The sequence below is a fragment of the Clarias gariepinus genome, chromosome 2 (assembly GCF_024256425.1).
Source record: "Clarias gariepinus isolate MV-2021 ecotype Netherlands chromosome 2, CGAR_prim_01v2, whole genome shotgun sequence".
NCBI classification, from domain to species: domain Eukaryota; kingdom Metazoa; phylum Chordata; class Actinopteri; order Siluriformes; family Clariidae; genus Clarias; species Clarias gariepinus.
In genome coordinates this window covers 30,345,380-30,417,468 of record NC_071101.1, presented here as the reverse complement: position 1 = coordinate 30,417,468, position 72,089 = coordinate 30,345,380, and the positions used below count along the sequence as shown (strand labels likewise).

At 38.3% G+C, this 72,089-nt stretch overlaps 1 protein-coding gene across 1 annotated transcript; it reads left to right on the top strand.

The window, feature by feature from the left end:
* The first annotated feature begins 29,922 nt into the window (after positions 1–29,922).
* Positions 29,923–69,543, top strand: LOC128540801 (mucin-2-like). The gene is made up of 44 exons (XM_053510782.1): positions 29,923–29,998; positions 35,600–35,861; positions 36,020–36,134; positions 36,778–36,868; positions 37,212–37,336; positions 37,676–37,898; positions 38,076–38,201; positions 38,290–38,404; positions 38,546–38,684; positions 38,827–38,940; positions 40,431–40,497; positions 40,792–40,929; positions 41,889–42,053; positions 42,193–42,287; positions 42,373–42,499; positions 44,627–44,882; positions 44,963–45,015; positions 45,139–45,233; positions 46,639–46,790; positions 46,980–47,118; positions 47,301–47,405; positions 48,820–48,999; positions 49,128–49,367; positions 49,477–49,633; positions 50,009–50,137; positions 50,392–55,874; positions 56,010–57,371; positions 58,401–58,575; positions 58,842–59,089; positions 59,238–59,421; positions 59,710–59,899; positions 60,215–60,390; positions 60,554–60,623; positions 61,128–61,228; positions 62,024–62,055; positions 62,267–62,441; positions 62,682–62,786; positions 62,888–62,928; positions 63,036–63,158; positions 66,243–66,341; positions 67,898–68,026; positions 68,437–68,476; positions 68,610–68,733; positions 69,159–69,543. Exons 1-44 carry the CDS (start codon positions 29,923–29,925, stop codon positions 69,373–69,375), a joined length of 12,558 nt encoding a protein of 4,185 aa, XP_053366757.1. The 3' UTR covers positions 69,376–69,543.
* The last annotated feature ends 2,546 nt before the right edge of the window (positions 69,544–72,089 follow it).

The following is a 72,089-nucleotide window of genomic DNA, read 5'->3' as shown; positions in this document are numbered from 1 at the left end:
AGACGTTCACCATTTTTGCTCAGTTGCTTATCTCCTGCTGAGATTTTGACTCTTCTTACAAGTCCATCCTTACCCTCTACAGTCTCTATAACCCTTGCCAGCTTCCATTCACCACGAGGTGAGAACTCATCCATGTTCATCAGGACATCACAAACTTGCAGGGTTCTTTTCAGTGAGTGCCATTTTTGTTGTGCCATAATACTGTAGAGGTATTCTCGTTTACTACGGCTCCAAAACTGCTCCACCAGATGCTGAATCCAGATGGTGGAGGCAGTGCTGGACAGGTTTTAATTTGGATAAGGTGATTGGGGGTCAGGGGATCCAGGTTGCCGAGACTGAGCAGGGTGTCCACAGTGAGGGGTCTGCTGTTGACTATAGCCATGACTTTATATAGCAGAGTTCGCAATGCAGAGCCATTGAGTCTGTTTTGGGCTAATGCTAAGATGGAATTGAGAACACTTCTGACTGCTATAATCTGGCGCTCCCACACCTGCATGACTTGGGTGGGGCGGGTTCATCACAAAGTCACACTGCTTTTGGAATAGAAACCTATTGGTACCTAGTTTGCCCTGGATTTGACTAACAGCGCCTCTGAGTTAATGCAAGCTGTTAGTGAAGGAATCAGTAAACATGTCCTTCAGCATTTCTAAATGGATAGCCTATGAGCAAAAGCAGGTAAAGAGCAGGCCACACTGTTTATATTGTTTCCTTTCTTCTGTTGTGGCTAAAGGACCAAAGCAGTCCATTCCACAATAAGTGAATGGAGCAGAAGGCTCCATGTGTTCTTTAGGCAAGTCACTCATTCTCTGACCCTCTGGTGGTCTCATAAGTCTGCGACAGATGACACACTGATGGATGAATGAACACATGGTTGTGCACCATTATCAGCTTCGTAACATGGTGATTCTTGGGAATGATAATAGGATGTTTAAGTAAGAGTCACGGAGGGTTGAACAGAGGAGTCTTCCTCCCACCTTCACAAATCCGTCTGTGTCGATAAAGACATCAAGTTGGTAGAGTTTTTTGCCTCTTGTCAATTGTTTTCCTTTCTTTGCCTGTTCAATTTTCCTTTTATATGTGTGCTTCTGCATATCTCTAATTATGAGACATTCTGATTTTTTATGTTCAGTCACTGTGGTGGGCACATTTGACTTGATTTGCTTAGCCTGTTGCACAAAGCAGGCCACTGCTTTAATGGCATTGATAATCTTTTCTGATTTCTGGATCTCCAATCGTCAGGTTTGAATCTGTGCCTCTACGCGTCCCTGGCTGGTTTGTCAAAGTGTTGCTGAACCTTAAACTATCCGCTTCTACGTTCCAGTGGATTTCTAGAGCTCGTTCTACCTGTGTATTTGAAAAGTCAAATCCTTTGTCTTTGCCTCTATAGCTCATTCGGATGAGGGTATGCTTTGTTGTACAGCTTCATTGTTTGAGACGAATTTGTGGAGTCAGAGACCCCCTCTAGCCTCTCGTGCTAGCTGAATGGCCCCTTCCACTGTGTCTGCACTTGTAACTCCGTCATCCACGTAGAAGTCTCTTGCTACAAACTGGGAACCTACTGTATGTGAGAGTTCTTATTGGCTAGATACTTCAAACCATAATTCGCACAGCCAGGGGATGACATTGCGTCTAAAAGATGGACCCTCATTCAATATCCTGAGGTTGCATGCTTACATCCCAATCTTTTCACCACAGAAATCGCAAGTAGTCACGATCCTGTTCTGGTACATGAAACTGGTGAAACATTTTTTCTATATCGCACATAAGTGCTATCGCGTGTTTACTGAACCGTAGAACGACACCTGTGAGGTTGTTTATCATATCTGGCCCTGGAAGAAGGTGTTCGTTCAGGCTTGTGCCATCATGCTTTGCAGAGCAGTCGAATACGACACGCAGTTTTTTAGGGTGGTATATGCCATGATGGGGAATGTACCATCTTTCACCTAACATAATTTATTTTCCTTTACATATTTCCGTTTATCATTTAAAGACTGGGCATTTGGGTAGTTGATGTTTGACATTTTTGCACTTAATATATCCAGACCTCTCACATGGGGCATTGTTTGTAAGCAGGCGTTCAGGAAATCAGAGAATATTCTTAGCCCTTCTGCATTCCACAATCTCTCAGGGATCAAGGAAGACATTCATTCAGACTCTTTTTTTGTTCTGGCACCTAGGTGATGGATTCAACATCCTCTAGATGTTTGTACAGCTGAGTCTTTGACAATCTTTAAACGACGACTCATGCCCTATTTGTGTTTAACTTATGGCACTTAGTATCCCAGTGTAAGTATCTATCCAATGACAGAAACTTCAAAGCATTTTTATAAGTCACTCTGGAAAAGAGCGTCTGACAAATGCCTAAATGTAAATGTAGATGTAAATATATTTACCCAATATGTGTAATCGTGCACAATTGTAATGGCCTTACCACACTGGTTCTTAACTTGGTCCTGGAGGACAACCTGATCATTTTAGTGTTTTCACTTCAGAAAAGACTGTAAAATAGCTGATTACTGTAATTAAATCAGTTGTGTTGGAATCTGGCAAACCAATCCAATTCAAACTGATAAGGTTTGATCTTAAACAACACTTTACCTTTGTAGTACAGTGCAACCTCGGATTGCGAGTAACGTGGTTTGGGATTTTTCCGCAAGACGAGCAAAGCATTTTAATAAATTTTGACTTGGTTTACGAGTACAGAGTATCATGTATCACACATGCGCTTCTTGTTTTAACTCCGAGCGTGATCACAACTGAGCCAACGGTTTAGCTCTTTTGTGATGCGGAATTGTGGGCAATCGTCTCCCTTGCTGGGTCTTAGTGCGTGTCTCTTACTGGTATAATCAACATGCATGCACGCGTGTACTGTTTACTATAACACTGTGACCACACGTGTGTGTGCAAAACATATTTTTTTTGTGTCTGTATGCGTGTTTGTACAGCGCGTATGCAAATCAAAAGCTTTAGACCTTTTTGTTTTTCATTTTCTCTTTCTGCTCAAAGCTCAGCCTGCTCTTTGTCTCTGTGTGCGCGCATCATTGGACACTATGACACACACACACACACACACACACAGACCCCTTCTACTTTCGCCTTCACAGACACACACACGCTCTTTCTTTCTGCTCTACACAGAAACACTGCTCTGTCGCGGTTTTTCTTAACTGAGAACTAAGATGAGAAGGGGGAGAGGGGAGCTAACTTTAGATCCAGATACACAGTGCCTGCGCGCACAAAAGGAAACACTTATCTGTTGGGATTTATTTTTACTTTTAGTAAAGTGCAGGTTAATTTGTTTTATTTTTACTTGATACTTTGTATTAATTATTTTTATGTATTTATTTTTTAGGGCTGTGAAAAAACAATTTGAGTTTCCATTATTTCTTATGGGAAAATTAAATTTGGTTTACTAATTATGCTCGTAATCCAAGGTTCCACTGTACTTGCTTCTAAGTCATACCAAATTGTCTCTAAACTGTCCATATCCTGTTTGATCTTTCATTGCTAGTTAACATGAGTGCGAGGTTATTCACAGCCTTAATTGGAGTCTACCTGAGGTAAAGAGTAGAATGGTAATTTTTTTTTATCTAGTTATTTACTTTTGTAAGCATCCTTCCTTAGTAATAATTAACACAAAATATAAAGTAAAAATAAAACCTGCACTTTACCTTTAAAAAAAAGTAAAATGAAATCCTGACAGATAAGTGTTTGTTAGTGTTTGTGCGTGCAGGCACTGGGTATGTGTCTGTTTTTGTGCGCGCATGCACTGTGTATGTGTCTGTCTTTGTGCGTGCACGCGCTGTGTATGTATGTATGTGAAGCTAAAGTAAGAGGAGAGGAGGAATGACACCCTCCCCTCACCCTCCTTCTTACACATCTTACACAGTAACCCTTCCTCCTCACTTATTTGAAAGAGAGGAGGACTACTGTGTGGTACGAATTTTACACGCACACACTAACGGAAACACTGCCTCATTGGAAAAATTAACAAGAAACATCTCTGACACTTGAGTTTGCACACACACTAACGGAATCGCAGCTGTAAAGTAAAAATAAAGCAAATTAATCTGCACTTTACCTTTGAAAAGAATCGCGACAGAGCAGTGTTTCCGTTAGAGTGTGTGTATGTGTGTGTGTGTGTGTGTGCATGTGTGTGTGAGAGAGAGAAGGTGAGAAGAGGAGGGAAGGGGCACGCTGTCCAATGATGCGCGCACACACACACTAACGGAATCAGTGCAGGCTGACAGAGAGAAAGAGAGATCTTTAACCTGTCTAATGACCCACTAATCATATTTTACAAACCTCCAGGGCCGTACTCTGAATTTCTTAGTGAAGTTGCTGATTTCCCCTCAAACCTAGTCGTTTTTGTAGACAAAGCATTAATTTTAGAGATTTTAATATTCATTTTGAGAATCCAGAAGACCCTCTGAGAACAGCATTTATGTCCATACTGGACTCAGTAGGACTAAATAAGTGTGTAATAGGACCCACTCATAAAGCAGATCACACTTTAGATTTAATAATATTTTTCTGATTAGTCATACAAAATTTATTTACAATTCCACTGTCTAAAGTTTCTCTGCTTACTGATCTGATCACTATCTTGTCTTAATTAAAGTGTGTCATAGTAATAATGTAAGCACAGCACCACGCTACCGTATTAAACATACCTTCACATCAACTACCACACAGAGTTTTATCAGTAATCTCCTGGAGTTATCAAATTTGTTTAGATCACTGTCTGACCCCACAGAGCTCAATCAGGTGACTGAATATTTAGAGTCGACGTTCCGTTATACCTTAGATAATGTAGCTCCAGTTAAAAGAAAAATTATTAGAGATAAGAAACTCGCTCCCTGGTATAACGACCACACACGCACTTTAAAACAGACCGCTTGGAAATTAGAATGTAAATGGCACCAAACTAAATTCTTAGTATTTCAAATAGCATGGAAGGAGAGCATCCTGAACTATAGAAAAGCTCTTAGTGTAGCTAGATCAACATATCTCTCCACTCTTATAGAAAATAACAAAAATAACCCCAGATTCTTATTTAATGCTGTAGCCAAATTAACCAGAAATAAGACCACTGCAGAAATCTCCACAACATTGTGCAATAGTGAGGACTTTATGAACTTTTTTAATAATAAAATTATTAGGCATAAAATTGAGGCTTTAAAACCGAACAATGTAACTGATGCAGATTCATAATCTAGCCATGTCAGATTAGAACCTAGAATACTTTACTCCCCTTGAAGAGAATGAACTAATTTCACTCATCTCTTCTGCAAATTCAACCTGTATATTAGATCCTGTACCGACACATTTTCTTAAACAGATAACAAAACAGCAATAACAGAACCCCTGTTGAGAATAATTAATTTCTCACTTAGCATTGGGTATGTTTTAAAATCTTTTAAATTAGCAGTTGTTAAACCGATAATTAAGAAACCTGACCTCGACCCCTGTCAGCTGTCCAATTACAGGCTAATATCAAATCTCCCCTTCATCTCTAAGATTCTGGAAAAGATAGTAGCAGAGCAGCTATGCTCATATCTACATAGAGGAAGCATACATAAACTGTATCAGTCAGGATTTAGGCCTCATCACAGCACAGAGACAGCACTCGTTAAAGTGGTAAATGACCTCCTATTGGCCTCTGATCAGGGTTGTGTCACTATGCTTGTATTACTCAACTTCAGTGCAATGCCTCGATTTAAATGGTCTCGAAATTAATTTAATTTCCTGATAGTAGTCCATCTGATAGTGTTAAATATGCAAATGTCCTGATTCGTGAATATGCCAACATATTTAAAATGTAAAAATGTGCCGCCATCATGAATTACCAATATATATATATATATATATATATATATATATATACACATACATAAAAATATATTATCATATTAAGTAAATATTATTTTATGAACATGAAGTGCTTCGGGCTTTTTATAATAATCATCATGTTTTTTGCTGTTTGTGTCCAGCATTGAATAATTATTTCATCCATTATTTAACCACGACTGGAAATAATAGCTGGAATGTGATGTGATTGTGGATTTATGACTGAAATAAAGCTGTTCGTCTTTTGTAAAGTACTCTCACTTTACAAAAGGCAGCGTTTTTGTTAAAAGGTTGATAAACGTATGTTGTACAGTATATAGTTACTGTAATCCCACTTCTCACCATTCATGTAGGTCTGCTCAGACTTATTAATTAGTTTTAAACCCCTCAATTCTGCTAATTCCCGCATTAGCGAAACCGGTTTGACAACTTCACACCTATCGTGAATGAAAGGTGAGAAGGGGGATTGCAGTAACTAGGTTCTGTGGGTGCGCTTCACCTCGGAGCGCACTATTGCGTTGTATTCAAAGAATAGACTAAAACAAAATCATGTTTGCTTCAGCATTGTAAACAATATTGTATTAGGCTAACTTTATTAACGAATATACACTTTTGTATTCTTTGTAAAATTTGCACGCACATGCAGGCATCTTGAAATTTGAACAGAAAATAATAGTGGGCTGGTAGGAAAGTTATTTTTCATATAACTTAAACAGCTGAATGTACACAATAAATTAATAATTGCGTTTGCTTTACATTTGAGCACCCGTGTAAATAGCTTTTTCTTTGCATATATACTACCATATGATATATTTGTGTCTAATACTGTTTTATTCCTATTTTACAACATAACATGCAGTTTGTAATTTACGTGCGGTCGTACTTTTAGAATGTAACCTACGTATCTACAGTATAAGCATATTTAACTACTTCAGCAGTGAATGAGAAATTTAGTCGGTCTGGCTTTTAGATAAAATTCTTATTTGATACAATTTTATTATTTAATTAATTATCTTATTATAAACATGATTCTTATTCTCCATATTCTTGTCGAGTATAGTCCTTCATGTCTGCATTTTTCCGCATGCGTTTATCATCCTTTTGATCAAAACGTTGCCTTTTGTTAAGGCTGCGGGTTTATACACGCCGATAAATGAATTTTAGATGAATTTTAAAGCATCTTCTTAGGCCTAAATATTCATTTTTATTTATGGCCAGGTGTATTACGAAGTGAAGACCTGTTCAGTTGTTCCCTGCACGGTGTATCTGCACGGAGAGATTGTGTGTGTGTGCACGTAGTGTTTGTGTGCGTTTGTGACGTTATCTTCTCCTTCAAACGTGCTTCCAACCAACCAACACTGGCCTCCAAAATCAGAAGGCTACGTGTCATAGCCGATAACTGCTCCTTTGATCTGCGGGGCGCCGACTGTAGCCTGTACAAGCCAATCCCTTCCCCCCAAAATAGTGTGAATGTCTGCAACAATCACTAACCATTAAAATGTTAAGAATTTAATTAAACACGAAAATATAAATTATATTTTCTTTATATATAATATTTTCATTATATATATATATATACATGTGTGGCGTTGTATATATATATATATATATATATATATATATATATTATTATTATTTTTCATTTCATGTCTATGGTTTTATCGATAAATCTGCTCATATCTGCGCACGCGTTTATCAGCCTTTTGATCAAAAAGCCGCACACGCAACTCACTTTCACTTTGCACAAGGCAGTGTTTATCGTTTAGTGTATATTTAAAGCGCATAAACACAATAAAACAATAATGTTTTAGCTATCATATCATACATCTTTGTAGTCTTTTTGCACACACGTGCGGGTGCGTTACAATAATAATAATAATAATAACAATAATAAATTCGGAGACAACATTACATGTAGGTTGTAATTTACTTGCGATTGTACTTTTAGAATGTAACCTACGTATCTACAGTATAAGCATATTTAACTACTTCAGCAGTGAATGAGAAATACTACTACTAATAAAAATTATAATACTGAATGGAGAAAGCGCAGTCAAAGAAGTACCATCATTGAAGGAGAGAAGAAAATAGAGAATATATACATATCAGTATTTACAGTTTGAGCTTGACACATTTATGAGCTCTGTCGCTTGCTGTCAATGGGCGCCAAAGAAAGATAACACATTTTCGGTTCAGTAGACACATGATACTTCAGACTGAAACACAACTGCCCCCTACAGGTAATGAAGGGCATTTTCACAGCTTGCTGTGCGCAGCTGCGGCAAGTTGCGGGATCCCTTTTCTCGAAACGTGCGTTTTTGATGGCCAGATCTGTAGTATTCTTCTTCACAGATTAGAAAATGTAGTAGGAATTAAGGAAACAGCCCTCTCCTGGCTTAGATCCTACTTGACCGATAGTTATCAGTATGTAGACTTAAATAGTGATTATTCTGCATGTTCTCTAGTGGAGTTTGGTGTTCCACAGGGTTCAGTTTTAGGCCCACTGCTTTTTTCTCTTTACATGCTTCCTCTGGGCAACATAATCCGTAAGCATAGTATTAGTTTTCATTGTTATTCTGATGACAGAAAGTTATATGTCTCAGCAAAACCAGATGAGAAAAACCAGCTCACTAAAGTTAAGCAATGTGGGCAGGACATAAGGGATTGGATGCTAACTAACTTCCTTCTGCTTAATCCTAATAAGGAAGAAGTTCTAGTCATAGGACCACATACAGCTAGAAGTAAGATTTTAGATCACACTGTAACTTTAGATGGCCTTTCTGTTCCATCAAGTGCAACAGCAAAAGACCCCGGTGTGATTATAGATCCCAGTCTTTCATTTAAAGCTCATGTAGATAATATTACCAGGATAGCATTCTTTCACATTAGAAATATCGCCAAGATAAGAAATATATTGTCGCTAAACGATGTAGAAAAACTAGTTCATACTTTTATCACCTCTAGGTTAGACTACTTAAATGCCTTACTGTCTGGTTGTTTAACTAGGTGCATAAACAAGCTTCAGCTAGTCCAGAATGCAGCAGCAAAAGTCCTCACTAGAACCAGAAGATACGAGCACATCACATCTATCTTATCTTCACTCCATAGGCTCCCTGTGAAATTTCGAATTGATTTTAAAATACTACTCTTGACATATAAAGCATTAAATGGTCTCGCGCCGCAGTATCTAAGTGAACTGCTAGTGTCTTACGATCCGCAACGCCTACTTCGATCAAAGGATGCAGGCTGCTTGTCAGTATCGCGTATTATGAAAACTACAGCTGGGGGCAGAGCTTTTTCTTACAAAGCCCCAAAATTATGGAATAGTTTTCCAAATAGTGTTTGGGACTCCACAGACTACACAGTCTCAGTGTTTAAGTCTAGGCTAAAACCTATTTATTTAATCAAGCATTTTTATAAATAGATTTGTCTTGGGTAAAGAAGCAGATCTTGGGGACTCATGGATATAGAGTATTAGGTGAACTGGTATGTTTAGATGCTGTCTTCCCCACTCTCATTGATCACTCAGGTTTGTTGACAGTGAGGTGATTGTTTGCTTTACATCTCTGGGAGCCCTCATGTCTGTGTTTCCTTCTGGCTCTCCCTTTTAGTTATGTTGTTATAGTTACTCCTGCCGGAGTCTCTGCTTGCACTCTACAGTTAATATACATTCACATTATACATTATGTGACTGCGACCATACCTAACTGCCATCTCTCCTCCTCTTCTCTCCCCCCCCCCCCTTTCTCTTTCCTCTCTCCTCCTGTCTCCCCCTTTCACTCTTTCTGTCGAGCTACACATGTCGTTCCTGAGCTGCCAGTGATCCAGACTCCCTCTGCCCTCCGGACCTGTCTGACCCATCCTGGTGCCCCGCTTCTGGCTGAAGATCTCATCACATGGATGCCCCGTGTGTCTCTCTGGGATGCGTCTGGTGTCTGGGGATGATTTTCTCTACCTAGAAAATGGTTCTGGCCTTGACTGGTGTTGGCAACTGTTTCTCTGGGGACAGTTTGATAGTTCAGGACTGGAACTTCTTACAAGTCTACCTGGGTCTTCAATAACTACCTGGACTTCATATTAACATCAATTAACATCAGCTATTATAGCTGAACTGCCTCCCACCCTACACACTGTATAAATGCAGATCATTTACTGCTTTCTGTTTCACCCAAATGAGGATGGGTTCCCTGTTGAGTCTGGTTCCTCTCAAGGTTTCTTCCTATTACCATCTCAGAGAGTTTTTCCTTGCCACTGTCGCCCTCGGCTTGCTCACCAGGGACAAACTGACCATTTTGATTCATACAAATTCACATTTCATACAAACTTAAATAATTCTTTTGACTGTGTAAAGCTGCTTTGCGGCAATAAAAATTGCTAAAAGCGCTATACAAATAAAATTGAATTGAATTGAATTGAATTATAATAAACAGAATGAGTAGCTCACCTCTCAAATCTTTTTGTGAAACCCCTGGTCTGATCTTTAAGATTTTCATTTACTTTCTCTCTCCCCTCGTATTCTGTGTTGTTTACATGTCTATTTAAGCACATGGCGTTTGTTTTGATCCTTTGCCATGTGCCTGTGTCTCTGTGACATCACCACCATCCCTCCCACTTCCTCTTTATTATTCTATCAAGATGATTTCACTCACCTGTTCCCCCTCGTTTTCGTTGTAATCATTCACCCTATTTATTCCCTCCTGTCTGTTGTCCTGTGTCAGATCGTTGTTCCATGTCGCCAGCAGTCTGCCCGTTTTGTGTCCTGTCCAGTTCGTTACATGCTGCTCCTTATTTTGGCTCCAAACCAGTATTCTCCGGTTTTGTTTTGTTTCACCTTTCTTTTCCCCCGTCTCTTTCAGTTTTGTCCTTTTGCATCCAGACTGGGTCCTGTTATTCCTTAGTTTGCGCTGTCCTGCAGTTTCCCGTCCCGAGGCCGGCCTGTCCCCGCTCTTCTTCGCGGCCGTGCAGTTCTGCCCACCTCTTCTTCAATTACGACCGTGAACCCCGCTGCAACAATCTACCTCCCTATGACGGGGATCCCAACTCCTGTCGAGCCTTCCTGACACAATGTTCAGTAGTGTTCAGCCATGCACGTACCCCCACCCTCTTATGTCTTCAGCCTTCGAACACCTTCAGGGAGCAAAGGTCTTCACCAAGCTTGACCTGCGCAACGCTTACCACCTTATCCATATTCGGGAGGAAGATGAGTGGAAGACAGCTTTCAACACACCCACAGGACACGTTGAATACCGAGTCCTTCCGTTTGGTTTGACCAATGCTCCTGCTGTCTTCCAGGCCCTGGTCAATGATGTGCTGAGAGACATGGTAAACCAATTTGTCTTTGTGTACCTAGATGACATCCTAATATTCTCTCCCTCTTTACAGGTACACATTCGGCATGTCCGCCAGGTGTTGCAACGGCTTTGGGAAAACCAAATATCCGTGAAAGTGGAGAAGTGTGTCTTCCATGCAAGGTCGGTTTCTTTCTTGGGGTTTGTGATTGCGGCGGGTGAGATCAGAGCCGACCCTGCTAATATAAGGGCGGTAGCTGATTGGCCAACTCCTGACTCTCGGAAGGCTCTGCAGTGGTTCTTGGGGTTCGCCAACTTTTATCGGCGCTTCATCCAGGACTTCAGTCAGATGGCTGCAACCTTAACAGCGCTCACCTCTCCAAAGGTACTGTTCAAATGGAGTAATGAGGCCTAGGAGGCCTTTGATAAATTTAAGTCCTGGTTTGTCTCTGCTTCTGTCTTGTCTACTCCAGATCCTAAACGACAGTTTATTGTTAAGGTGGATGCTTCTGATGTCGGAGTTGGGGCGGTTCTGTCACAACGCTCTCGGGATGGGAAAGTGCATCCGTGCGCCTTTTTTTTCCACCGCCTGAGCCCCACTGAGCGGAACTATGACATAGGTAACCGGGAGTTATTGGCAGTCAGACTGGCTTTGGGTGAGTGGCGTCACTGGCTGGAGGGCGCAGTCCAACCGTTTGTGGTCTGAACTGACCACAAAAATTTTGAATACATCAATTCGGCCAGGAGACTAAATTCTAGACAGGCCCGCTGGTCCCTTTTCTTTAGCCGCTTTAATTTTACCCTCTCTTACAGGCCTGGGTCTAAAAACACAAAGGCGTTGTGGTGGCTGCTCTTTCATGGGATGTCAAGAGAGAGGTTCAGGAGGCCCTGCGTAAGTGCCATATACCCAGAAGGGTTCCAGCGGGCAAGTTGTATATCCCTGTGACACTGCGCTCCAAAGTCATCCAGTGGGGTCACTCATCCAAACTAGTTTGTCACCCAGGAGTTCGGAGATCGCTGGCCTCCATCCGTCAGCGACTTTGGTGGCCCACCATGACCAAGGATGTCAGGCAATTCGTGGCAGCTTGCTCAGTGTGAGCCCAGAACAAGAGTTCATCTTCGCCTCCCATTGGTCTGCTTCGCCCATTACCCATCTCCGCCCGCCCGTGGTCACATCTAGCTCTCGATTTTGTCACTGGCCTCCCCGAGTCAAGGGGCAACACCGTCATTCTCACGGTGGTGGACCGCATCTCCAAAGCAGCAAACTTCATCCCTCTTCCCAAGCTCCCCTCGGCCAAAGAGACTGCTCAGGTCGTGGTTGACCAAGTATTCCGGATTCATGGTCTTCCGGTTGACATGGTCTCAGATAGGGGCTCACAGTTCGTCTCTTGATTTTGAAAGGAATTTTGCAGACAGATCGGGGCCTCAACGAGTCTGTCATCTGGATTCCATCCCCAGACCAATGGGCAGTCTGAGCGGGCTAACCTGAATTTGGAACGTTCTCTCCGCTGCCTGGCATCCCACAATCCGACCTCCTGGTGTCAACAGCTGTCCTGGGTGGAGTATGCCCACAATACTCTACCGGTTTCTCCCACAGGTATGTCGCCATTTCAGTGTTCTGTTGGCTATCAACCCTCTCTGTTCCCTTTACAGGAACCCGAAGCGGCGGTTCCATCTGCCTTGGCTTTTGTTCAACGCTGCCGGCGCACCTGGAGAAAAGCTAAGGAGGCCTTGGCCCGGGCTAGTAGACAAACCAAAGTTTTGGCTGATCGCCACTGGACTCCTGCCCCTAACTATGTTTGTGGTCAAAGGGTATGGCTTTCTACCAAGGACTTGCCTCTCAGGGTAGCCTCACGCAAATTGGCTCCCAAGTTCATTGGCCCATACCGGATCACAAAGGTCTTGAACGCAGTGGCAATTCCGCTCAAGCTTCCTTCCACGCTTGGTCGGGTACACCCAGTATTTCACGTTTCTAGGGTTAAACCTGTGTATCCCTCCCCTTTTGTTTCTTTTGCTCCGATCCCCCCTCCCCCGCGTCTAGTAGATGGCTCCCCAGTATACACTGTAAGGAGGTTGCTAGATGTCCGTCGCAGAGGTCGGGGTTTTCAGTACTTAGTTGACTGAGAGGGCTATGGTCCAGAGGAGAGAAGTTGTATTCCAGCCAGTCGACGACGAGGTGAGCCCCTCTGTCAAACCCCTGGTCTGATCTTTAAAATTTTTATTTACTTTCTCTCTCCCCTCGTATTCTGTGTTGTTTACATGTCTATTTAAGCACATGGCGTTTGTTTTGATTTTCCACTTCTGGTTGGAGTTTTCGTCACATTGATGCCCTGTGTGTCTCTTTGGGATGAGTCTGGAGTCTGGGGACGGTTTCATTCTACCATGAAGACGGTTCTGGCCTCGACTGGTGTTGACAGCTGTTTCTCTGAGGACTTGACTTGGCTGTAGTTGCTCGATAGCTCAGGACTACCTGATTCTCCAATAACTACCTGGACATGCATGTGTTATAATAAACAGTACATGTGCACTGTACACACACAAAATAAAAGAACGCTTTACATGCTTTTACCCACAATTTCGCAGCAAAATAAGAGAGAAAAACTATTAGCTCAGTTGTGATCACGTGACGCTCGCTGTCAAAACAAGAATATATGGTCTGATATTTAAGATTTACATTTACTTTCTCTCTCCCCTAGTATTCTGTGTTGTTTACATGTCTATTTAAGCACATGGCGTTTGTTTTGATCCTGTGACATGTGCCTGTGTCTCTGTGACGTTACCACCATCCCTCCCACTTCCTCTGTATTATTCTATCAAGATGACTTCACTCACCTGTTCCCCCTTGTTTTCGTTGTAATCATTCACCCTATTTATTCCCTCCTGTCTGTTGTCCTGTGTCAGATCGTTGTTCCATGTCGCCAGCAGTCTGCCCGTTTTGTGTCCTGTCCAGTTCGTTACATGCTGCTCCTTATTTTGGCTCCAAACCAGTATTCTCCGGTTTTGTTTTGTTTCACCTTTCTTTTCCCTCCTCTCTTTCAGTTTTGTCCTTTTGCATCCAGACTGGGTCCTGCTATTCCTTAGTTTGCGCTGTCCTGCAGTTTCCCGTCCCGAGGCCGGCCTGTCCCCGCTCTTCTTCGTGGCCGTGCAGTTTAGCGGATTTTGGTCCCATCGCCCTCTGCTGTTTACCGAGAGAATTGCAGCCACATCTCACAGTGAAGGAGACAGGGGTAGGGGTCGGAGTAATGGGCGTGTCGAAAGGTTGGGGTGTGCCGAAAGGTAGGGGGCGTGCCGAAAGCTCTTCATGATTGGTTGCACAAGTTGCTTGTTTAAAGGCTATGTTACGACCTCTATCGGAATCATAACAGCCTAATATTAAACGCTATTGACGGCCAAGATGGCGTCGTAGCAAGACGGGTTTGCTGGAGCTCTTACAAACTTTGCTCAGATCCGGGTTCTCTAAAACAGTTTCTGTTCAGAACTAACTGGAAGATGCCATTTTTTAGTTAAGTAGCATTCTTTAATTTTTTTTTTCTCTTTTTCATATTTTCTTAATTGAAATCTACTGCTTAAGATTTTGCTAGCTACCGCTAATAATATTTCACGTGTTTTTGCTACGAGTTGCTGTGTTGATTTGTTAATATGGACGAAAAAGAAGAAACTGTCCTTGCTATGCACAGCTATGCAAGAAGAACTCTAAATGCTGAATTGGATGCAGTTGTTGGACGTTCTGAGTTCGCACCTTTACCTGATACACCTGAACCAAACCCTGCAAAAAAAAGCAAACCGAGTTATGACAGTCCTTCAGTGAGTGATGCTATGCTAATGAGATTCATGCAGAGAATGGAGGCCATGCACGAAGAAACTTTGCGTCGAATACAAGGAGTTGAAAAAATGGTACTTGAAAACTCAAACTCTATTAAACAGATAATCAACTCGCTTGAATTCCACAGTGAAGAGGTGAAGCATTTGAATGAAAAAACTGAGGAACTGGAAAAGAAAATGGTAAGATTGGAGAAAGAAAACGTAGATCTTCGTGATAAGTACAGTGATCTGGAGGCTTATAAGAGAAGATGGAACCTTCGTGTCGCTGGTATTCCGGAGAAAGCAGGAGAGGATGTAAAGCAGATGATCATCGACCTCTTCAGCCAGGTTTCCCCGAGCATCGCTGCAGATCTGCCCCGTGGAGTTGATATCGCTCATAGGCTGGGACCTCGTTCTGCTGCAGAAAAATCCTCTCGTCGAATAATTGTCCTATTTTCTTCCCGGTCCCTGCGGGATAGAGTTTGAAAAGATGCCAAAACAGCCGTCCTTCTCAGGGAAAAGAAGATCAAGATCTTCGAGGATCTTTCGCAGAGAGAAAATGATGCAAGGTCTCTCCTGTGGCCGACGGTGGAGAAGGCGAGACGGGAAGGAAAGCGAGCTGGCTTTCACGGTCAATTTGCTGTGATTGAGGGTAAAAGTGACCGCTAAAGATGTAGCAAACACTTGAAATGTTGGCTATGCCTATTCAACTAGCAGCTGTTTCTTTTAAGTGATTAGTTTGATATAAAGTGCATTTTGTATTTTTTTTTTATATATCTTATTTATTTTTTTATTATTTAATTATTATTTTTTTTTATTAATATTATTTAGAAAAAAGGGGGAATTAATAAATATGCATAGTTCAGTTATTATTTATATATTTTTTTATTTTTATTTTATTATTTATTTTTATTAGTATTGTTTTATTTTTACCAGTTTATTTTCTTTTGGTTTTATATCTATATTTGAAAGATTATTTAAGTGTAGTCTTTGTTATTATCTGAACTTAAATTTTAACAGCATATTCCCGGTTGAGCTGTTGTTGTGGTTTGCTCTTTTTGGTGGATAGTAATTGAATAGTGTACTTCTCTGGTGCACTCATTTACTTAAACTTAGTTCTGTTCTTGTTTATTTTGTTCGTGGTTCATGTCATTGTCATTAATATCCTTTAATGCCAGGGGCCTCAGGAATAGTGTGAAACGAAAAGCTCTTTTTTTGTTTGCCAAAAAACAGAAATCAGATTTATGTTTTCTTCAGGAATGTCATTCAACTATTGATGATTACAAATGGTGGAAATCTCAGTGGGGTAACGATATTTGGAGTTCACATGGCACTTAACATTCAGCTGGTGTAAGCATATTGAAAAAACAAATTTGGTGGGGAGATATTAGGGTCAGATTCAGATAGTTTGGGTCATTTTCATTTATTAGTAATCTTACTTAATCAACAAACTGTAATTATTGTAAATATATATGGGTGCAATAATTCTTTGGATAATGTTTCTTTTTTAACAAATTAGATGAGAAGCTTACATATTGGTCTAATAAATTTCCTAATGCATTTTTTATTCTAGGAGGAGACTTTAATGTGTCATTTAATAATTCTTTGGACAGATATCCTCCGAAAAATACAGTTTGTTCTAGCCCTGCACTTTTAGACCTAATAGACAAGTTTGAGTTGGTAAACATTTGGAGAGAGAGATTCCCTAACAACTTTGAATTTACCTGGGCCAATAAAAGTGGATCAAGACAATCTCGTATTGACTATTGGCTTATATCAAAAAGTATGTCAAATTTTGATCTGAATGTTGGCATTCAATGTACCCTGTTAACTGACCACAAGACTATTTTCATTAATACCCCTTTAATGGCAGATTATGTAACATCTCAATGTAGAGCTTACTTGTGGAAACTTAACAGTTCACTGCTAGAATTACCAGATGTAAAGAATAAAATTAAAGAATTAATTGCTAGCCATTGGAAAGCAGCCACAATTCAAAATTCTTTTGGTATAAATTGGGAGCTTTTTAAGTTTGAGACAGGGGTTTATTTAAGAAAAGTTGGAACACGTTTAGCCAAAAAAAGAGGGGTTCTTGAAGACAACCTAATCATGAAATTATCTCAGTTTAATAATTTTAATTGTTTATCTCTGCAGGAAAAATCTAAAATTGCAGATTTGCAAATGAAATTGGATGAATTATACGTATCAAAAGCTAGGGGTGCTTATATAAGATCCAGGAAAAAATGGCTCGAAGAGGGAGAACTCAATTCAGCATATTTTGCCAGCATAAGCTGGAAAAACCTAATTTTGCCCTCTCAACAATTGAACAACTATGCGTCGATGACAAAATTGTTAAAGATCCAAAGGAAATAGCAAATTACAGTGCCAGTTTTTATAAGAATCTTTATACCTCAAAGTGTTCAGAGCAAACAACGTCCTCATTTCTAGACTCAGTTAATTATGTTAAAGTTATATCTGAAAGTGATAGATTTTTTTGTGATAGCATAGTTACTCCTGAAGAAGTACAAAAAGCAATCAAAAATTTGAAAAACAATAAATCTCCAGGATGTGATGGACTTACAGCCGAGCTTTACAAAGTATTTGTTGATGAAATTAACTCAGGTTTTTTAACTCAGGTTTTTAGAGAAAGTATTAAAAAGGAAGCTTTACCTCCTACATTGACGCAAGGTATCATAACTTTAATTCCTAAACCTAAGAAAGATCTTACCAATTTAGACAATTGGCGACCCATCACACTCCTTAATAATGACTATAAAATTTTTGCTATAATTTTTGCTAAAAGAATTAAGGATTGTCTGGACACTGTTATAGATAAGACTCAGTCTGGTTTTATGCAGGACCGTCACATAATGAATAATATCAGATTAGTTTTAGACATATTAGATTATAATGATTTGCTTGAACATAATAGTTTCATTCTTTTCCTGGACTTTTATAAAGCTTTTGATTCTGTTGTGAAAAATTTGGTTTTGGAGAATATTTTTGTAAGGCAGTGAGAACTCTGTATTACAACTGTAGTAGCACAATTAAATTAAAATACGGTACATCTCCTAGATTTTGCTTGTCACGTGGTATTAGACAAGGATGCCCATTATCCCCTTATTTATTTTTTACTAGTTTCCCAGATATTCGCTTCTTATATTTCTAATAGTGGTCTTCATGGTATCTCTATTGCTGACAAACAAATACTTATCAGTCAACTGGCTGATGAAACCACACTTTTTTTGAAGTTTATTAGTATTAGGAGGATAACCCCTTGAGATGGAACATCTCGTTTTCGAGGGGGTCCTCAGAAATTTTGCAAGATGCTAAACAGGTTCCTTTAGCACTGAAATATATTCAGCAATTCTCCAATGCATCAGGGATGTTCTTGAACCTCTCAAAGTGTGAATTGATGTCCACCAAAAAATGTAATTTTTCCAGAAATTTGTAATATTCAAATCAAAGATCAGATTTCTTATTTAGGTGTTCTTATAACTAAAAATGAATTAGAAAGATGCTTCTTAAATTTTAATCCTTTAATTGAAAGCACTCAGAAAAAGTTAAATATGTGGCTCCAACGTAATCTCTCATTGAAGGAAAGAATCTTACTAGCCAAAGCTGAAGGTTTGTCAAGATTAACTTATGCTGCTCTCTCTCTGAATGTTGACACTGCCATTCTTAAAAAATCGATACAATGCTTCTCAACTTTGTTTGGAAGAATAAAACTTATTTTATTAGAAAATCTGTACTTATGAACACCATTGAGAAAGGGGGATTGAACTTTCTTGATTTCTCCACTTTGAACAACACCTTTAAAATAAATTGGATAAAAAACTTTATTAATAAGCCCTCATCTATATGGAATCTAATCCCTAATGCTATTTTTTCTAAACTAGGTGGTTTAAATTTTTTATTAATCTGTAACTATAATATCATGAAAATCCCTGTCAAATTATCTCTTTTTCATAGACAAATGTTATTACCCTCATTTTTAAACATAATTTTACACCTCACTCGTATCTAATCTGGAACAATAAGAATCTACTGTATAAACATAAATCTTTTTTTTTTTGAAAATTGGTTTAAAAATGGTTTTATGTTTGTGTCTCAACTTTTCAATCAGAATGGTTTGCTTTGTAATTATTCAGAATTTTTAGTTAAGCATGGAATTCCTGTTAGTCCGAAAGAGTTTGCCATTGTTGCTGATGCAGTGCCACATGGAGTTGTCATGCTTTTTAGAGGTCTTTCTTTTCCAATTTTATGTCACTCAGTGGATCTTTGTAATACTTATGTTGGAAAACAGTGCCTTTCATCGTCCAAATCAAAAAACAATAAGAAAATTAGAGTGTTATTTCAGATGGAGTCTATTTCTGTGCCTTATGTACTCTCTTATTGGAATGGTTTAGTTAGTGATATTCCCTGGAAGAAAGTTTAGTCATTACCTCACAAATATTTAATTACTAACAAAATGAGAGAAATAGCGTTTAAGTTGATTCATAGAGTTTATCTGGATAAGTGCTTTCTTAAAAGACTGAAGAAGGATATTGACACCAACTGTTGTTTCTGTTTAGATAACCTTAAAACTTCTCTACATTCATTCTGGAATTGCTTTTATACAATATCATTTTGGTGTGACATTCTTGAATTTGTCAAATGTTATGTGAATCCTAATTTTGAGTTTACTTACAGAAATGTACTTTTTGGTTTTCCCGAATGTGAAAAAAATGGTGATACTTATCTCATAAACCTTATTTTCTTGTTTGCTAAATATCATATTCATAACTGTAAATTTTCTAAATGCAAACCTCTTTTTTTAAGATTTAAACTTGAGTTGAAAATGTATTTTGAATCAATTGAGTTATCGAAGAACTTAAAAGCAATAAGAACGATGGCTTTGCTAAAGGACTTTGGACTTCCCTTGGACTGAGACCCTGGACAGTTGTTGTATTGATACGGTTAATGATGGCATTTGTTATTGTTTGCTTTTCACAAACTGAATAAAAATAAATAAATAAAAAAATATATTAAACGCTATTTTTCTTTCTAATGCGTTTAAGTAATGCAGCCAACATAATCCTTCATATTAAAATTCCATTCTTTTCCTGTAAAATATCGATATTACAAATATTCCTTTCTAAACATTCTACTGCGTTGCCACGGGTTACTGACGTCTTTCTCGTGCGTTTGAGCCATGGTCGTGGCTAAAAGGGATATATAGCTCCGACCGGAGTGTTATGCGCTAAAATGCCCCCCTGCCATGGTTTGCCCCCCCCTACATAATCGCTATCAAATATTGTTTTAGAATATAAATTTATAGGTTAATGGTTTACAAATTACATGAGACAATAAAATAAGCAATATGAAAATAAATATGTTGTATATGAAAAAATATAAAAAATTTCCATATACTGTACAACATGTATACTTTTGGATTGTTTATTTTATAATAAAATAGTTTACTTTAATTTTTCATCATAAACAATATTTATTTTTATTATATATATAAATGCTTATTTGTATACTGTATTCATGACAAAGCCCTTAAAAATAAATGTGCCACAAAATAAACATTATACAAAAATTTGTATTCATGGTCTTGACGGCTGTCACGTAACTAGGGTTTATTATAATATTAATATCATATTTGATAATAAACCTATGAATTTATGTTCTACTATAATATTTGATAGCGATTATGTATGGGGGGCATTTTAGCGCATAACACCGAAACTAACAATGAAATGAATTGTTATACCTATTGGATCATTTTTTTGTAATACAAAAAGTTTTATTGTTGTACAGTGAGAGAAAAAAAACGTTAGATTGATGTGCGTATGCCCAATGGGGCTCAAGCTGTATTCCTTCTAGCCTTAACTGTATTAAACCCATAATCAAAATTAAATTACAATTATTTAAAGAATATAGTACCACAAGCTGTTCATAAAATTTTTAATGTAATTTTAATATTTTTGGAATACTATTAACTTTGTATTGGTTAAACAAGACCAAAAAAAGTTACAGAATTAGTCATTTAGAATGTTTTGAACTGACAGTTGTTTGCTGTACTTTTACTAGAAGTGCAACTACATTAAAAAGTATAAACATTCTTGTTTATACTGTTTTATATTGCTCTTTAAAATGTCACTCAACTAAAATAAGCACACTTGCACTATTCTTATTGCACTATTCCATTTTTCACCATATCAGCCTTCTGTGTTGTAAACTGTCCCTTTTTGCAGAACAGTAACTCAATTATCTTACCTCTGTTAAGTTTTTTTTTAGGTTTATTTAATTTTTTTCAGTGTTATTTGTAACAAGGAAATGTGAGAAAAATGTAATTTCAATTCTCTATATGTATGCACTGTACATGTAGCAGAATTGACAATAACGTTGACTTTGACATTGTCTGATAAGGACAAATATTAGAATAGATTAGATTAAACTTCCTTGTCATTACACATGTACAAGTACAAGGCAACAAAATGCAGTTTAGGTCTAACCAGAAGTGCAATTAGCAGAAAGTGCAGGATAAAGGTATAAAGTCTAAGTACACTTAAGAGGGATATGTGCAGGGAGAAGCTATGGGTAACTATTACAGAAGGATATTATGGTAATTGGTATGTCTGGTAACTATACTTATGTGCAGGATATTATGTAAGCATAGTATACATATTGCAAGTAACTATAATTATAAATTTACAGTGGGTGGTCAATATATACAAGTTGTTATTAACTGTAGACGGGAATTTACAAATAGATATGAGCATAATGAAAAATGTATAATGTAATAGTTCATAAAACACCACAATAAAGAGGAGGATGGGTACAGTTTAGTAATCTTTGAAGTGGCTCTTATTCAGTAAACAGTAAACAGACAATTTTAGCCAATAAAAAATTTTATTTAGAGGCAGAGCTGCTCCGTTTAAGAGTGTACTCCACCCAACCTGTACACTCAATCTGCTCATTCATTCATTTATTTATGCTGTAGTAGCAGTCCATGGAACAGAATCCTTCAAACTCTCGGTCAGAATAAAATGACGAGGCCTAAAACATTTCACGAGGCCTAAAAACATCTGTAGCGCAAAACGGACACCGATACAAACTGCCAGAGGTGAGACAAAGTCATTGTTTGGCTAGTCACAAGTAAGTCTCAATTCATTGCCCGAGTCAAGTCCCGAGTCAAGACAGGCAAGTCCCGAGTCAAGTCCCAAGTCAAAGGCCAACAAGTCTCAAGTCAAGTCCAAAGTCCTACGGTTTGACTTTCGAGTCTTTTCAAGTCTTTTTAGCAGAAAAATAAAATTTATACAGATTATGTATGGTTGTAAGATCTGTATTTATTAAACAAACCTTTTTTGAAAGAACATTGCACAGATACATAAAAATATAATACTGAAAAAGTGCTGAACAGTGCTGCGTCTTGTCTCCACAGCATATTGCACAAGAACGAGTTGACCTTGTATTGCAAAACAGGTCTGAAAAACTGAACCATGCCTTCACCCTCAAACATGTACTTGGATGAAGATAGGATCAAAAATATAGTCCTCCAAACAGTTTAACTTTTTTTTAAATGTATCACCACATGTATCACAAATGTATCACAGTTTTGCAAAACAGTCCTTTTTTAAGTTTTCAAAAAAATTTTCTAACAATGTTTTCACATATCCATAGAGAGACTGGTGTGTGTGTGTGTGTGTGTGTGTGTGTGTGTGTGTGTGTGTGTGTGTGTGTGTGTGTGTGTGTTAGAGAGAGTTTGAGAGAGAAAGATGAGTGATTGTGTGAGTGGTCCCGTTTGTGTATGTGTGTAGGACTGCTTGTGTACGGGTATACAGTGTATATGGGTCGTACAGTGTGATCGTACAGAAGCCTGGGCTCCAACAAAATCTCAGGTCTTTATTAGAAAGGCAGAGTGGGTAGGGGTAGAGAGAAAGAGAGTGAAAGAGAGAGAGAAAAAGAGATTAGAGGAGGGGGTGGGGAAGGCAAATACATGAACATAACATGCTTTTCTGTCAAGATGTGCACGATGGGGACGCAGAATGATGCCACCATGGCTGAAAACTCGCTCCACTGGAGCACTAGATGCAGGCACTGCCAAGACTCTGATGGCTACCCGGAAGAGTGAAGGAAGAGTTTTCATGTTTAGTGCCCAGAACAAAAGGGCGTTCTGTCCTTCTGCAATGTCAATGTAGTGACTTAGCTGTACTCCTAGCGTGGTCCCTACCTCCCTTTTCTGCCTCTTATGGTATGCAGCAAACAGTCCTTCTCCTTCTCCAATGTCCTCTTGCTCTTCTTCACCAGGCAGAGGCACAGGTGGCTCAGTCTCTGCAGCATCTTGCAGGATCAATTCTGGAAATACATATAACAATGACAGCAGAAACAAGAGAGCCCTTATTACACTGATGTTGGTGACACAGCAGAGCAAAGGCTGGATCCAAGGTCGCTGCTTTCAGGTAGATTGTGTCTGAAAATGGGGCAGTAATTCCTTCTTAAGACTGGGCCATTTTCACATTAATAAAAATCCCAAGAAATCTCTTTTTCAGGGACGTCTGGAGACTCATGACCAGGCCGCTTAGAAAACGAACTTCAGGCTTCAGCTTCTCAAGGTGGTGATTGAGGGACAAGACAGATGGAACAACTGCACTGATTGTGATGACCTTCTCCCCCTGCGTCAAATCAGTTGCTTCCCCAAACGGTTTTAAGGTGTCCACCAACTCCTTCAAGAGATTCCACTCTCGTGGTGAGAATGACAGCTCCTTATGCCCGGCCTTTTTAAGAACAGCACAGAGCTTTAGGTGATCACACTGAAGGACTGCTTTTACTTGCCTCAGTGTTGAGTTCCATCTCGTTTTCACTGCAGCAGGGATGCCTTTCTGCTCCCCAAATTCAGCATCAAAAAGATCCTTGAACGTTGTGCTTGTGTGCAGCAGTGAGCTAAGTTTTGATAATTTGGAAAGAGAAGGACATACTACTTTTGTTTCTTTTAAACAATCCCCCACAACCAGCTGCAGTGCGTGTGCAAAACACTGCAGGCGCTGTTTCTTTGCCATAGCAGCATTTACTGTTTGCTGATCTTCCAGGGTTAAGTCACACCACAGCTCAGGGTCATCAAGATGATCTCCATCATCACCATCATCCTCTTGTTCACTAGGGAAGCACACAGTGAATGCCTTTCGCATGTTAGCAGCATTGTCACTTATAATATAGTCCAATTTAGCTTTGATGTTGTATTTATCACATATTGCCTCAAATTGGTCACAGATACGTTCAGCAGTGTGAGAGCCTTTGAAGCGGTTGCAGGCCAGGAGATTAGTCTTTAGCTGTACCCTCTCTTCGTCTTTCTCTACTCAGTGCACAGTGACGCCAAGGAATCCCCTCTTCTTTCGGTCAGACCAGATGTCCACAGTAACTGAAAAATGGTCAGTTTTGCTCAATTGAGTTTTTAATTTTAAACGTCTCTCCTCAGTGAGGCTTTCTGTTTTTGCGGTCAGTGTTCTGCGACAGACTGGGCTGTACTTACTGTCCAGCACTGACAGATAGTGACGAAAGCTCTTTTTTCCACAATGGACAGGGGAATGTTGCAATCAATAATCAAATCAGACAATATGGCATTGGTGATGGCTTTCTGCTGAGGGTGACTCATGCTGTAATGCCTTACACCAGTGTCCAGAAATTGAGAGATTGAAGGCTGTTGTGGTTCATTTAAGATGGTTCTGTTCATCTGGTATTCTTCATATCTGTAACAGGTAATCATACGAAACAACTGTCAGAAAATCCCTTTTAGCCACACGTTGTATTTAAAACTACTCTTTACTCATATCAGTGTCAATGTGTTAATATTAATTGTATTGTATGATGTATACTATATATTTCAGTTTCAGTGTGTGCAATATTAAGAATATTGTAGCGTTTTTCACAGCTACCAATGAGCGTGGAGAGACGAGTGAGCTTCCTTGCTGCCCAATGCAAATGGCTGGGAGTATTTTATTTAGCACAGCACCAAAAGTCACACAAACAGCACATTCACGTATCACCCAACACACACACACACACACTGGCCGAAGCCACTACCCCAGACACCTTTCCCCAACACGGTGAACACATAACAATCCCTCCCGCAAAGCATGATGGTTGTTACTCAAACCCCACCCACGCCACAATATTTTCACTGCTTTAACTTCCCCTCAGGAAACTGAAGTCAAATGCTTTGATGCCACCACACTAGATTCCATTTTGCCTCGCATCACACATGAACCAGCAGGGGTTTGCAGACTGTAGTGTTTGAAAGGTGACGTTGAGGAAATGTACAGTCTTATTAATATAAACATGCAGCTAGTAAATTACTTAGCTGATAAGGTAGTCTTGACATTCATTCAAAACTAACCTTTCTTTGTGCAACTTCAAGTGTCGAACAAAGTTGAAAGTTGTGGCATCTCCGTCTGTTATTTTCGACCCGCATGTTTTACATACTGCAATTCTTTTTTTGTTGACCACCTTGTAATTTTTATAACCAAACGAAACAACCTTCGGTATCATTTCGCGAACTGGTGCGTTCACGTTGTTGTCACGTTGGATGCTGTCGAATCAAAAAATTTATGGTACTTTGATTGGATGTTGTGCCGAATGCGCGCATGCGCTCTGTCACACACACGCGCACAGACACATAAACAGAGATAGAGCGGACCGTGTTAACATACTTTTTATCTTTGGGCTTTTTATGGGAACTAGCAAGTCTTTACAAGTCAATAGGCGCAAGTCCAAGTGAAAGTCCGAGTTATTTATGTTAAAGTCCAAGTCAAGTTGCAAGTCTTTTTATATTTTGTCAAGTCGAGTCTAAAGTCATCAAATTCATGACTCGAGTCTGACTCGAGTCCAAGTCACATGACTCGTGTCCACACCTCTGCAAACTGCCAACCCTTACTTCGAGTGAAAACCTGTCTGTGTTTCGTCTCACAGTAATATGTGTGTGTCGACAACAATTAAACGAACAATTAATTGACGAAAATAAAGAAAATAATTATTTATATTGACTAACCACACCAAGCCTTACCGCCGCCATGTTCTTCCACGCTAGACTAAAGGTACTTACATATAAATAAGATTACCGCTGATTGACCAACGCAGAAGCTCCATTCACCAAGAAGAAAGCTTTCGGCACGCCCCTACCTTTTGGCACGCCCTACCTTTCGACACACCCCCTACCTTTCGGCACGTTGATTGGCCAACGCAAAAGCTCCATTCACCCACCAGTTTCTTTTGACATGCCCTCTACCCTTCGGCACGCCCCAACCTTTCGGCACGCCTTATTGCTCCAGCCTGCAGTTATCCCTACTTGCAGTGAAGGCCTTTTTCCTTGTTTTTGTTGTGTCCTTTCCCTTTTGAGACTTTGACGCTCCTGTGTCAGGAGCGTCAGGAGCGTCAGGAACGCCTAAAGAGATCAGTTCAGTTTGTTTGTTTTTGTTTTTATTTTGGTCTTTTGTTTTTTTTCTGTTTTTGCCTGGTTCAAAGCACCTTTCCAACAAGAAGTAATAAAAGAAAAAAAACATTGAAGTAGACCTGCATTTGTGTCCGTTCTGATTTCATGACACTTTTAGTCGTTCGTTATTTTAAGTTTATTGCACTGCATAGCGTCATGGGAGTCACATGACAAAAGAACGAAAGACTCATTGAAACCAGTTCAATTCTCTTTCCTGTGTAATGCATTGCATAGCGTCTATGGGAGTCATAAGACAAAAGAACAAACTCAGACTGGAAGAGTCATTGAGAAAGAATCGCTCAATTCTGTTTCCAGTACATAACCTACGAAGGTTTTAAGATGATTTCCGAATGCACACCCAGTAGAAAATGAACGCATCACTCTCTGGAACTACTCATTCTTCTAAATCATGTTAAAGATTCGTTCAAAAAGAACACAACCCATCACTAGTACTCTCTGACTTGTATGATTAAAACATTTTTATTCTTACACCTGTTGAAAAAAGCTGAAGTATTCTTGCTTGGTAACAGGTTTATATTTTACTCAACCAGACAGGGTCAACAACCTCTACATATATTAATCAATGCAAAAAAAGCTTACCCTTTTATTATATTAATCATTTGGCCAGGATTTTCATAATTTTCTCTTATTTTGTGTCCTTAAACTTTTGCACTGATGTTGATGTGATGGAAACTTAATGCTACAAATCTAATATTGTGCAAGTTACTGTGCTGAATAATTACATACTAGATCCAAAGTAAACTGCCTGTGATAGTTATGATAATCAATGACACATATCCTGTTTTAACTTTAACCTGTTTCAGTTGCTCACCCTGGGCAAATGGGTATATTTGATTTCTATCCGTCCACCCATCAGTTATACCCCTTTTCAGGTGCAGGATCATGGGATGCCTGGAAGCTCACGGATCTTAGAACTTAAAGTGGTGTATACTCTAAATGGGATGCCAACTCATCGCAGGACACACATACACCTACAAAAATCACACACTATGTGCCAGTCTAGTACACCAATCAGCCTACACTGTGCAGTATGTATATTTGTACTGATTGAGTATCCAGAGGAAACATTCCAGGCATGGAGAGAACCTGTAAACCCCAACCCTAGAGTTACAAGGCGACAGTGCTAAACCACTAACTAACCAAACTAACTAAATGTGCCAACTTCTAATTTCTATTGTAAGTGTACTGTTAAATATTATATAAAATAATATATATTTTTTTGCCATTTTTTCATAGTAAAAGTAATCTGTTATAAGAAAGAGTGGAATTACTAAACTAAACCTGAATCCCAGCTTAGAAGGTGTCAACCTGATCAACAGTGCATTTATTAATAAATTAAATGGTTTTATCACTAACACCCCCACAGTTTAAAAATTAGGTTCCTTTCACATGTACAGAGTAACCCTGCACAGATCCTTGTTAGTCAGAGACAAAGTTATATTCACAAGTGCCTTGGAACTGGTAGACATCTTCATTAAACGTCTTAAAGTGGAAATTTCCCCACATGCTACAAATATTGCTGACATGGTGGTCCCGGCGACTGTGGAGAAAAGCAGGACGAAATTAAGGACAAACAGGCATGCATTTCATAGTATACTGTACTTCAAGTTTCTATATACAGATTGCCACCCATTGTGTAGAACTTACATTCTACACAACTTTTATTGCAATGATGCGGGGTGGCTTATATGCTTTGTCTGATCAGCTTAAATGCTCAGATTAAATGTATTTATCACTAACACCTCCCACCCAATCATCGCAATAAACGTGGTGCAGGATAAAAGTTCCACACAAAGAGAGAGGGTGACATTTAGGACTAAATGGAAGCAATAAGGGGTCTGGGAGCTAGATGTCAAATTTTTTGGGACACCTTGTATATGCCATAGAGGTCTGATAATGAAGTTCAAATAGCACTACAATATGTTATAAATATATTGCATTATTTGTTTTTAACAAATGAAATGCAGACACATGCAGGAAGATTTAGCAGTGTAAATAGACTTTTGGTTCATGTCTTATAATGTTAATATTATTTCTTTATCTAGATATTTGCTCTTGTAAGCATCCTCCCTTAGAAAATAGATCTCTATCTATCTACTCTAACTTCAATTCCAGTAAATTCTTGTATAACAAATTGAGTCGGGATAAATGTGAGATTTTTTGTAAGGTGGCGTCATAATAAGTTGTGTGAAATAATAAAGACAAGGACAGGAGAAGGATGTGATAGTTGGTGCGCATCTTGCTGATGCATCTGTGACCAAGACAGCAAGTCTTTGTGATGTATCAAGAGCCACGGTATCAAGCGTAATGTCAGCATACCACCAAGAAGGACGAACCACATCCAACAGGAGTAACTGTGGATGCAAGAGGAAGCTGTCTGAAAGGGATGTCCAGGTGCTAACCCAAATTGTATCCAGAAAACATAAAGCCACAGCTGTCCAACTATTTAAGAATTAAATGTGCACCTCAACTCTCCTGTTTCCAATAAAAACTTCATGGGGGTGGATCAGTGATGGTTTGGGTTGCAATATCATGGCAGTCCCCAGGCCCAATACTTGTGCTAGATGGGCACGTCACTGCCAGAGGACTACCGAACCATCCAGGAGGACCCTGTGCACCCAATGGTTCAAACATTGTATCCTGAAGGCGGTGCCGTGTATCAGGATGATACTGCACCTATACAAACAGCAAAACTGGTGACAGAGTGGTTTGATGAACATGAAAGTGAAGTTGAACATCTCCCATGGCCTGCACAGTCACCATTGTTAGGTTTTATTGTTTCACAATTGTTCTTTAGTCTGTATTCATTGCTTTGTATGGGGAATTTTTTTTTTTTTTATACCTGCTGACAGAAGCTAAAGTATTCTTGTTTGGTAACAGAATTATATTTTACTCAACCAGACAGGGTCAACAACCTCTACATATGTAAATTAATAAAAAAAAAGCATTAATATAATATATAGTAATATCATTTGGCCCAAAAAATTTTTTTTCATAATTTTCTCTTAGTTTGTGTCTTAAAATTTTTGCACTGATGTTGCGATGTTGAAGTGATAGAAACTTACTGTAATGCTACCAGTTTACTATTGTGCAAGTTACTCGGCTGAATAATCACATACTAGATCCAAAGTAAATTGCTTGTGATAATTATGATAATCAATGACACATATCCTGTTTTTACCGTAACCTGTTTCAGTTGCTTAACCTGGGCAAATGGGTACTGTATATTTGATTTGTATCCATCCACCCATCAGTTATACCACTTATCAGGTGCAGGATCAACGGGATGCCTGGAACCTATCACAGGGATCTTAGAGCAACCACACCCCCCAATCATCTCAATAAAAGTAGAATGAATGAGAGTTCCACACAAAGAGGGGGGTGTCATTTAGGGCCGAGTTAAATCAATACAAGGTGTCAGAGCTAGCAGAGGTAGCACTGTGTGGGCTTGACCTGAGAAGTGTCGACAAATTCACCCTCAAGCCCACCATGGCGTGGAACATATCTACACTCTGTGTTCTGGCCCTGGCTTTGACCTGTGGCCTCCATGTGAACGCAGTGAGGGGTAAGAGACTAATGCTTCAAACAGTCTTGTAGGATCAGATAGGTCAAAAGTCTACCTTTGATAATTGTACTGTAATAGTATAAATATATACCTATTTATGCTATTTATAACGGCTCCAGATGACTATTAAAACTAAGCAATGTCACCAGGAAGTAACTTTTTAACCTGTAATATGGAGAAGCAGAGCAAAGGTGTAAGAGCATATTAAGGATATCTAGATTATAATCAGGCAGCTGTCCTGGGTGTACCCTGCCTTGTGCCCTAAGCCTCCTGGGATAGGCTCCAGGTCCCCACGACCCTCAATAGAGGATGAAGTATAGAAGATGAGTGAGTGAGTGAGATTATAATCATTAACACTCTATGGATGCATTGCATTAGAGACTGTTTTGTTTGTTTTTTTTGTTTGTTGAGTTTTTATTTCATGCTCTAACTGCATTATGCCACAAAGTGTAAAACTTTAAGCTGAAGTACATTACCCTTTATAAAAAAGAAAGAGACAGCCATCGGCTGTCCTAAAATTCGCTCGAAGTCGCTAAATGACATCATCGCGTAATTTACATAATATCATGACAAAAAGTGAGTGGGTAAAAGCACCCCACATTCGTTTAGAACTATAAAAATGAACTTGTTTTTGTCAAATACCTTGTTTAAAGATAGACAGATATAATTTTATTTAATTAATTTATTTATTTTTAATTAAAGTACTCAAAATAAAAAAAAATAAAGAGAAATAATATGCAAGTGCTATAACAAGTCTCAGTTAGCCCTTACACAGTTCATGTAGCAAGGTTATTATTATTATTATTATTATGTAATAAAATAAAATGAACTGAGATAGAATAGAACAAGCTGCATGTTTTGCTTATCTATAAAAAGAAACATAGAAGCTAGTGTTAATTGGTTAATGTTAGTTTGGAACATAAGATTTATATATTTTTAATGTCACAATTCCAACCCTCCTCCTTTATCCAGGCTTGGGACTGGCTAAAGTGACCCAAAAGAGACACGGTGGCGAAGTTAGTTAGTTTTTGTTTGTTTGTTATTTATATATATACAGTATATAAATATAGAGTATATATATACTCAGCAAAAAAAGAAACATCCTCTGACTTTTAACTGTTTTTACTTTCTATAAACCTAATGTGTAAATATTTGTATGAACACTAAAAGAGTCAACACCATAAGACATAAACTACAAATGTTTCACAATGTGTCCCTGAATGAAGGGAGGCTCAAAATCAAAAGTACCAGTCAGTATCTGGTGTGGCCACCAGCTGCTTGAAGTACTGCAGTGCATCTCCTCCTCATGGACTGCCTATTGCGGACAGTCTGAGCACTGATGGAGGGATTGTGTGTTCCTGGTGTGACTCAGGCAGTTGTTGTGGCCATCCTGTACCTGTCACGCAGGTGTGATATTCGATGTACCGATCCTGTGCAGGTGTTGTTACACGTGGTCTTCCACTGCGAGGATGATCAGCTGTCCTTCCTGTCTCCCTGTAGCGCTGTCTTAGGCGTCTCACAGTGCGGACATGGCGATTTATTGCCCTAGCCACATCAGCAGTCCTCATGCCTCCCTGCAGCATGCCTAATGCACGTTCACGCAGATGAGCAGGGACCCTGGGCATCTTTCTTTGGGTGTCTTTCACAGTCGGTAGACAAGTCTCTTTAGGGTCCTGCGTTTTTAGAACTGTGACCTTAAATGGCTACTTTCTGTAAGCTGTTAAGGTCTTAACGACCATTCCACAGGTGCATGTTAATTAATTGATTATGGTTAATTGAACATGCATGGAAAACATTGTTTAAACCCTTTACAATGAAGATCTGTAAAGTTATTTGGATTTTTACAACATTATTGTTGAAATACACAGTCCTGTAAAAGGGGCGTTTCTTTTTTTGCTGAGTATATATATATAAAACAAGCCAGGGCGGGAGCGGCCAACTGCGGCTTTGCGCACGTGCGATTCATTTGCAGTCGGGATGCAGAGGCGTGAACAATTTCTGCTGTGACTGCAGCTGGGAGGGACTGCTGAGAGAGGACTGAGAGAGGATTGAGGGAGGGGGCCGGCGGCAGCTGCTGCGACAAGTTAAGAAGTCTAAGAACGGTACGGTACGGACACAAAGTCTCCAGTAACACCAGAAAAAGTCGCTAGTCGATAGAGGGGTCTAAATACTCGCTAAATATATAGCAACAAAATCGCTTTATCTGTCCACACTACTGTAGTGGTTAAAACAGCGGATTTATTTTATACATTATTTTAACAGGCAGTCTTTGGTATAATAAGGTTATGGTACTATATATCTCAACTGCGTGAAGCATCCTGTACTCTGCGTTCCATTTACAATATACCCGGTGTCCTCAAACCCTCGAGTGTGCACTTCCAAGTCAAGTCCGTTGTTTGCGTTCTTGGAATTGAGAAACGGCATGACGAACTTTGCGCATTTTTCACTTCTGAAGCAGGAGACATGCTACTCAAAGCTGCCAGTATTTTATGGTAAGTTAACATCTATTTTTACCTACATTTTAAATGTTGTAGTTGTGGTAGGAGCAAGATCATTTCCATGTTCATTCGCTTTTCCACTTTTTTTGTCGCACTTTGATATGGGGTGTGGGGAGTTCATGTTTTTATAGTGTGCCAATAGTCTGCACAGAATATAAAAACATGAACTCCCCACACCTAGGCTGTATTTTATGAGAAAACTGCGTTTCAGTAGTGTAACCCTTGGCTTGAAGTGATATGACCTGATTACGATGCACTGGTTCATCATCACTGACCCTGCTCCACTTGCAGCTTACACTGATGAGTGGTATATCTTACACTGCATCACGATGATACCCCCTGAAAAATGTTCATGATATCTCACAAACAATAAGGCCAATTTGTCTTTTCCTTATAAAGTGTTTAGGTGAAATTCCATTCATACAAGTGTGACAAATATGCAAAGAAAAAAAATCAGAAAGAGGCAAATACTTTTTCATGGCACTGCACATGTAGTCAAATTGTTCCACTGAGATTAAACTGTGCCAGGTGGAGTAATAGCACTTTCAAAATCATACCAACTTTACACTGAGCTGAATAACTTTGAATGATGAATGCTTTTTAACACCCTTGTGACTCAATAAGAGACAATGCAAACAATATTTTCTAACAGCCTGTAAATTATACATTTTGGCAGTATTGTCTTGCATCTTTTAATAAATAAATAAATAAAAATCACAATACTGCCAAAGTGTCTCGTTTTGCTGTCAAACTGTTTATTAGCCTCTTGGGTCTCTGTGAGACTGGTGCTACTGGACACTGAAAATATTGTCTTTATACGTAGTTGTATATGTTGTTTGTCTTATTGTTCTTTCCTTTGTTTGACAAATATGATCCAAATTATTGTTCAGTGATTTTTTTTTTTTATTTACGTTTTTGTATTGTGTTATATTTTTATACTAGTAAGTAGTTTTAAAAATTAATCTCCACTTTAATGAGCCAATATATTATGATGTAGGATGTGGTGGGAACTTAACCGGTTACATTCGCATACATAAATAAAATCTACTAAAGAAAATTTACTAAATGTAAGACTAAATGTAATTTTAGGTAAACTCCCACTAAAGTTGTGTCCAGAAAGTGTTTTGGTATATTTTATAATATTTTATAGTTGTCAGAATAATATGTCTTCTGTTTCTGTCTGATCCAGGATCATTTGGGGAAAAAAAAACAACAACTAGCAATTGTTTTATTTTTTTGGCGAACTTTCTGGATTCTTCACTTCTGACTGAATCACGCTCTGAATCAGAGCACTCGGTATTTTATGGTAAGTTAATGTGAATTTTTACTTACTTTTTATTAAGTTGTGGTAGAAGCAAGCATATTTTATTGTTTAAATGCTTTGATATAGTGATTAATGTTTTCTTATTCAGTTTTTTCATTATTTAATGAAATCAGAAAAATGCATTATCGTTAAGTCATAGATTAAAACAAGCTCCTTTTGAAATATCCAGTATACGTTGTAAATTCATCACTTAAATATTATATTTATCTAGGGTTTGTTGAGAATTGGAAAGGGTGGATTGTTTCGTATTAAATCCAGACGGAGTGCCGTATCCTGTTATTCCACGCACTTTAAATCATGACTTAAATTAGTCAGAAATATACACTAAATTCTTGTTCACATCATATACATTATTTTGTATATTTCCAGGGAAAAACTCCTTTCACGTTAAATTCATATGTAGCTGTACATCCGTTACAAAAAATGCTTGACTTAAATATCAGTTATATTACAATACTATGTGATGGTTTGTAATTTACAGGTGAGAACCAACATCGTGGAATATATGCAAATGATGGAGATGTCTGGAGCATTGTTCCATGTTTTGTGCCTTGGGGCTGAGACAAGGAGGACCTGACAGACCTTTGCCATTGTTGGAGGCAATGCTATTGAGACAGACTCTTTGATAGAGACTGTTGATGTTTGTTTAAAGGTTTTTGATGTTAACTACACAAAGCAGCATCTTCCCACCTGGGAGTTCCCCTGGCATACTGTATATCAGATTAATGGACATAAGTACTCTGTTACATTTTTGAGAACAACAGTTTTTTTAGCCCACATTTAATCAATAATTAAAAAAAATAATTAAAAAAAAGTATTGTTCTTGTTCTTAATGTCATTTTAAAGTAAATTAAATGGTAATAGTTACACTAGTAGTTAAAATAAATAGTTACAATATTAAGATGGGGAATGTTTGATGTCATGTGGGCATTATAAGACTTGTATTGAGAGGTTCTGTATACAAAGTGTTTAAACATTGCATTAAATGCAAAATGCAATTCAAACCATATTTACAGGGACCTCTTACTTTTATTGTTTTACAGAGATTTTTTATGTTACATTCATTTTATATTTAACAAATTGTCACCTTGGGATTAAATGGCGCTGTCTGACGTTTTTGTCAAGTTGAGTTATTTGCATTTTCTTATTCTGTGACAATCTATTTACAATATGTGAAGTTGGGTACATTTTGGGACTTTTTTAAAAACTAAATTGTTCTATCTACTAAATCAAATGGAATGTGATCAACCCAGAAAGAGTGTCAGTTTTATTAACTGGTTGGTTCAAATAAACAACCCAGAATTCTGGGTTAAATGGGTTAAATGGTAAAACCCAACATTTGTTCTGTCCAGTAGTGACCCAGCGGCTGGGTTGAGTTGTTTTTTAACCCAGCAGCTTTTAGAGTGTAGAACACAATGATACAAAACAAAACAATTTCTACAAAACAGACTGACAACTTGCTTTATGTTTGTTATGCTTATTACTACTACACTCTTTTCCCCATAAGCACCCAACATGGCAATTTAGAGGCAATTTAATTAAAAATAAAAACAAGAATGAATGAAAAAAATGTATATGATCAGCAGGTGTACAGAATTGTGTAAGAATGTTATTTTAATAGTCTGCATTATTTGACAATCATTGTGCTATCTGTGTGAATTCAGGTCTCAGTGAGAGTAAAAATCTTGGAGGAGTCAGTATATGACAAAAAAAAATTAAAATATACAATTAAAATAAGACCTGTTTGTGCTTAATATTTTGTCCTGCTTCTTCCCACAGTGCGCCGAAGCAACCATGTCAGCAACATTTGTAGCATGTGGGGAAATTTCCACTTTAAGACGTTTGATGGAGATGTCTACCAGTTCCAAGGCACTTGTGAATATAACCTTGTCTCTGACTGCCAAGGGCCTGTGCAGGGTTTCTCTGTACATGTGAAAAGAGCACAGACTCCTGGAAACCCAGAAATCACCAGAGTGATGGTCACTATAGGAGCCATTAGCATTGAGCTCACCAAGAAACTGGTTATGGTTAACAGTGATGTGTAAGATACCTAATTCTTAACTGTAATAAATTTAGTATCATTCATCATTTATTTGTTTGCTTTATTACAGTTAAAAAATTTACCTTTAAGAACTCATAATCTGATGAATAATCAATGATTTTTGTCCAATATTTCTTTCTTTCCGTCTCCTTCATTAGTGTAAAACTACCACACTATGTAGCGGGGGTGATGCTTGAAGAGAACCCTATCTACATGAAACTTTATGCCAAACTGGGCCTCAGTGTCACATGGAATAGAGATGATGCTGTCATGGTAATATCACCATTTAACATGTACCCTTTTTACAAAGATCTTTATTCTCAAAGTAAAACATATTTTACTTTAGGTTTAGAAAATGTTTTATGGGCTGTACATGGCTACTAATAAAATCTTACTGGTAGGACAGGTGCCGAAATGTATTTAGTGCAAGTCACTTGAAATGTTACCACAACACATAAAATGGTTGTTGATGATTTAGCATATTGCAGTGACCTGTGTGTGTCTGTGTGTGACCATACAGAACCTAGGGCGTGTCCCTTTCTGACCATCGCTTTTCAGAGTAACAAAGTCAGTTTAATACAACATTTATGTTTGCTGATGTTGCATTTCAGGAGCTTATTAATTCATACAAAATACACCTGAACAAAATAATTGATTTGAATTTAGACATAAATAAACCACATAAAAGTAGAATGAAAAACTAATGGTAGGCAAAATGTAATGAAGATGATTCAATGCAGAGCATTCAAAGCAAAGTTACTCTTACAATTAAGATTTTACTTTTAGTGATTTTTTGTGTGAATTTAATCTCATATGTGTGTGTGTGTGTGTGCGCGCGTGCGAAGACGGTCTGTAAAATATTGTAAAGTTGTAAACTATTATATAAACCAGGTACCTTTCTAAATTTCTAAACTAGGTGGAAGTGGACAGTAAATATTCTAATCGTACCTGTGGACTTTGTGGAGATTTCAATGGGATTCCTGTTTATAATGAGTTTTTAAGTGATGGTAAGTTGCACCAAAGAGGCATTTTTATTCTGTTAAAACAAATATTTACATTTACGGCATTTGGCGAACAAAATTATCCGGAGCGACCTACATTTTTATTTTATCTCAATATACATCTGAGCGGTTGAGGGTTAAGGACCTTGCTCAAGGACACAACAGTGGTAGCTTGGTGGTGGGTTTCAAACCTGAGACTTTCAGATGTCCAATGCTTTAACCACTGAGCTGCCCCTGCCACCGCTATATAAATACATGGCATATTATATATTGTAAGCTAAGGAGGAAAAATATTCTCTTAAGTATATTTGAACAGATGACTAAATAGATATTATATTGTCTCCTGCAGGTCGTGTAACTGGTTTCATTGAATTTGGCAACAAACACAGGATTCACAACCCCAATGACAATTGCGAGGACCCTTATGAAACATTTGAGCGTAAAGCAAACCCACTCGACAAGTGCCAACCATTTGTAAGATTTGGAAAATTCTTCAAGTAGCATTTATGTTTTAATTAATGAAACTATCGGTTGCCAAATGAAATAGTGTAAATTGCCATGTTTAGTATTGAATTGTGTTTACCTAGTTTGTAATTTGTTATACTGCTCTACTATTTTAGCTTAGACATTGTAATAGTATAAATGAGTATGTGAAAAAAAAGGACAGTAAGTGTCTATAATTTAACCTTATTTGTTTATAAAATACTGGTTTAATTGGGTTGTCAGCTGTTTTACACAACCCACGTGAGGAAAGAGAGTTTACAGTGATGTTTATGAAGAATTAATGCATGCTTGTGCTTGCTATGTGTGCAGCGAGATGAGTGTTCTGAGCTGCTTTTGGGTGAACCCTGGTCCTCCTGTAGAAGTGTTTTAAGTCCAGAGCCTTATGTCCAAGCCTGCATGATGGACAAGTGCATGAGTCACCCAGGGGACACTGAGGACACTGTGTCTCTCTGCAGCACCCTGTCTGAGTACTCCCGGCAGTGCTCCCATTCAGGGGGAAGACCACCCAACTGGAGAAAACCAACCTTCTGTGGTAAAGACTTTAAAACTACTATTATTATGAGTTTTAAATCCTCTGAAACTAATATGGTAATAAAGTACCTGCTGCAAAATGATAACCCAAGAGAATCCAGTTCTTTAAATGATCAGAATCTGCTAACCCAAGTGCTAACTAGACATGTAAGTGATGCTTTTTTATTTACTCATTTAGCTGTAACGTGCCCTTTTAACATGGAGTACTCTGAGAGTGGTTCCCCCTGTGTTGACACGTGCACACACGCCGACACCAGCTCATTGTGTGAGGAGCACAAGATGGATGGCTGCTTCTGCCCACCTGGTCAGTCACATACAGTGTAATCACCTGATACAATATTGAGTCAGTATTTATTTTAGACTGAAATGTGTTTTTAATTCGGCTGCTGTAGGTACTGTGTTTGATGATATCTCTGAGAGAGGCTGTATCCCTCAGGAACAGTGCCAGTGTAAGCACGACAAGGTGTACAACCCTGAAGAGGTTCTGCTCAAGAACGATCAAGAATGGTAACTGTAATTTCTGATACAAAATCATTTAATTTTTTTCTATTGCTGCCAATATTGTGTTTGTATTTCTTTTTATAACCGCACCATACCAGGACACTATAAACGCATTGCTTAGAATTTAAGTGTATTGGCTTGTCTTAGTCTGTGTGAACAGGGGAAATGGATCTGCCAGAGTCTGTCCATCCCAGGTGTGTGTGCAATGGAGGAGGGTTCTCACTTCACTACATTTGATGGAAAAGAATTTACCTTCCATGGGAACTGCTATTATGTTCTTTCAAAGGTAAGAGAAAAAAAATCATATTTGAGTTATCGGAGTTGTTGAAACCATTTAATACTATAGGCTAATTGAAAATAATGTTTTCAGCTACTTCTACTCAATTTGACAGTAGCTTTTAATTAAAATGTTTTTTTTTTTTCTGTAGGACTGTGTGGACTCTAAGTTCATTCTATTGGGACAGCTTATTCCCTGTGTTGCCAATCCTTCAGACACGTGCTTGAAATCAATTGCATTACTACGCAACAATGACACGAGTAATGTGAGTATCTATTTTCCAATATTTAAACCACTCATGCATTTCAATACATTATTCATGAGATTATAACATTAATGCAAGAATCTCCTAAACATTTAAGCCATGCTGTTCCAGAACAAAGGTTTGGGATATGCCATTTAACAATTCCTCTTATAATGTTTTATTAAATGTTGACTCAGGGTGTCCGCAGATTCTTAAAAAGTCCTGAAAAGTATTAAATTTCATTATATAAAATTAAGGCTTTAATTAGTATTAAAATGCCTTAAATTCGTGTTTCAAAGGTCTTAACAATGAAATCGCAATGCTTGGCTCTACCGCAACAATCAGAGCCGAGGTGCTTTGGTGTCTGTGTACAAAATCGTATAATGCTCACGAGGATGTCGGGTACATTTTCCGATCTATGTTTTCCGACTCTGAAGTTGCTTGTACATTTGCCTGCGGTAAAGACAAAACGTACATTGCAAGATTTGGACTGGCTCCTTACCAGGCTCCTCATTGCAGATGTTAAAAGGGAAATGTTTGTTTTAATGTTTGATGAAAGTTAAATGAAACGGCCAAAGGCAAGCCGCTGGACTTGCATGTTCGATATTGGGGACAGGATCTCGTCCAGTCAAGATACCTGGGGTCACAATTCATGGGACATGGGGCAGCTCAGGATTTGCTTCACCATTTCAAAGTAAGTACCAACCCATCATACAATTAATCATGTTTATGTATGGTAGCAGTAAATATACTTAAACATATACTGTACAATATAAAATACACATTGCATACAAAGAGAGATATATTTAAAATGTTCTTAATTCTGTTTTGTTAACATAATCAGTCTATTATATTTTAATAGAACATGTTTAATTTGCTGTGTGAAAAATGTAAATCGTTTGAAAAAAAATTTTGTCAGCAAATCCTTGACAGTGTGCAAAAACATAAATGTGAGGTAATGTTACGACAATTTAAATGCACAATACAGTACATGAGTTAAATCTGATGTCATTATACCATGGTCTTATTCTTTCAGTAATGCTACAGTGGTGCATGCATGCGTGTGTGTATTTTTATTTCCATTTGTTTATTTATTTACTTATTTATTTCCTAGGAATGTGCACTGCAGCTAGACTTGAGAAAGCTTTTGTCTGTTCCTATGGATGGACCAAATGTCAACTGGAGGTTTTTAGAACTCTTACAGCAAGAGGATCATGAGCAGTTTGGTGGCACACAGCTTATTGTTGTGGGGAGCTGTGGCCTCCACACCCTACACAACGGCTGCAAGCATGGCTTCTTATTTGGCTCCTGGAGAAGTTAATTTTTGTGTTGTCCCCTTTTGTATATTAATAAACAATGTGTTAAGGTATTTGGTTGTATTGTGTTGTTTAAAAATTTGTTACTACAAAATTAGTCTTAAATTTCATTCTTCATGGTATTAAAAAGGTCTTAAAAAGTCTTAAATGGATGCAGACCTGTGACTAATTAAATGATGAATCTGTTTTCTACAGGCCTTAATCATCAAAGACGATGGCATAGTAAGGCAAAATGGAGATCTAACACTCCCATACACCACTGGTAAGAATGATTTATAGCAGCATTTGTAATACCTGCAGAGGAATAAAATGTTGATAGTGGTTGCCATAGTAACTACGGAGTTTACTGTTGGTGTTAACAGGTAATCTATTAATAATTATTCACCTCATACTTTATAAAAACGTTTTAAACCATATTTATATACTGAATATTTATTGGTGTGTAATCCCCTCAATATAAAGCAGCTGAGCTTTTTGCTGTGTTGGAAGTTAATTAATATGATACACAAACTCTATGTCACACTTTTTTAAGACTATTGATTACTTTCTGTTCCAGCTGAATTCACCGTATTCAGACCATCGTCCTTCCACATAATGTTGCAGACCAGTTTTGGGCTTCAGGTCCAGGTGCAGGTTGTTCCCCTCATGCAGCTTTACATCACCCTGGATCAGAGCTTCCACACCAAGACCTGTGGTGAGTGCTTATCAGGGCTCGCAAAATTTCAAAATGCCTGGTAGCCCTTCGGGCAGGCACTCTTCAGTTTTTGGTAGACCAAAATAAATTTAAGTAGCCCAACTAAAAAAGAGATTATTTTTAATGTATAATATTGTAAAGGAAACAAAACATAAATCAAAAAATGGTTAAAACACAAATTACAACAACTTTATAAAAAATTAAATCATCAACTCAAATATTTGGTTCTAATTGAACAGAAATTTCTATGAACTTGTAAGAACTGTGTAAAACATGAATCAGTCTGTGGCAGATTCTGAATCTGAGATTTCCACTGAAGTCACAGATGAGTAAATGCCACTCGACATTGTTTTTTGAAGTTTGCAAAGACTGCTAAATTTTGCCAATGGTAGTTTACCCTTTGCAACATAGTACGCTGTTCTAAACTGCTTTTTCAGGACTTCATTGTGTTTGGTTTATTTTTAGTATGTTTTTTGCAAATAATTGGTGTTGCCAGGGTTAGGGTTAACCAAACGCGATTTCAATATTTCACATATTGACAGTGGCTCATCGGTGCCTAAAAATGACAATTACCCACCTACATTTGCGAATGAATGCAAAAGCATTAACATATATGTTTCCTTCCCATGATAGCCAGACAGGGAGGGGCTGAGATAGATTTTGGTAGCCCGACTGGAAGACACAATAGCCCCAGGATAAGCGAGCCCTGCTTATCATCATTTAATTATTGAATGAGTGAATCTAAGAATTGCCAAACAAGTAAATGAGTATTACACAACATGACAGAATGACTGAATTGGGTTACCTTGCCCTGCCCTATCTTTAGACATAACTAAGACCTATTGCAGTTTAGGCTTTAGCTTAGAAAACTCTATCACAGTAATTGAAAAGGTTTTGTCTTGAATAATTCTGTGATCTAGTACATGTTTCCCTAGTCTTAATGTTGTGTTTTGGTGCAGGTCTGTGTGGAAACTTTAACTTGGTGCTGTCTGATGAACTGATGACTCCACAAGGTGTAGTTGAAGGGACAGCCACATCATTTGCGAATTCCTGGAAGGCTCAGTCCAATTGTCCTGACCAAACTGAGAGGCTTGATGACCCCTGCAGCTACAGCATAGACAGCGGTGAGAAGAACCTCATTCAAATTCGACATTCAGCCTTTCCCCCGACGGATAAAAAAATAATATGCTAATATAGTCATAGAAAAAAAACTATTTACACGCATAATTGTGGTATTGCTAATGAGAACTGATTGATCTTCAGAGAGCTATGCAGAGCACTGGTGCTCTAACCTGAAGGACAAGGAAGGTGTTTTTGCCAAATGCCATTCTGCTGTTAACCCAGAAAAGTACTACAAGGTAACCTCAACATTTTGAAACACTTTACATTAATCTGATACCCAAAAAGATTTAACATTTAAAGCTTGTCTTTAACCATACACAGAGGTGTAAATATTCAAGTTGCACATGTGAGAAGAGCGAGGACTGTTTGTGCGCTGTCTTCTCCTCCTACGTTCGAGCGTGTGCAGCAAAGGGGGTGTTTCTGCAAGGCTGGAGAGAAACTGTGTGCGGTAGGAACAAACCTCTTTTATCAGTGTGTGCCTGCATGACAGAATATATAATAATGCTTTAAAACACTGTTCAATGAGAGGTGACGCAAGAACAAAAAGTTAGTACTATTGCAAATTATCACTTTTATCACTCAATATGATGTGTTGACCTCTGCTTCCATTAAAGACAACTTTTCATGTCAGTGTTTATGTATATATAAAGTATGTATATATAAGTACACATGCATTTGCATGTACCTACAGTATTTACACTAATCTTTTTATGTATCAATATACTTTATACATCTAAACAAAAATGGTAAATAAGTACAGGATTATTTCAAACTTATTAAACAAAATTATGTTTACAAACTTAATTCTTTATAGTACAATAGACAATATAGTATTAATAAGTAACAAAAGACAATAATAATTGTATTAAATATATAATCAGTATAAGTGAGTAGATACGGTATTAACAAAATACAAACCGGATTCCAAAAATGTTGGGACACTACACAAATCGTGAATAAAAACTGAATGCAATGATGTGGAGGTGCCAACTTCTAATATTTTATTCAGAATAAAACACAAATCATGGAACAAAAGTTTAAACTGAGAAAATGTATTATTTTAAGGGAAAAATATGTTGATTCAAAATTTCATGGTGTCAACAAATCCCCAAAAAGTTGGGACAAGTACTGTAGCAATAAGAGGCTGGAAAAAGTAAATTTGAGCATAACGAGGAGCTGGAAGACCAATTAACACTAATTAGGTCAATTGGCAACATAATTGGGTATAAAAAGAGCTTCTCAGAGAGGCAGTGTCTCTCAGATGCCAAGATGGGTAGAGTATCACCAATTCCCACAATGTTGTGCTGAAAGATAGTGGAGCAATATCAGAAAGGTGTTACCCAGCAAAAAATTGCAAAGACTTTGCAGTTATCATCATCAACTGTGCATAACATCATCCAAAGATTCAGAGAATCTGGAACAATCTCTGTGCGTAAGGGTCAAGGGCGTAAAACCATACTGGATGCCCGTGATCTCCGGGTCCTTGAACGACACTGCACCATAAACAGGAATGCTACTGTGAAGGAGATCACAGAATGGGCTCAGGAATACTTCCAGAAGCCATTGTCAGTGAACACAATCCACTGTGCCATCCGCCGTTGCCAGCTGAAACTTTACAGTGCAAAGAAGAAGCCATTTCTAAGCAAGATCCCCAAGCTCATGCATTTTCACTGGGCCAGGGATCATTTAAAATGGAGTGTGGCAAAATGGAAGACTGTTCTGTGGTCAGACGAATCACGGTTCGAAGTTCTTTTTGGAAATCTGGGACGCCATGTCATCCGGACCAAAGAGGACAAGGACAACCCAAGTTGTTATTAACACTTAGTTTAGAAACCTACATCTCTGATGGTACAGTATGGGGTTGCATGAGTGCGTGTGGCATGGGCAGCTTGCATGTCTGGAAAGGCACCATCAAGGCAGAAAAATATATTCAGGTTTTAGAACAACATATGCTCCCATCCAGAGGTCATCTCTTTCAGGAAAGACCCTGCATTTTCCACAAGATAATGCCAGACCACATTCTGCATCAATCACAACATCATGGCTGCGTAGGAGAAGGATCCGGGTACTGAAATGGCCAGTCTGCAGTCCAGATCTTTTACCTATAGAGAACATTTGGCGCATCATAAAGACGATGCGACGGTGCGACAAAAAAGGCCCAAGACAATTTAACAGTTAGAGGCCTGTATTAGACAAGAATGGGAGAGCATTCCTATTTCTAAACTTGAGAAACTGGTCTCCTCGGTCCCCAGACGTCTGTTGAGTGTTGTAAGAAGAAGGGGAGCTGCCCCACAGTGGTGGAAATGGCCTTGTCCCAACTTTTTGGGGATTTGTTGACACCATGAAATTTTTAATCAACATATTTTTCCCTTAAAATGATAAATTTTCTCAGTTTAAACTTTTGTTCCGAGATTTATGTTCTATTCTGAATAAAATAATAGAAGTTGGCACCTCATTCACTATTGGTCCTTGCATAGCTATATGAGTTATGGATCAGAACTTTAAGTTTTTTAAGAGGTTTTTTTCCCCTTTTTTACGTTTACCTTATTTTTCCTTTTGTATTTTACAAATACAGACAAATACACTAAAAGCTGCCCAGCTTCCCAGACTTTCACATACAAGCTTCAGCAATGTCAGCGCACATGTGACTCCCTTAGCCTTGATCGTCAGGGCTGTAGCACTGACTACGTGCCTGTGGATGGGTGTGCCTGTCCAGAAGGGCTTTATGAGGGTGAAAATGGTGTTTGTGTGCCCATGGACAAATGCCCCTGCTATTACAATGGAGAGCACATTAAACCTGGCAAATCAATCAACATTAAAAATGAGCACTGGTAAGCAGCTAACAATCAGTCAGGAACAATACAGTGGAGTTAAAGAAGTGCTTAACACTATAATGTTTCTCTTTTCTTAGTATTTGTACAAATGGAAAGCTTCAGTGCCAATCCTGGACATCTCATATTGAAGGTTGGTCAGTTTACCTTTGCGCAAGTTGACAGAATATCTTTCAATTACCTTTAAATATAGATAATAAAATGCTTTATGAGTACATAAATTTGCACAGTTCATAAACCTCTCTGTATCCCATAGACTGTCCTGCTCCAAAGGTCTTTTTCAACTGCAGTACAGCAGGGCTGAATGAGCATGGGTTAGAGTGTGCACAAACATGTGCACAAAAGGATTGTGTAAGTATCATACACATGTTGCGTTTGCATTTTTTTAATTTTAAAAGATGGGTATAGTGCCACGCATTTCAAATCTTCAATATTAATTTTTTTGTATAACAGCACAGCTTTGCTCTTCCACCAAAACCATCAACAACCAGATCAATGTAAAAGTAAAAAAAAAAATGTGTGTGTGCATGTTCAGCTGACTGCATGAATGTACTGAAAGACCAAATTATCCCATCAATGCATTTGTTACTTTGCTGATGACACAGGCATATTCCAGTGAAATTGTAAATGGTTCTGGGAGCATCAGGAATTATTTTTACACATGAACTGACCACCACATTGTGTGCTATAATCAAAGCTAAAGGGCTCGAATTAAATATTAAAAATAAATAGTGTGACCTTCTTTTGGTCAGCTAATGTATTTAAAAATAGCTTAATTAACTTTTAATATCGAATAAAATAAAAAACATTTTTTACATGTATAAAATGTTATGTACTTGTCCAAATAATACTTTTTAAGACTACATTTAAATGTATTTATCTTTTAAAAAGGAGGATATTCTAATATATTTATATAATAGAACCTTGGATTGCAAGCGTAATTTATTCCAGGAGCGTGCTTGTATATCAAAACACTTAAATTTCCCCATAAGAAATAATAAAAATTCAGATTATTCGTTCCACAACCCAAAAAAAATAAATACATAAAAATTATTAATAAAAAATAAGGTAAAAATAAAACAAATTAACCTGCACATTACACATAAGATAAATCCCAACAGATAAGTGTTTTTGTTAGTGTTTGTGCACTGTGTATGTGTGCATGTGTGTGTGTTTGTGCAACACCCTCTTCCTCCTCTCGTCTTACACAGTAACCCTTTCTCCTCTCTTATCTGAGAGCGGGGAAGAAACTACTGTGCGACTTTCTCACACAAAATAATGGAAACACTGCCTCATCTGGAAAAATAACAAGAAATATCTCTCAAGTGCGTTCACACACCAATGGACTCACTGCTGTAAAGTAAAAATAAAACTTAACCTGCACTTTACCTTTAAAAAGAATCGCGAAACCGCAGTGCGTGTGTGCGTATGTGTGTGTGCTTATGTGCATATGCTCAACTGCCAATCAGTCGGGAGGGCCGCAGACCGACCCACGTGGCGTCACCGACGACTGCTCGCTCACGCACCGTTGGGGGCGGCTTAACACACTCGGAGGAACAGCGCTATGCGCTCCCTCCGCCATGCGCGAGCTCACAGACGCCCCTGATTGGCTTGTAGAGCCGTCATTAATGTGGGAGCACTGAGTACCTCTCACCCCTCCCCCCTGAGAGAGCTCGTCCAATCAGCTTTCTCTAGGCCTTTGTGAAAAATCCACATAAGTACTGTTCTATCTTTTGTTTCTCGTTTCTCTTTTCAGTATCTTGCAGACTGTGAGTCAGGGTGTCAGTGTCCCACAGGTCTGCTTGATGATGGTCGTGGTTCCTGTGTTAAGGAGCATGATTGCCCTTGCAAACATAACAATGACTTTTATGCTCCAGGTTCTCAAATTCCAGAAGAGTGTAACACATGGTATGCTTGTAATGCTTTATTCTTCAGGTGTTAAAATTTTGGGTATATTTGAAGACCCAAATAAGTAGATATTAATCTATTTTGTTGTACTTCTTTTTTTATATTTTCTGTAATAGTTAGTAATATCAAAACAGCTAAAAATATTAATAATAAACAGAGGTCTACACAGTCTGTTTCATTATTTTCCAGCATCTGTAAACATGGCAAGTGGAATTGCACTGAGAAAAAATGCCCTGGCACCTGCACAATCTATGGCAGTGGACATTACAAAACTTTCGATAAGCAACGATTTGGTTTTAGTGGAGACTGTAGTTACATAGCTCTACAGGTATCTAATCTTGCACATTGTTTGAAATTATTTTAATACTCTCAGTAATTTGTACACAGTCTGATAAAATAATTAGAAATGCTGACCACACGACTGTTACATAGCCAAAAAATCTACTTGACATGCCTGAATAACCTGATGTCATATGTTTTCTAATAATACTTGTTTCCATTGCTTTAAAGGACAAATGTGGAAATAAGACAGGAACATTTCATGTGATCACAGAGAATGTACCATGTGGGACAACAGGGACTACGTGTTCCAAAGCTGTGCGGATTGTATTGGGAGTATGTACACTTTTTATTAATCAATAATAGTCAATTACTTTTAATTAATTATAGTTTATAAAGCATTGTGCACACAAGTCTTAGGCACATTTTTTGTATGAATTGTTGTGTATTTTATGATCTGGGCATTAAATACACACTCATAAGAAAAGTACAGAAAAGTGTTCAAAACAGTTCCAATTATTATTTACAAAAATATTTTTTAAAAGCATTCAAAAAAAAGAAGGTTGCTGAGTTTTGCTACACAAATTGTAAGTGTGATACAACAACAGTAAGTGTCACATCAATCACTAGGATGGGGGGGGGGGGGGTAATATTTGAGACTTTTACGGTCATTTGGTTGTTGGTACTTGATGGCCCAGATAACTGTTGATCTTTTGAGATTTTAACACTCAAATTTGTAAAATGTACAAAAAAGTACAAAAAAATATTCTGTGAGTAGAGCGAGAAAGGTTGGAAAAAAAAATGACCAGACTGGTCTGATCTGGAGCATGTTAGTGTTAGTGCAAGATCACGTTTCTCTATTCTGATATTTGACCTGTAACTTTTTTCATTGTGCAGCTGCCTCATTTTGTTCATTGTGCAGCTGCCTCATGACTAAATGATTACAGTAGATAGCTACTTGCCAGGCTATTTATTCATTTAGGTTAACCCTTTGTAGTTACACTTATAACTTGTTGACAATTGTACCCAATTTGCTTGAGGGTGATTTTAAAGGCATTTTGTTGTTTCTGAGGTCATCATTGCATTCCTTTTTGAATAATATACCAAATCTTCATTTCGCCACTGCTAAAATTTCAGCTTTTCTCTTATAAATATATTTCTTCTCTGAACAGTTTTTGTTGGTCTCCTTCACTTGCATTGGCATCACTGTGGTCTGCATACTTCCTGTGCAGTATCATTTTCATGACCAGCAGTCAACTGCAAATACAAGACCAATTATCTTTTTAATTTGTCATGAAATGGTAAACAGAGTAAACAGATTTGATAGCCATTTTTTTTACACAATCCCCCCATTGTCACAGGCCCAAAGGTAACTGGACAAAAAATCATAAATATTGGCATTATTTGTGATACTTTTATGCAAATACATTGCTGTCAATGACAGATGTCTAAAACCCATGAACATAACCAGATGCGGCATTTCCTCCTTTGAGATTTTTTTGCCAGGCCTTTACCAGGCCTTTTTTGCCTTGCTTTCTGGCATAGGCTGCAGGCCCATTTTCTAATTTCTTCCCATATTGTTTAATTGTGTGAAGCTGCTTCTTGACAATCACCATTGTTAAACGCGCTTTACAAATAATCTGAATAGAACTGAATAGAATAAAATGGCCCATATACTGTATGGATGAATATGCATTTGTGCGTTTCCTAATCTTACACTATGTCATTGATTTCTTGTCAATCTCAATAGAGAACAGAGCTGGCGTTGAGTGATGGTATAATAACAGAAATTGAGGCCGAAAACGGTCCACCTGTAAAATATAATGTGAGATATGTGGGTCTTTACCTGGTCATAGAGTCTGATATTGGCTTAACAGTCCTGTGGGACCGTAAAACAACAGTCCAAATCATTCTTCAACCTCAGCATATGGTACGTAGAAAGTACTGAACCAAACTGAAATGTTTTCCTTTAATTTACATATCACAATAGCAAGAATAATTTTTACCAATGTTATACTGATCCCAATGTGAAGGTTAACACACCTAATTATTTTCTAGGGAGAGATTTGCGGATTATGTGGAAACTACAATGGAAATGGCAAAGATGACTTCACCACTCAAGGCTTGCTGCATGTGTCTGATGTTCTGGAGTTTGTAAACAGCTGGAAAGTACAAAGCAATTGCCCTGATGCTAAGCCAGATTTTGATCCCTGTTTTAAAACACCTAACCGCCACACTTGGGCAAAACTTCAGTGTAGCATTATTAAATCTGACACTTTTAAAGACTGCCACAATAAGGTACAGTCAAGCAAATCTTTTCTTTGTAACGCCGATATTTAAAACATATCATTTTGAATAGCAGAGCCATATGTACTGTAGGTATTTAGTTAAATATATTTATTTGCAGGTGGAATGGACCCCATATTTTGAAAACTGTGTAAAAGATTCATGTTCATGTGACACTGGTGGCGACTGTGAATGTTTTTGCACTGCTGTGGCAGCTTATGCACAAGCCTGTAATGAAGCAGGCGTCTGTGTGGCCTGGAGAACCCCAGACATCTGTCGTAAGCCTTCTTTCACCTATACCACTTAATATCTATGCGTGCAGTAATCAATGTCATAATTGTAAAAGAGCACTATTAGTGACTTAATATTGCTGTTGGCGACTTTCAAGTTGCTTATTTTCAACTGTATTCATGGTACTTTACACTTTTTATATACCGTTGCACATTATCATAAAAAACTATATTTTGCCCTGTTTAGAAACATAGTTCTAAACATAAACCTAAATCTCACAGTGTCCTAAACACAATTACCCTTTATAAATGTGTCAATAGAAATTAAGGTATATACCACAAGTTGTAAGACAGACTGAGGTTTACAAAATCCTTACTAAAATACTAAATTGAGTTGTATTTTTGTAATTTTTCACTCCAAAGCTGTGTTCTGTGACTACTACAATTATAAATTTAACTGCACATGGCACTACAGTCCCTGTCACACACCATGCTACAGAACCTGTCTCAACCCTAGTGGCACCTGCACCAACCCTTTACCTAATGTGGAAGGTATGTGTATATTCAATCATGATTGTTTAGCAGTACAGTCTCTTGTTTTATAATTTACTTTTTAAACAGTGATGCTCTGTACCTGTTCCAACATAAATTGGAACCTCATCATTGTTTTATGTTTTTCCATGCTCGAAAAGACTCAAAAAAAGATCAGGGCCACAGTAAAAATGTCATTATTGTTATCCAAACAGTTTGAGTTTAAGCAAGTAAAAATCAGTATATACTATGCTAAAAATCTTTCTTTTATTAAGGATGTTATCCCAACTGTCCAGAAGATAAGCCTTTTTTTGATGAGAAGAATCAAATTTGCACTCCTACGTGTCCAACACCACCACTAACAACTACAACTCCTGTACCCACTACAATAACTGAGTCAACATCCACTGGAACAACTGCAACAGTTGTGACAACAACTACTGTGCCAAGTACAACAACAAAAACACAAACACCACCAACACCTACAACTCCTGTACCAACTACAACAACTACAAGAAGTACAACCACACCATGCATGGAAAAATGTGAATGGTCTGACTGGATCAATGTGTATAACCCAGCAGATGGAGGAGGAAATGATTTGGAAACATATGAAAATATAAAAAAAAATAAAACTGAGATATGTGAAAATCCAGAAGACATCAAGTGCAGAGCAGTTATAAGTCCTGATATGTCTCTTGAAGAATTTGTGCAAATTACAGGTCAGGTTGTGCAGTGCAATGTTTCATTTGGATTAGTGTGTAGGAAGAAAAATCAGACAACAAGACCATACAAATGTTTTGATTATGAAATTAGAGTACTCTGTTGTGATTGTTCAATACCATCAACATCAACTCCTCTACCAACTACAACACCAACTACAACTCCTCTACCGACTACGACTGAGAGTACTTCAACTCCTCCAAAACCAACAACAACTCCTCTACCAACTGCAACAACTGAGAGTACTACAACTCCTCCAACACCAACTACAACTACTCTACCAACTACAACAACTGAGAGTACTTCAACTCCTCCAACACCACCAACAACTACAACAACTAAGAGTACTACAACTCCTTCAACACCAACTACAACTCATGCAACAACTACAACAACTAAGAGTACTTCAACTCTTTCAACACCAACTACAACTCCTCTACCAACTACAACAACTGAGAGTACTTCAACTCTTTCAACACCAACTACAACTCCTCTACCAACTACAACAACTGAGAGTACTTCAACTCCTTCAACACCACCAACAACTACAACAACTGAGAGTACTACAACTCCTCCAACACCAACTACAACTCCTCTACCAACTACAACAACTGAGAGTACTTCAACTCCTTCAACACCACCAACAACTACAACAACTGAGAGTACTTCAACTCCTCCAACACCACCAACAACTACAACAACTGAGAGTACTACGACCCCTCCAACACCAACTACAACTCCTCTACCAACTACAACAACTGAGAGTACTTCAACTCCTCCAAAACCAACAACAACTCCTCTACCAACTACAACAACTAAAAGTACTACAACTCCTTCAACACCAACTACAACTCCTCTACCAACTACAACAATTGAGAGTACTTCAACTCCTCCAACACCACCAACAACAACTACAACAACTGAGAGTACTACAACTCCTCCAACACCAATAACACCAACTACAACTCCTCTACCAACTACAACGACTGAGAGTACTTCAACTCCTTCAAAACCAACAACAACTCCTCTACCAACTACAACAACTGAGAGTACTACAACTCCTGTACCAACTACAACAATTGAAAGTACTTCAACTCCTCTAACACCACCAACAACTACAACAACTGAGAGTACTACAACTCCTCCAACACCAACTACAACTCCTCTACCAACTACAACAACTGAGAGTACTTCAACTCCTCCAACACCACCAACAACTACAACAACTGAGAGTACTACGACCCCTCCAACACCAACTACAACTCCTCTACCAACTACAACAACTGAGAGTACTTCAACTCCTCCTCTACCAACTACAACTCCTCTACCAACTACAACAACTGAGAGTACTTCAACTCCTCCTCTACCAACAACAACTCCTCTACCAACTACAACAACTAAAAGTACTACAACTCCTTCAACACCAACTACAACTCCTTTACCAACTACAACAATTGAGAGTACTTCAACTCCTCCAACAACAACTACAACAACTGAGAGTACTACAACTCCTCCAACACCAATACCACCAACTACAACTTCTGTACCAACTACAACAATCGAGACTACTTTAACTCCTCCAACACCACCAACAACTACAACAACTGAGAGTACTACAACTCCTCCAACACCAACTACAACTCCTCTACCAACTACAACAACTGAGAGTACTTCAACTCCTCCAACACCACCACCAACTACAACAACTGAGAGTACTACAACTCCTCCAACACCAACTACAACTTCTCTACCAACTACAACAACTGAGAGTACTTCAACTCCTCCAACACCACCACCAACTACAACAACTGAGAGTACTACAACTCCTCCAACACCAACTACAACTCCTCTACCAACTACAACAACTGAGAGTACTACAACTCCTCCAACACCACCAACAACTACAACAACTGAGAGTACTACAACTCCTCCAACACCAACTACAACTCCTCTACCGACTACGACTGAGAGTACTTCAACTCCTCCAAAACCAACAACAACTCCTCTACCAACTGCAACAACTGAGAGTACTACAACTCCTCCAACACCAACTACAACTACTCTACCAACTACAACAACTGAGAGTACTTCAACTCCTCCAACACCACCAACAACTACAACAACTAAGAGTACTACAACTCCTTCAACACCAACTACAACTCATGCAACAACTACAACAACTAAGAGTACTTCAACTCTTTCAACACCAACTACAACTCCTCTACCAACTACAACAACTAAGAGTACTTCAACTCTTTCAACACCAACTACAACTCCTCTACCAACTACAACAACTGAGAGTACTTCAACTCCTTCAACACCACCAACAACTACAACAACTGAGAGTACTACAACTCCTCCAACACCACCAACAACTACAACAACTGAGAGTACTTCAACCCCTCCAAAACCAACAACAACGCCTCTACCAACTACAACAACTAAAAGTACTACAACTCCTTCAACACCAACTACAACTCCTTTACCAACTACAACAATTGAGAGTACTTCAACTCCTCTAACACCACCAACAACAACTACAACAACTGAGAGTACTACAACTCCTTCAACATCAATACCACCAACTACAACTTCTGTACCAACTACAACAACTGAGACTACTTTAACTCCTCCAACACCACCAACAACTACAACAACTGAGAGTACTACAACTCCTCCAACACCAACTATAACTCCTCTACCAAGTACAACGACTGAGAGTACTTCAACTCCTTCAAAACCAACAACAACTCCTCTACCAACTACAACAACTGAGAGTACTACAACTCCTGTACCAACTACAACAATTGAAAGTACTTCAACTCCTCTAACACCACCAACAACTACAACAACTGAGAGTACTACAACTCCTCCAACACCAACTACAACTCCTCTACCAACTACAACAACTGAGAGTACTACAACTCCTCCAACACCAACTACAACTCCTCTACCAACTACAACAACTGAGAGTACTACAACTCCTCCAACACCACCAACAACTACAACAACTGAGAGTACTACAACTTATATAACACCAACTACAACTCCTCTACAAACTACAACAACTGAGAGTACTACAACTCCTGTACCAACTACAACAACTGAGAGTACTACAACTCCTGTACCAACTACAACTCCTCTACCAACTACAACAACTAAGAGTACTTCAACTCTTCCAACACCAACTACAACTCCTCTACCAACTACAACAACTGAGAGTACTTTAACTCCTCTACCCACTACAACAACTGAGAGTACCTCAACTCCTCCAACACCACAAACAACTACAACAACTGAGAGTACTACAACTCCTGTACCCACTACAATAACTGAAAGTACTTCAACTCCTCCAACACCAGCACCAACAACTACAACTCCTCTCCCAACTACAACAACTGAGAGTACTTCAACTCCTGTACCAACTACAACAACTGAAAGTACTTCAACTCCTCTAACACCAGCACCAACAACTACAACAACTGTACCAACTACAACAACTGAAAGTACTTCAACTCCTCCAACACCAGCACCAACAACTACAACTCCTGTGCCAACTACAACAACTGAGAGTACTTCAACTCCTCCAACACCACCACCAACAACTACAACAACTGAGAGTACTACAAGTCCTCCAACACCAATACCACCAACTACAACCTCTGTACCAAGTACAACAATTACAACTCCTCTACCAACTACAACAACAGAAAGTACTTCAACTCCTCCAACACCAACTACAACTCCTCTACCAACTACAACAACTGAGAGTACTTTAACTCCTCCAACAACACCAACAACTACAACAACTGAAAGTACTTCAACTCCTCCAACACCACCAACAACTACAACAACTGAGAGTACTACAACGTCTGTTCCATCTACAACAACTGAAAGTACTTCAACTCCTGTTCCAACTACAACAACTGAAAGTACTTCAACTCCTCCAACAACTACAACAACTGCGAGTACTTCAACTCCTCTACCAACTACAACAACTGAAAGTACTTCAACTCCTCCAACACCACAAACAACTACAACAACTGAGAGTACTACAACTCCTGTACCAACTACAACAACTGAAAGTACTTCAACTCCTGTACCAACTACAACAACTGAAAGTACTTCAACTCCTCTAACACCAGCAACAACAACTACAACTCCTGTACCAAATACAACAACTGAGGGTACTACAACTCCTTCAACACCAATACCACCAACTACAACTTCTGTACTAAGTACAACAATTACAACTCCTCTACCAACTACAACAACTGAAAGTACTTCAACTCCTCCAACACCACCAACAACTCCTCTACCAACTACAACAACTGAGAGTACTTCAACTCCTTCAACAACTACAACAACTGAGAGTACTACAACTCCTGTACCAACTACAACAACTGAGAGTACTTCAACTCCTCCAACACCACCAACAACAACTACAACAACTGAGAGTACTACAACTCCTTCAACACCAATACCACCAACTACAACTCCTCTACCAACTACAACAACTGAGAGTACTACAACTCCTCCAACTACAACAACTGAGAGTACTACAACTCCTCCAACAACCACAACAACTGAGAGTACTTCAACTCCTCCAACACCAACTACAACTCCTCTACCAACTACAACAACTGAGAGTATTACAACTCCTCCAACACCACCAACAACTACAACAACTGAGAGTACTACAACTCCTCCAACACCAACTACAACTCCTCTACCAACTACAACAACTGAGAGTACTACAACTCCTGTACCCACTACAATAACTGAAAGTACTTCAACTCCTCCAACACCAGCACCAACAACTACAACTCCTCTCCCAACTACAACAACTGAGGGTACTTCAACTCCTGTACCAACTACAACAACTGAAAGTACTTCAACTCCTCCAACACTAATAACACCAACTACAACTCCTCTACCAACTACAACAACTGAGAGTACTTCAACTCCTGTACCAACTACAACAACTGAAAGTACTTCAACTCCTCTAACACCAGCACCAACAACTACAACAACTGTACCAACTACAACAACTGAAAGTACTTCAACTCCTCCAACACCACCACCAACAACTACAACTCCTGTACCAACTACAACAACTAAGAGTACTTCAACTCCTCCAACACCAATACCACCAACTACAACAACTAAGAGTACTTCAACTCCTCCAACACCGATACCACCAACTACAACTCCTGTACCAACTACGACAACTGAAAGTACTTCAACTCCTCTACCAACTACAACAACTGAGAGTACTTTAACTCCTCCAACAACACCAACAACTACAACAACTGAAAGTACTTCAACTCCTCCAACACCACCAACAACTACAACAACTGAGAGTACTACAACTCCTGTTCCAACTACAACAACTGAAAGTACTTCAACTCCTGTTCCAACTACAACAACTGAAAGTACTTCAACTCCTGTTCCAACTACAACAACTGAAAGTACTTCAACTCCTGTTCCAACTACAACAACTGAAAGTACTTCAACTCCTCCAACACCACCAACAACTACAACAACTGAGAGTACTACAACTCCTGTTCCAACTACAACAACTGGAAGTACTTCAACTCCTGTACCAACTACAACAACTGAAAGTACTTCAACTCCTCCAACACCAATGCCACCAACTACAACAACTGAAAGTACTTCAACTCCTATACCAACTACAACAACTGAGAGTACTTCAACTCCTCCAACACCAGCAACAACAACTACAACTCCTGTACCAACTACAACAACTGAGGGTACTACAACTCCTCCAACACCAATACCACCAACTACAACTTCTGTACCAAGTACAACAACTACAACTCCTCTACCAACTACAACTGAAAGTACTTCAACTCCTTCAACACCAACTACAACTCCTCTACCAACTACAACAACTGAGAGTACTTCAACTCCTCCAACTCCAATACCACCAACAACAACTCCTCCAACACCACCAATAACAACTACAACAACTGAGAGTACTACAACTCCTCCAACACCAACACCACCAACTACAACTTCTGTACCAAGTACAACAACTACAACTCCTCTACCAACTACAACAACTGAGAGTACTTCAACTCCTCCAACACCACCAACAACTTCTCCACCAACTACAACAACTGAGAGTCATTCAACTCCTCCAACAACTACAACAACTGAGAGTACTACAACTCCTGTACCAACTACAACAACTGAGAGTACTTCAACTCCTTCAACTACAACTCCTCTACCAACTACAACAACTGGAAGTACTTCAACTCCTCCAACACCACCAACAACTACAACAACTAAGAGGACTACAACTCCTGTACCAACTACAACAACTGAAAGTACTTCAACTCCTCGAACACCAGCAACAACATCAACTGTACCACCTACAACCAGTACACATATATCAGTTATCACAGGGGCAATCACCACGCCCTCTTTACAAACTCACTCTCAAATTAGTAACATGTCAACCATTTCTCCGCCGCCTCTGAAAAATTGCACAGAATGGGGAGTAACTGTAGGTATCTCACAGTGGCACATACAAATAATGCAATACAGAATAAATATTTTTTAATTCACAGTGATGACACACCTCTTACAGATTTTTTAACTGACCTAACCTATTTGGCTGAATTTGGCATTAAGTTTTTAATGGTATTTAATCTTTAATTTTTACATGTGCCAGACATTTTATTTAAAGATAAATGTTACACTTGGTTTATATCTTTAACCATAATGATCTGCCATATACATTAGGGGGAAAAGCCTTTATTAAGGTTTTGTGTGTGTGTGTGTGTGTGTGTGTGTGTGTGTGTGTGTGTGTGTGTGTGTGTGTGTGTGACCTTGAAGTCACTTTCAAGGTCATTCCTTTTTTATTTATTTCTACTTGGTAAAGCAATGCTGAAGGCGTCCAAAATATGCAATAATCTCCTTTAAACAATTAATGTTGAGATGTACATCTGCTATTCATGATCTATAAAGTCTTCTTAATGGGTCTAATCTGAGGTGCTGTTAATTGGTGATTTTTGAGGCTGGTAAGTTTTGGTCTTGCTTTATTGAGATAGTCTTCATGAGAGCCAGTTTCATTATGGTGCTTGATGGGTTTTGAAAATGCACTTAACAATATTGTTCTTGCAAGAACTATTCCTGAACAGCTGACCTTCGTGTCTTAAAATAACAACTGACTGTTGTGACATAATTACCTGATTTCGTGTTATTTCATAGTTTTGAAATTCCCAGTATTGTTATAGAATGTAGAACATAAATCACTAAACAAAAACCAAGAAAACTGCAAGTGATCCCAAATTTTTGAGCGACAGTATACAGTATATACTGTATATAACCCTAACTAAGTACAGTCAGAGCAATTGTTGGAATGCAGTTTTTACTGTTATAGATTTAGCTTGTTTAGATGATAAATGTTTTATTTCTTTTTCATGATATTTAATAAAACAGATATCAAACTGGACTTAAATACATTTGTAACATTCTGTGCTGTATAGTGATGCATAGACGAGTGTGAAAATGGCTGTTTTTCTTGTGATAGGAAAATGAGACGTTTGTGATCTGTAACTGCACAAAGGCCAGGTGCATCGAAAACTATACTATTGAGATCATTCCATATGAGTGTCCACCTCTTGAAAACATCACTTGTTCAAATGGCAAACCACCTGTGCAGGTTCCTGACAAATATTACTGCTGTAAAGAAAATAAATGTGATTGTAAGTAAAAATCTTGCTCCCATCTAAAGTCCAATCCAGTGAATGGCATACATAATTTAACCTTTTAGAACTTTTTTTTTACACTTTGACTCCAAATTTAGATCATTATGTGAATGTTGACCAAACAAGGCCAGTGCCAAAAATATTTTATGCAATAAGTAAATTAATGCAATAAAATAATTTATAAATAAACATGTAATAGGTTAAATTATACTTCAGAAAAATGAAAGCATTAAAATATTTTCTAAATTTTTTTTCCATTCCAGGTTTTTGTGAAGGCTGGGGTGATCCTCACTATAAAACATTTGATGGACTGTTCTATAGTTATCAAGGAGAATGCACATATGTTTTAATGGAGGAAATCAGTCCTAAACACAATTTGAAAATCTACATTGATAATGTTAATTGTGATCCCCGAGAATCTGTGTCCTGCCCAAGAGCTATCATTGTGTCCTACAACAGTCTAGTGATCACATTGAAAAACCACAACCTTATAGGAGCTGCCAAACTGGAGGTATGATTTAACACTAAAGCATCTCTACAAAAGTATAATATGGATTTTTGTTACAATCAATAATAGTAATGTTGTTTCTTTAGAATTGGGATTGAATAGGTTATGCTGAGCCAGCAACTGACTATTTATTCTACTTTCATTAATTCAGGCTTTAATAGGGCAGTCTTCTCTAAACTTACCATTTTATCAAAGTGGTGTGAGGGTGGTGAGCTCACAGTTGAACTTAATCCTAGAAATTCCAGAGCTCATGGTTGTGGTGATGTTTGGAGTTACTGGTTTTAGTGTCAACTTGCCATTCCAGCATTTTGGGAACAACACACAAGGACACTGTGGTATGTCAATATAAATGCAACTATGTTATAATAAAACAACCATTTGTTAAAAAATTGTTGAGTCCATAGTTATAGTGAGACCATTATGGATAAATAAAGTATTCACACAAATTAAACAGCAATAAAAAGTTAATAGATGTATGCTTGTCTAATTATATTTATGCCTGGCATCAATAGGCATTCATGATTATTTTATTTTACTGTTAAACTTTATATCAGATTGTTAGATAATTGCATAATGTGAATAATGGCAATGTTCAACTGTGTTTGTAATTAAATTTTTTTCAGGTACCTGCAACAACAACCAGGCTGATGACTGCATGCTGCCAGGGGGGAAAATTGTAGATGACTGTGCAGAAATGGCAAATCACTGGGAAGCAAAAGACTTGAACAAGCCTGAATGCAAACCGCCCCCACCACCTGAACCCACTAAACCTCCTTGTCCAATCAACCCAGTCTGCGAGCTCCTGAAAAGCGAGTGCGTATTACCTTAAATATCCGCATTGCTAGGTTTCACTTTTATACTTAAACATTTTTATTTGCATTACGATTGTATGTATAATTTAATTAAGTTTAGTCAAAAGGTGCAAAGTAAAAATGTGCTAGGTTCTGACATACAGTATTCTGTTTGCATAAATACCTCCAAAAGTCTCGTACCGGTGGTCTGATTATTGACTTATTTCATATCACATGTCACATTATACTACTCATTTTGCATTTTTATATGTTGCATGCTTATAATTAGCACTATATACTAGTCTTTCAAATAGACACCATGTTCACTTTTTTTCAGTTTGTTTAAGGAGTGTCATCTCCACCTCCCCCCTGACAACTACATCACTGGCTGCCAGTTTGACAGTTGTCATATGAGCAACCCGGCCGTGGTCTGCACCAGTCTTCAGACCTATGCAGTAGCTTGCTCTCAGCTTGGTCTCTGTGTAAACTGGAGGGAACACACTGATCGTTGTCGTAAGCCCACTCACATGAAAACATATAGAAAAAAACAAACAAAAAATGTGAAAAATATCAAGCATAAGTTAGTATTAAGTCTGTAAAGATAATATATTGATTTTCTCAGAGTAGTTTAAGATGTTGTTAAATAAAAAATATGTGTTGAATATTTCTTCCACAGCTGTTAAATGTCCAGCAGACAAAGTGTACCAAGCCTGTGGACCTGTTCATCCTCCAAGCTGCAAAGACAAGTGTGCATTTAATACATCTATTTAAAACCTTATTCTTTTTTTGAGGGGGGATTTTCCCCCAATTTTCTCTCTAGTTTAGAGCTCACAGACGCCCCTGATTGGCTGTAGAGCCGTGATTAATGTGGAAGCACTAAGTACTTCTCACCCTCCCCTCTGAGAGAGCTCGCCCAATCGGCTCTCTCTAGACCTTTGGAATCGAACTCGCGATTTTCGAATGATAGGGCGAGCATTTTACCACTGTACCACTCGGAGGCCCAATTGCGTACTTATATAATCATTTTACCACATTATACTAACCAAATTATTATATAATTTCATGGATCTTTATAATAATGCATATGTTTTCAGGGTAGTAATTAAGGTGGCTAAAATGTGAATTTGATTTAAAATAGTTAAATATTGTGTTTTTGTTCCTAGTGTCAGCTGTTAAGACCACTGTTAAGATGCAATAATGTAAAAATAGAATTTCTTATGTTGAAATATCTTTTTTATTATTATTATAAGTCCTGAAGACCATTTTATGAACACTACCACTGAGGGATGTTTCTGTCCTGATGGCACACAGCTCTTTAGTAAGGAGTCAGGAGTCTGCGTTGACAAATGTGGTAAGTAATAAGTCTTTTCCTTTCCAGGGCACAGGTTTCAATAGGGTTAATTATATTGTTAGAAAATCTATTTACAACCAAGTCTAAACTTCCTGGTAGAAGCTGCAATGGTTTATATCATCATGATATATTTTTCTTGACTAATTCTTTAAACAAGAATTCTTAATTTATGATTAAATAATTACCCGATGGACCACCAGCCACAAAATACCCCAAACCATCCCAAAACATCACTTGTCTATCACTGTATTAACCAGTGGGTTTGGGTACTGTTCTATTTATGCAGTGCCAGTTTTTCATTCAGATGATGTTAATGACCAAATATTAGTTAATGCATTTTATGGGTTTAATCAAAGGAGGGAGCTGCGTGCATTTGTGGGATAACCTGGTCATTCAGTACATTCAGGTAGTCAGCTGACTTAATTTTAGTGCCAGTTAACGTTGCTGAGCTTATACCTGACCAATTGAAGCAACCATACATCATAACACTTCCACCTGAAGCTTTTACAGTGGACACTATGCATGATGCTTTATGTGCTTTTCTTTTTACACCGATGGACCCATAGCTCTAGAATATAGTTAATCGTTTTTAAACTACTCCAAAATCCAATCTTTCTGTTCTGTAGAGAACTGAAGCCTTTTTTTTCATTAATTTCACTAACAAGTGGATTTCTTATGCCCACACATTGTCACATTATGCGTGTGAAAATGCCCTTAATTTCACTATTAAAAGTTATAATATTATTAATAATATTTATACAGTATAGTAATATCTGGACCAATTTGTTTTTGTAGGATGCTTGGACCCCTCTAGTCAAGGACGAGAGGTAAGAATAGGTCTTTCTCGCATTGTAAAGTAAAGCCACACATCTGTCTCACTGAATAATACTTCAGCATGCATATTAAATGATTGTGTTGTAATTCTGCATGAATAAGTGGGTGACTGCATGAATGAAATGGACATTTAAGATGAAAGACTCAGACTGTATAATATTTAGAGACAAACATTGCCTTAACATTCCTATTTTTAATTGTCAGCTTGGAGAACAATTTCAGTATGGTTGCCAGGACTGTGTCTGTGATAAAACATCTGCAACAATCACCTGTAAACCAAAGCAGTGTTCAAGCGTCCAAGTGACCTGCACCAATCCAGGATTTATTGTTGTCAATGTGACGGATCCATCAGATGCCTGTTGCACTATCCTTACCTGCCGTAAGATTGCTTAGTGTTTGCTTGTAATTTTTTTGGACTATGGCGAAAGTTTTTGCAAATACAGAAATCTTAAATCCATTTGGAGAATAAAATTATGTAGTGTTTGTACATTTATAATGTAAATGTGATTTTTTTTTTGTTGTTGTTCTGACGTCTACTGTCATTCACTGAAACCAGTTACACAAGTTGGCGTAAATTTGTGTTTTACATGACTCCACAATTTTCTTGCACTTATTTCAGGCTGCGAGAGCAGCACCTGCCCAAGTATAAAGGACAGTTGTCCAGTCGGCTACACTCCTGTACTCAAAGCGCCCGAAGGAAATTGCTGCCCTGAATTAACATGCGGTATACTAATTAATAAAAACTATGGATATTATTTTTATGATTTCATACTATAATTGTTTTCTAATATATATTTTTTGCCATTACATGGGTTGATTTTACAGAACCAAAGAAGGTCTGTGTTCATAAAGGACTGGAGTATGAGGTAACTAAGAAAGATAACAGCTTTTTTTAAAATGTCAAAGTTTTGCATGTTTTATAGTGATATTTATGTCCTCTATGAATAATTATATTTCAAACTCTCCATTCCAGCCTGGTACTTTAGTTCCTGTTGTTGATTGCCAAGAGTGTCACTGCACCTGGGATGTGAATTCAAAAACAGAACTGTATAAGATCCAGTGCGGATTTGTGACTTGCAATGAAAACTGTGATCCAGTAAGTTTTCCCAAAGTCCATATAACTAGTGTTGGGTGTAACACGTTACAAAGGAACATGTTACAAATGTGGCAACTGTAATATCCCGAAAGGCGGGAATTTGCAAAATTAACTTAATCCGACTACGCCACCCTGGTGGGGTGCCAGGGGAATACTCCCAATAAAGACACACAGGTAAGCTCCACCTATCACAGGCAAAAATAAAGATTAACTAAGCCGTGGGTAGCAATACAAAAGAGATGTTTTATTTATTAAAAACAAACAACAAATATCGGCGAGAAAAGGAGAAATGGAACGGAGACTGACAGGACAAAGCAGGCCGGCTGCAGCTCAGAAAATCATCTAAAACCCACCCAAATTCACATCCAATAAAATGCCATGCACTCACTACAGGAAAGGATTGTGTTGGTACACCTGCACTCCGTGAAGTACACACCCAAACGCGATCAGCCAGCCTCCCCTGTCCTGCACCGTGCCTGGCTCCTGATCAAAACAATAAAGAAAGAAAAAGAAGATAAACAGACAATCACAAACTCAGTAGTATATAGAGCAAGGCACCAAGTCGTCTTCCAGTCCTATATACGAATGAGACCGGTGCCTAAACGCACCAAATTAACATAACCGAAAACAAACAACAACAACACAAACACTCGCGCCATCACAACATAATAAACAAAGCAAACATGCAAAACAATCAATCAGTAAAGACAATTTTATTCACACCAAACAAAAACTAAACAGTAAAGCAAATCAAGAAAAAAAAAAAAAAAAAAAAAAGAAGCAATTCGCATACACACCGTAGCTACAGCCCAACGGCCTACAAAGCAGCCGAGTCGCAAGCAAGCGGTCTTCCTACTCATAAGCAAAACAGCAATGGCGTCGCCGCTAGCATCATCAACTGGGAATAAGGCAAGGGAATTATAATATTCCACCTCACTCCTAACATGAGGAAAATAAACACATTAACCTCAATCTACTGACCACATGGAAAGAAAAGACACAAAACATACTTACTCGGATTAAACAATCGCCCGCGTGAAGCTGCATGAGTACTCATCGCCGATGCCGCAGCTCAATCTACCGGCCGGCATTCTCATCCTGCTAGCGCTGCTGACACTATAACAATACACTAAATATGCTTACTGCCAAAGTGATTAAATTTTTTGTAAATACCGGCATATCTAAAAGCTCGCTCCGCCACGAATAATCCACACGTCCACATGACGCCACCTCCACTAGAATTAAACTGTAAATAGCATTAAGCTATTCACCTAGCTACACAGTCAACAGAGTCCACGCCTACCTTAATAACCAGAAACCAGGAACGAAAAGGGACACGCCAGGTTGAAGAGGACCCAGACACAACAAACACGTCACCACCAGTCACAATAAGGGTCCTTAGACTGCGTTCCCCTCGTTAATCTGATAACCACACCCCCAACTGAGTCACAGATTAAAACAACCACTTACCCTGCCACACATAGTAGCACGTTAGAGTATTACTTGGATTACCTTTTAGATGAAGTAATCTAACATGTTATGTCCGCCGTATAAGTACTCAGTTACTTAGTTATTTTTTCAAAAATGTAATCGTTATTTAGACGATTTATGTAATCCGTGAGCCAGACAGCAGTTATTCCCAATCTATAGTCTGTGTGTGAAAGTCATCCTACAAGCCCCGCCTCCAAAACCATCTCCCCCACCCCTCTGTTATTCCTGCTGTTATACCCCTATTTCACCTATGCGGTTTGACTGTGCAAGGACCGATGCGCGGAAAGTTGGAAACCTAATCACAGTGCCAAAACAAACGGTGAATCATGATGAACTGTGACTGTACATTGGGACATGTTGGCCAATGCCAATTTAGAAATTAATGCTCAGATTTATTTACACTCTGAGTAAAAACTGCTGCAGAATGGAAAAATACACATTTGAATTTGATTCCATACAATATGGTCCACATTATCATGGTAATGTGCAAAAAAATATCACAGTGCTATAAATTCTTGACATTACAATTACAATAGTGTATAATATAATACAAATTACTATTATAATCACCACAAAGAGCTGCAAATCACAAACATCATCATACTAAAATACTTTGTAGAACTTTGCACATTGTGGTGCATTTGGACTAAATGTAATGGCATTAAATTCACAAGTCTTCTGGTGGACACAAGCATTTTGTTAATGTTATGATTCACGTGCTGTCTGCCATGTTTTCCTAGTCCGACATGTGCCCTTTCTCACGGCCCCTTTTTCGCCCCGTCTGCGCACCAGTCTTTTATTCTCCTTTGATTATTCCAGCATTTAAACAAACTCTGCTCTGCTTAACTCACTGGATTATTGTGTGTTGTTACCTTGATTTTCTCATGTTTTTTTCCATTGTGCTCTTTTTTTCTCAAGATTTGGATTTTTTCACCTCACTCATTCGCTTTTCCGTATTGACTTCCCTTTTGGTTTATGGCTTCTCGTCTCATGTTTTCAGATCTGACGCCTTGCTCTTTAATTTCCCGGTTACTGAATCTCCCTTTTTGATTATGGCTCGCTTCACTGATAGATTCTCTGGTTTCAGACCTTCGGTTCCACTTTCTGACCATGCCCCCGTCTCAACCCGCTTTTATTTTCCTGGGTTTGATCCACCTCGTTCTGCTACGCTCCTGACAGTTAATTTATAATGTTTTATATATTTCTTTTTTCTGCACAGACAAAATAGGAAAATTACATGAAATTTATGTTTTACATAAGTTTAACTTTTTAACTAAAGGAATTGCAGAAACAAACAGAGTACTGGCTAGCTCAATCACTATCTATAAAGCTGTATTCAGGGTCGCGGAGGGCCTATCCCAGAAGGCTTAGGGCATGAGGCGAGGTACACTCTGGACAGGGTGCCAATCCATCGCAGGGCAAGCGTACATACACTCACTCACACACTCCAGGCTATTTGGAAACGCCAGTTAGCCTAATCTGCATGTCTTTGGACCGGAGAACCTGGAGGAACCCCAGAGGTAACATGACACGTTATAGCGTGATATGAGACAGTTTAATGAATGTCTCTCTCTCTCTCTCTCTCTCACCCAGGGCTATGTGTATGTGGAATCAAACACTACTGAATGCTGTGGAAAATGTGTACAGAATAAATGTGTCATTAACAATAATGGCACAGTACACACACTGGAGGTACTGTAATGCTCAGGTGTAAGAACTAGATTGTTGTCAGGTTAAGGTGTAAAAACTAGATTGTTGTCAGGTTAAGGTGTAAGAACTAGATTGTTTTCAAACATTGGGAAAGTCGTTGGGTTGTAAAACCAATATCATAAAATTAGTACAAATGGGATTTCTACGTTTTGTTTTTGTTGTGAAGTATTCTGTGAGATTTTTCTGAAATGAAGACAGACAACAGTTTTTTTTATCCAGCTGTATTTACTCAGTATATTTTTTTAACATCCAAGTGAAAGATATAACACCAACATGACAAAAAAAAACCCATAAAAACAGAATCACTGATTTGGAAAAGGATCACCCCTTCCTGATAACGACTTTTAAACTCAATCATGTTAAGCTAATCACCTTTTCAATAGCACACACAGCTTTGCACATCTAACTTTTCAATATGTGCATACTTGTCTTTGCAGAGCTGATCAAGTTGTGTTAAATTACATAGTGACCGTTTGTGGACTGCAGTTTTCAAGTCATTCCACAGTTCAATTGGGTTCAAGGCTGGCCCTTGCATAGGCCATGCAAGCACATTCACCTTTTTCTTGCTGTGTGTGATGTGGGTCATTGTCATATTGGAAGGTAAAAACTTTCTGGCAGAGGGCAGCAGATTTTCCTTAAGAAATTGACAGCATTTTGTCTTATCTATTTTCATTCTACCCTGACAAGTGCTTCAGTCCCTGCTGCAGAGAAAAATCCCAATAACAGGATATTACCATCTCCATGCTTTACTGTAGAAATGGTGTTATTTAGATGGTGAGCTGGATTGGATTCCAGACAAATTGTTAGGTGTTGTGGCCAGATAATTAAAATGTTTGTCTCATCTGACCACCGGCATTTAAGCTCAGCCTTAACTGCATTTGCCCGTTTTTGAAGAGTGGCATTTTTTTTCTTGCAACCCTGCCATACAAGCCACATTTGTGGAGAATTTGTGACGTTGACACAATGACCCCTCTGTCATAAATTATTGCAACTGCTTCAGAGTTGCTGTAGGCCTCTTGGTAGCCTCTCTGACCAGTTTCGACCTGACTCATCCAGTTTCAACAGCCTGGTTCAGGGAGGGTGTATGTTGTGAAAAAACTTAATAATTGTGTGCCTGTACACAAATTTATGCCAGAGTTTTTTTGACAGTGCCTTGCCACCCATAGTGATTGTTTGCTTTAGTTGCACTACCAAAAACTGAAAGGCTCCAACTTATGAAAAAGACCACAGCTGATCACAGTTGAACATCAATGTAACATTAAGAAGGTAATTACTTTCACCTGATTGAGTTTACAAGTTATTTTTAGAAGGGGATGATCCTGTTCCAAATCAGTGATTCCAGTTTTTTTTTTTTTTTTTCATTTTTTCCTGACATGTTGGTGTTGGTGTTATCTTTTACTTGGATGTTAAAAGTTTTACTAAGTGAACACAGCTGGATGAAACAAAACTGTCTGTCGTTATTTCAGACTTCAAAGCTATAAAATGTAAAAAAGGGATGATTCTTTTCTGTACCCACTGTTTATCAAATCATTTTGCAGAGTGGAGCAACATGGACCCCTTCACATGATGCCTGTAATAAGTTCATCTGCACCATAATTGATGGACAATATGTTACTACTAACTACAAAGTCCAGTGTCCACCATTCAGCATTGACGATTGCCAGCCTGTAAATACACACACACAAACACACACACACACACAGGACTACAAATTTTAAGCAGTGGATTATGTACTGTATACAGTATGTAAAAAATTTAGTGTAAGCTTATCCAGTGTAGGGTTGCTGGCGTTTGGAGCCCATCTAGTAGATGACTGGAAATGCCAGTCATCCTACATTGCATGTGTTTAGATTGTGAAAGAAATTGGATTACCTGGAGGAAACAAATAAAATGTACATACAGTACATGCATACATACATTATATGCTTCAATTTTACACAATTATATGTACTGTATGTAAATTCAACGCTAAAAAGAATAACCTTTTTTAAGGTTAAATAAAGTAAAGTTAATTATTTTTGTTTAAGGACTGCTAATGGTTAATTGGGCACTAATTTTTTGTAATCTTTATCTGCAGGGTACCGTGCAGCTTTCTGCAGATCGCTGCTGCAGAGTCTGTGAGTGGCATTATACAACATAATATAGCTGATTAATATGCCTTTAGAAATCAAAAAACACTTAATGATTTCAACAAAAAATGATTGTGTTTTGTGTGTGTGTGTGTGTGTGTGTGTGTGTGTGTGTTTTCAGGTGAGGGGAAGGACACTGGATGTAAAGTACAGACCACCTTGGATTACATCACTTATAACAACTGCAGGTCAAAGACCACAGTGGCACAAACATACTGTCAAGGACACTGTAACTCCTACAGCAAGTAAGTGCATACACACACACACACACAAACGTGTAATGTATCTATAATAAAAGTAATAAAACAAAAAGGACAAGGCAATTTGAAGATAATACACATGATGTTGGAACACCTTTACTTAAATTGCAACATTTCTACTGTATATGAGCATATCTGATGTACTTTTTCAATAATTACAATTTGTTTTTTTATGTTGTGAAATAAAGCCTTGGTTTTTTATATAGTAGCAGCTATAAAGCCATTTCTTTATCAGCATCTCGTTTTCTTTTTCTTGAAATTAATAACAAAATGCAGATTTAGCTAAGACATCAATGGTATAAGACATCAATAGTATGAGAATTTTTAAGGTTCAACCCTAAAAATGCACACCTCCTAACCATACAGACTTGATAATTCAGCTGACAAATATGTCTGTGTGTCTGTTCCAGGTACACTGAGATGGGCTCTTCATCTTGTAGCTGTTGCCAAGCAAGCCTCACCAGCAACCGCACAGTGAATCTGGACTGCATTAATGGAGATTCAATAGCTCACACCTACTTCCATGTGGAGGCATGCAACTGTAACCAGGCTAATTGTCTCAAGGACCAGGACACACACATTTACATAGGAGATAGTCGACGGAGACGCAGCATCAAACTTCCCTAAGGATGTACTGTGACCACAGTATCATAAAAACATCAGCCACAAAGATTTCTATGTTTTTCTTTTTTTCTCTATTTTAAAAAGATTTAATAGGCTCTATCATGATTATTTTTCAAGGTGTCTTTTAAAATACCAGATTGCTTTGCTTTTAATTCAAATATATGTAGCTGTTTAAATAAAGTGCATTTTAAAAGTCTTTGGTTTGTGTTTGCTCACCTATGACCAGTAAGGCTAGTTTCAAAAAGGGAAATACTATACCAAACAAATTAACTGCAGATTTCCATATGACAATGATTTTACAAATGCATGTGCAAAAATATGTTTTTATCAGTATTAAACACGTAACCCTTTATTTTCTTCTGCCTCAGAGTAGATACTTAACATTTAAGTGCATTAATCAAGAAAACATTTTGCCCTCATATGTCAGGAACAAGTGCAGCAAAAAAAAAACTATATTGGGTTAGCAAACAAACAAACATGGTTGGGTGATGGGCAAAAACATGAACAGGGTTACGCAATAATAATAACCGGAAAGAGACTCAGTAACCAAGCTATCAATACTAAGGCCTGGTACAGTATACAGGTCCTTCTAAAAAAATTAGCATATTGTAATAAAGTTCATTATTTTCTGTAATGTACTCATAAACATTAGACTTTCATATATTTTAGATTCATTACACACAACTGAAGTAGTTCAAGCCTTTTAATTGTTTTAATATTGATGATTTTGGCAGCTAATTTTTTGAGAAGGACCTGTATTTATCAGCAATAACATTACTACACATTATGCTCAATATTCTGTTTTCCCTTCACAAGTTTTTTTCTTTGTGCTGTCAAGGCAGCTCTGCCCACATGGGGCACAAGAACCCCAGAGGACATTGACAGCGGATCCTTTGGATGCTGTGGGTTGTGCAGTAGGAACTCCATTGATTGGACTTGTTTATCTGGAACATCCCATGGCTGTTTAAACGGATTGGTTATATAATATGGGAAGTTATATGGGGAGTTTTGATGCCAGGTCAGTGACCTTGGGCTCTTTGCCTGCCAGACCCCATGCATGGAAGATTGTGGTGCGCTGGGTGTTAATGTGCCCTTGGATCGTGGACAGTATTGACTTTTTTTCTGCAAATTGTGAGCATCGTTTTTTTCTGTGGGATAAGACAGACTAGCCTTTGCTCCCCACTGGCATAAATGAGCCTTGGGTTTCCATGATCCTCTGACATGTAATTGATGTTGGTATATAATGTTAATGTGTTAATTAATGTTTTGTGGTGTTAATTTTATGGCTGATCAGTGTATAGACTGGAGAAAAACTATGCCGTGGGTATAGCTTGTAAGAGTGTGAGTGAGTAGTGTACAGGTGCATGTAGTTAGTAACCAGGTAAGCTTGAACAAGTGTACTAAGAGAGGGGGTCTTTGGTAACATTGCAAACCTTTATTATGGTGAGCATAATCTGTATTTTTTGGTGCTGTTTTCTAACCAGTACAGTGGGATAAAAAAGTATTTAATCAGCAACCATTTGTGCAAGTGTTTCCACTTATAAAGATGAGAATGAAGATGAGAAAAATAAGAAAAAAATCCAGAAAATCACATTGTAGGATTTGTAATGAATTAATTGGTAAATTCCTTTGTAAAATAGGTATTTGGTCACCTACAAACAAGCAAGATTTCTGGCTCTCACAGACCTGTAACTTCTTCTGTAACGTCCTCCACTCGTTACCTGTATTAATGGCATCTGTTTGAACTCAGTATGAAAGACACCTGTCCACAACCTCAAACAACCAGAAAAACAATCACACTCTTAACTCCACTAGACCAAAGAGCTGTCAAAGGACACCAGAAACAAAATTGTACACCTGCACCAGGCTGGAAAGACTGAATCTGCAATAGGATTTAGTGCAGCTTGGTGTGAAGAAATCAACTGTGGGAGCAATTACTAGAAAATGGAAGACATATAAGACCATGGATAATCTCCCTCGATCTGGGGCTCCACACAAGATCTCACCCTGTGGGTCACGAGAATTGTGATATGGCACAATTCCCAAACCAGACAGTGATGCAGCTGCTCAGGATGCTCTCGATAGTTCTTCTATAGAAGGTGGTACGGATTGGTGGTGAAAACTGGGCCTTCCTCAGCCTTCTCAGGAAGAAAAGACGTTGCTGTGTGTCGCTACCAGATGAAACCAAAATAGAACTTTTTAGTAAGAACTCAACTTGTCGTATTTGGAGGAGAAAGAATGCTAAGTTGCATCCAAAGAATACCATACCTACTGTGAAACATGCTTTGGGGCTGTTTTTCTGCAAAGGGAATGAGACGACTAATCCATGAAAAGGAAAGAATAAATGGGGCCATGTATCGTGAGGCTTCGTAAGAAGCATTTCTAGGTCCTGGAGTGGCCTAGCCAGTCTCCAGATATCAACCCCATAGAAAATCTTTGGAGGAAGTTAAAAGTCCATGTTGCCCAGCGACAGCCCCCAAACATTACTGCACTAGAGGAGATCTGCATGGAGGTATGGGACAAAATTCTAGCAACAGTGTGTGAAAACCTTGTGAAGATTTACAGAAAACATTTGACCTCTGTCACTGCCAACAAAGGGTATATAACAAAGTATTGAGATGAAATTTTGTTATTTACCAAATACTTATTTTCCACCATAATTTGCAAATAAATATATTTTTTTCTTATTTTGTCTCTTATAGTTGAGGCATATCTAT

Bases quoted from the DNA above. Each gene is read 5' to 3' on its own strand.
- LOC128540801 (XM_053510782.1), top strand. From the start codon at position 29,923: ATGGCGTGGAACATATCTACACTCTGTGTTCTGGCCCTGGCTTTGACC. The intron at 59,090-59,237 runs GTATGATTTAAC...TCATTAATTCAG, and splicing joins TAGGAGCTGCCAAACTGGAG to GCTTTAATAGGGCAGTCTTC. The intron at 61,229-62,023 runs GTAAGTAATAAG...TTGTTTTTGTAG, and splicing joins AGTCTGCGTTGACAAATGTG to GATGCTTGGACCCCTCTAGT.